This window comes from Aplidium turbinatum, chromosome 4 (assembly GCF_918807975.1).
Source record: "Aplidium turbinatum chromosome 4, kaAplTurb1.1, whole genome shotgun sequence".
NCBI classification, from domain to species: domain Eukaryota; kingdom Metazoa; phylum Chordata; class Ascidiacea; order Aplousobranchia; family Polyclinidae; genus Aplidium; species Aplidium turbinatum.
In genome coordinates this window covers 35,706,560-35,778,648 of record NC_137475.1, presented here as the reverse complement: position 1 = coordinate 35,778,648, position 72,089 = coordinate 35,706,560, and the positions used below count along the sequence as shown (strand labels likewise).

Here is a 72,089-nt window from a genome sequence, read left to right as displayed (position 1 = left end):
AGGAATACCCTACAATTGCTCAGAAAGCGCTGCGACTTCTTATGCTGTTTTCAACCTCCTATACTTGTGTGAGTTTGGATTTTCAGCTCTGACAACCATCAAGCACAAGAGACGAGCACAATTGCTGTCTGTGAAAAATGAACTTTGTGTGTGTCAAACACACGACCCAATATTAAAGACGTGTGCAACCAGGCTTAACAGAAACACCAGGCTCAAGTTTCTCATTGAATGTTTTATGAGAATAAAAGTAATTTTTTACAGTTTCTATTTTTATTGTAAATAAATAAATCTGAACATGAGTATTTTAATTTTATTGTTTTAATTAAACAATGTTTTTTGCATAAGGCAATTAAATTATGAAACAGGGGTTCCTCGAGCTTGTGGAATGTTTCAATGGGTTCCGTTCCACCAAAAAGGTTGAAAACCACTGGTGTAGACGAAGTTTTAGATAATATCGTGGTGACGTAGGCTACTTTTAAAACGCTACGTCTGACACTACGAAAACAGTCCTAAACATATTTCACTGCATAATCTCATAAATGAAAGAAATGATTACAGTAGGCTACCAGTGGGCTAAGGAGATGTTAAGTTATTAACGCATATTTGTGGAACTAAATAGGGTTTACGCTAACAAAAAGTAACAAAAGCAGTGTCTCTCACTGACGAAGGGCAAGGTATTAATAGCCTACAAAGATAAGCAGTAGTGGATCTAGAAAAAAATCATTGGGGAGCCACAAGAAGCTTCATTCATAGGCTTCATATGAAGCAGAGGAAGCAAAATTTATAAGATAAACTAAACAATGGAAAAGTCAAGATCCGAAAAGGGAAACAGTTTAATAGGAGGGGTTGAGGGCTTGCCCCCAAAAAATTTTAAAAAAATCTTGTTTTTATACATTTACAGGCCAAACAATAGTGTTTATTTGATCAAGGCGCACACCTTGTATTGTAACTAATTTGATCAAGTTCACAGATTCATCAAATTAGAACTGGATTCCTTAAAAGCTTGAGTGACATGTTTAGTTGAAAATTAAAGTTAATTTTTAATATTTTTTCTTTCACAACCACAAAAGGATTTCAAAAGCTTATTTGGTGCTAGTTTTCCAGTACTGAAACCATGTTCTTCCAATGCCACTCGTTAGTTTGGCAAAATAGGATTAAACAAGCGAAGCAATCGGGAAATTTACTTGGAGTACCTAACTTCTTGCTTTAATGAGGCACGAGACTAATAGTGCTCCCTTGGACCCACTACTGATGATAAGCTATTAGATTTACTTAGGATTTTTTTTTGTTGAACAATCAAAGAGCATATTGGTTGAGCCTACTATTATTAGTTACGGCCAAAACAATAAAAAAAAATTTGCATTCGATTCTATCTACTTTTATGATTCAACAGCTTTAGCTGACGACAACATGTCTCGTATAGATTTTAGAAAATAGAAACATATTACGGTAATCAATATGTTACAGGTTTTGTCTGAGATGTACAGCAACAATTTTTTGTATTGATAGCCTATTATGTTTTGGCTATTTCTTCTGACAAAACCGGCTTTCTTGTCCTTATTTTTTTATTGGCACATTGCTGACATGTTTAGTAGGCTACTATTTTGTAATACTGTAGGCTAATGTATTTTGTAGGCTAAACAAACGGTAAGCTATCAACACACCTGGATTAGCTGCTGATGTAATTACAATAAACGTAGTTTGCACTAATGTAGTTTCAACTGATGTTTGAAGAGAAAAATCTAATAACAACATAAATAATTTCAATTCAGCACTGTCTGTCAAGCTTTGTATTATAGGATGAATTTAGACGCTACAGACGATTTACAAGATGACGTATTGCATATTGTAGGATCGCATCCAGTCTAACTTTTTAGAAGAACAGTGCAGATTATTTGATGATTTTTCTGTAAAAATTTTAGCTTTTAAAAAACTGTTTTGTGTTTTTTCAAGCAAAAAACCCCAATAGATTCTATTAGCCTAAAGTTGCCGATTTTACAACATTGAAAGAATGTCGTTGAAATGATGTAGAAGCTGTAACTTTTTGCTACTTTTGCCATCTCTACTTTTGATGTCTGGATAATCGACACAAAATTGATGATTAAAAATGAGAAAAGAGTTTGTGATAATATTGATTATAGTTATCAATCACCACTGATCAGTATCCTAATAGGATAGCTTTCAAAGTGATTTTTGCCAATCATATACTCAAATAAATGAAATCTTATGGTCGACTTTTAAAAATTAAGTTGCGTTTGTCCTAGACCTGAAATCTGGAACGGTCAACACGCAAAAGAAAACGCAAATTTGAATCCATTTTTTTATGATGAAATTCTATATTTTGTCTTTTTTCTTTCAATGAGAGTTGCATTTTTAATAAAACCAACCATAGCCTACATTTTAACATACTTTATACGATCATATGGTTTGAGTCATAGACACTTGTTCATACTTTCCTGAATTAACAGTTATTATAAGCATGCCAGGGAACATGCAAACAGTAGCCTACTTGCTCCGTTAATTGATTCTAGAAGCAAGGTCATATATGGTGCGATAATGTTATGCATGTAAGCAAACAATCGATTAAATCCACTTCAGTATTATCATGCTCACGCTCTACAAATAAGGTTTTTTAAGTTTAAATTTATATCAGAATAGCAACTATGATTGTTTTGCACTGCTTTCTTCAATTTCTAAACAGTTCCCACGGACCGCTTCTTCAAAAGGTCGTTTCAAATTATTGCTTGGATAACGTTGCAAGACTATCTCTATTTTTATGCATTGCATACGCATAACTAGCTCATTATTTTTCTAATCTTTATTAGCTTAGTCTACGTAACTGCTAAAAATATACAAGCAAGCAACCACATTTAATATTGATTCACTAATTAAACCACTTAATTTTTTTACTTGTCATTTGTCTGCAAGCAAAAGTGACATCAAGGTTATCAAAAAATAAATTTCCGATGCTTTAGTTTATAAAATCAAAGTAAGCAATAAGTTATCAAACTCCTATTTACCACGTGAAAAAAAGGATGTGATATAGGCCTACATGCCGACAGTCATCGAATGGGGAATCAGCCAATTAAACTAATATTATACAGCACCGGTAAGCTACGGATTTTCTTAAAATGTATTATCATACTCGCGAGAAGAATGATTGATGACTGATGATCAAAATTAGAAAGCTTGATCCGTTGATCTATCTTTCGCGACATTCAAAAACTACTTATTTTGGCTTTTTTACATCAGTTAAATTTCATGTTAATTCATTCTGTCCATAGATGTTAGCTGATCCCATTTGTCTCATAGGTATGTGCTGACGTCCATTGAGATATTACTATAGAGCAGGGGTCACCAAACTGCGGCCCGCGGGCCAGAACCGGCCCGCGAACTGATTTCATCAGGCCCACCACGTGCTGCGGAAATTACAGCTGCACTACAATTCTGTGCATGTGCTTCCCTTGGCATTAGCAACCGTCTTTGGCTTTGTCTTTTTGTGTAATAGACACTTCTTTGTTAAAATTGTTCGTTCTTATAGAGTCTTTGTTGTATGTTGCATTTGTACATTTTCCCACCAGGCAGCCTACATGTTGGTGCTCTGTTTTTATCATTAGGCCACCACAAATGGGGACAGCCTAGACCAAATTTGGAAGATATAATGCTTTTTCAAGAGCACGATGCCCTGTAGTGTATCACAGCAAGGGATAACTTTACCAGCAACCTTTCGATTTTCATCACAACTTTGCTATTCCACAGCTGACTTTGTTATTTATTGTGCTCAATTCAAGTCAATGGAGATTCTAAATAGTTGTATACCTTTTCGCAATTTGCATCCGGTCCGCAGCTTTTAATCTCGCAACAATCCGGTCCTCAGAGAAAAAAGTTTGGTGACCCCTGCTATAGAGGCTTGACGGACATTTTTATGTACAGTATAGCCTAGTCATCGATTTTTGTTTTTGTTTAAATACAAGCTACATGCATTTGCAATCGCTTCTGATTGATTTGTTTATTCATGCAAAGACTGCCATGAAAAAGGTGAATTGGAATGAGGTTATTTGTTTTGCAATTGAAGTTGACAACATTTGCACGACCTTGAAAAGAAAACGATATCTCATATCCTTGAACTCTCTAGATCAGGCTCCAGCCTGATCATGGCTACCAATATAGGTCACTGTGGCTGTACGCGCTCCAATGTGTTCATTTGAACATCTGGCTACTTTATTTTTTTACTCATTTTAGTTAAGTGACGTAAACTTTATCAAAATATTGAAAAATAAGATTTTCTACAATTTCTAAAGTAAACACATTTTTGATGTGTAGACTAAATGGTGAACTGGTGACGTGTGTTTTTTTCAATTGGATTATCAAAAGTTAAATAAATGAGTAGCAAAGCTATAGGTTTCATCACGGCATTATCCAATAACTTTTTAATCTTGGTATCATTAAAGCAATGCTGCATAGAGCTACCTAGCATTTTCCAAAAAAGTGCAAAACTGCAAACATACTGCTATAATACCTCCACTTTCTTGATCTATCATTTGTTGAATGGGAAACACTGTAGCTTGCTTTGATTTTCTTGTTAAGTCTGCAGCAGGGTTTGATATCGGAATTATCTTTCTGTATATTGGACCCAAAGATGAAATGTATCTTCCGAAACTTAGAGAGCAACCTACAAAATAGCTTGCAAGTAGCATTTCAGCTAAGTAATTGGCCAATATTTGATCACAAAGGAAATAAATAATCCGATATAGTTTATTTAGTTAGTTGCATCAGATTCAAGATGGTCCATATTAGGCTACAATCAAACATAAAAGTAGAAACATAGCAAATACTCAACTCCGAAGAGCTGAGTCGTAATGTATTAAAATAAAAGAGATCTAATTAGTTCGAATAATTACCTAATTGTAGCATGAACAGAAGAGTAATCCAAACTCTTATTTCATTCATGTTCAAGCCCACCAAAAATTCTTTACAATTTATAGCTTATACAATACCGATAGTTTTTAAACCATCAGCCTATTAGGCCTACGTGTTTGCTTCAAGTTCTGAAATTCAATTAAGTTAACATTGTCATCATTGTCATTCTCCTCCAGGAGTTAATGTTGTTATACCGCATATCGACTGACTAAACAAACTGCTCAAAATGCCAATGTATTACATTTTGCTGCTCTATATTTACAGAATCAGATAATCTCAAGAATTTGTTCAAGCACTCTCCATAGCTACTGAACATCTGCTTTAACTGATCGTCTGCATTTTAAGTAGCTTGGACAAACGTGCACTTTAACCTTCTTCATCAATTCAAAAAAATTTGGGCTCTTTGAGCACTGTCCAAGTTTAGTTCAATTTTCGTTAGCTTTTCTTAAGCATAAAAGAAGCACTAAAATGAATAAACAGAAGATTTTATGATTAAATAGTACAACCCAATTTTAAAATAGGCAACAATATAGTAGTAACCTTTCTTAATATGGATATTCAATTGTGACAATTTTTTCATGAAATAGCAACTGACTCAGCAACTTTTGTTGAGTGTCTTCTAAAGCGACATCACTGCAACTGTATCTGTTTGTTGTAATTTAATGCCTGAACAGCACCAAATCCTCTTATCTAGCAATTTAGACGTTTTTCAAACGTTAATTTATGGCGAAAAAGTACTTGGCCACTCGTCTTGCGCAAAAGACGCTTATTTTATTGCACACTCTGAAATTAAACTTGTGTAATACGAAAGCTAATCTTTCAGCTTAGCCTCGTTTCCTTGGTGACCATATATCAATAGAACATTGAAATTGGAGGCCTAGCGGCTTTTAGGCGAAATGAATATCTTAAACAGTAGATTTCTTGATTGTTGCATGCATTAGTTTCCACATCTTTATCTCCACATCGCGATGCGTATTTGATGGGATCGGAACTAATATTGTATATCAACCGGCTCTGCGTCAAAAGCCTCTACACAGGGGCGGGCAACTTCTATAGTCGGCGGGCCTGATATGGGAAAATGAAGTACTTGACGGGCCGGATTCATGAATCGCTACATTAATCGCGTATTTATCTACCTAGACTAGGAATACATCGTATTTAATGTATTGTAAACTTTAAGTTTAAAGTATAGAGATTAAAAACAGTATTTAATGAATTTATTACCGTAATGTACTTCAATAGCTGCTGAAGTCAATGAGACATCTGTGGTCGATCAAAGTTGTCAAGTTGTTTGAACTCTGGCTGCATGTCGGACGTAGAAACCCTCAGTAAAGACTGCACGTGAACATCAGTGAGATTGGATCGCAGCTTTGTCTTGTTAAGGTTCATGGTCGAAAATGTTTGCTCGCAAATGTATATACGGTAGACCCGAACAGAACAAATAGTTTCATGGCCATCTTTCTCAGGTTGGCAAACTTGGACTCATTCAGTGACGCATAAAATTTGTCACTGCTTTTAGATTGGAATATCTCTTTCAGGGTAGTCACACTGCAAATCAATCAATTCCAGCTGTAGAGCATCCAGCACCTTTTTAAAGTCAGTTGTAAAGGGTGATGACAAGATATCAAACTCAGCAGAAAGTTTCTGGAAGTCCGCAAAACGACGATCAAATTCATTGTCAAGTGCAGATATCATATTGGTGTACTTCTCAATTGTCATCATCCGTGACGCGACAATTCATCGAAACGACAGTTAATCGAACCGACTGTTTATCGAAACGACAGTTTATCGACCGACTGTTTATCGAAACGACAGTTTATCGGACGACGAATCTTCCGAAACAAATTTTATCTAGGGTTAGGGTTAGTCGTTCGATTAATTTTCGTTCGATAAACAGACGTTTCGATTAACCGTCGTTCGATTAATAGTCGTTCGATCAATAGTCGTTTGATCTATACTACTGTCGTAGTACCGTCATCATCTGGAGTGCCATAGTTTCGAGTGTTGGAAAGTGTGTTGTGATATTCTGATTGAGCAGACAAGAAAATAGTTTTAGCTTCACCCTGAATGCCTTCACTGTTGAGTACATTTCGTGAGCAAAAGTGCCCTTCCCTTGAAGTCTGGTGTTCAATTCTTACAAGAGACAAAGAAAAGGGATGGAAGGGCCCGGTTATGACAAAACATAACATGCTTGTCACTTGACTAAAAACCGAAAACAAAGAACTAAAGAATAACTAACAATCACTGTTATTTGACGTAGTAAGCAAGTAGTGGGGGGTTGCGGCAGAGTGTGGCCGTGGGCCATTATCATGTAAAGACCGGAAACTGTCTCCGGGCCGCTCGAAATCCCGTCGCGGGCCGGGTCCGGCCCGCGGGCCGTATGTTGCCCGCCCCTGTCTACAAGTATGAAACCTACCAGGAATAACCTATCAGAGGTTTTGTCAGACCGAGGATAAAGATCAAAAACCATCAGTAGGTTACAATGGAAAGACATTTTAAAATACCTTAAAACAAGTCATTTGCTTTATCTAGCCTACCTACATCCTCTAATAACTTTTTTAAAAAGTTTTCTATTAAATTGTCAGCCCTGATAGCTCTGTTTGTTAAATTCCTGACTTTATGAACGAAGAAGCTGCAAGATCAGGCTGCGCTGGTTGGACTTTTCGGGTGTGCGCTTGAGCAACGCATTTCACGGACACTTCTCCATTCAGCGGCACCCAGCGGATGAAATAATTCACAAACAAAACATTGCAACAAGCAAAATTTCACTTTGTCGATCTCGATAACCTGGCCTGCGTCAGGATAAGGGTTCCCACAATCAAATCAGCCAAGCAAAATATTTTTAACTCAATTTGATAAAAATTTCCTTTGTTTGAACCATGGCGACTTTTATACATAGGTCATGACAACGTGCAGCTTAAAATGTGACTAAATGCCGACTTGTTAGTAGCCTAAATCGCTATCACAAGTTGATAGTTTGAGTATTAATTCATAAATATAGTCTTTGTGTATATTTTGTGTGATTTTGAGTTACTTCTGTGCTATTGTTAGCCTACCATTCAAATAACCGACTAGATTTTGGCACTTGTGCTGGAAATCTAAAACGTGTCTGGCAACACTGGTAATTGTGAAAAATTTGTGTTTTTTAAGGTAAAATGAGGAGTTTTGCTGTGATTTGAGATTCAGTGGATCGGAATGGAAATTCAACGTGGCAATTCAAATTCTCAAAATTATCATTTTAACGCAGTGGTTCCTAACCTTTTTTCAGTCACGGACCCCTTTTGATAAATTTTCAAGCCTGCGGAGTGCGGACTCCTACTTAAAATTTTAAAAGAATTTGATCAGATGTTTAATGCATAACCTAATACTGAGGGATATTTGTTGTGATATCAAAAAGGCTGCCGCTATACACACAGGTAGCGGGTCTAAAAAAAACATTGTGCACATTGTCAACTAGGTAAAAATTCTAATTTGTTGAAATATAGGCTGCTGCTGGAAAAAGAAATTCCCACGGTGCTGTTGATAGATCAATGAAATATGTTTGAGCAAGCGAGATTTTTTTTTGCAAAAACAAAAAAAAATTAAATGTTTTTCTCCGTTTTGGGGGGAGCAAGTGACAAAGTGCCCCAGCTCATCATCATCTGCCATGCCTGAATAAGGCGTCGGCTACCGTGAGTCTCTACAGCGATCTATTGTCCAATGTCCATAGTTCTTGTAAGTTTACAAAATATTAGTTTGTCCATGCTGAAAGATTTTTGAAGGTTTCCAAACGTGGACGCTCCCGGTGCCTCTGACCAGGAAGTCGCCCCATCATTGCCGAATGTTCAATTTCGCGTTTGCGGCAGACATGCCCGATAAATGTCGTTTTCCTTTTTTTGATAGCCTAGTTGTGATGAAGACGCCAGGAGTACACCCAGGACGTATCCACACTTCGTTGAATAATTTAACTATTTCAATCTTAAAAGTTGTTTACTCATAGATAAAATTATGAATGTAAATTTTTCTCCACATTTAAAGAGTTTGCCGCCCTAAACCCTTTCTGGTCCTACGTTTAAGAGCAATTACTAAACATAAAGGCCCACAAGTTGATTTTGGGGAGAGGGGCAAGATGGTGCTCACACGGCTATGTGTAGATGAATATCATTTTGATCATGCTACAAAATTCAGCTGTAGCAGATTAAAAGTGGTCTAATGGTGGTCCAACGTACCCCACACTGAAACCGCATCTTATAAGTTTAAAATTGTTGCGAGCCGCAACACTGACAAATCTAATCGATAGATGACTTTTGAACACATCGACGTTCCCTGGATGTTGTCGTGGACGAAAAGGCAAAGAACCAAATCTTTGTGACCACTTTCAAAAATTGATTGATTGAATCTAAATATCCATAAATAAAAAGCCATTGCAGTGCTCAGTACATATCATGACCGTTCAAATAGAAACCATTTCTCATAAAAAGAGAACTAATCATATACGTAAAAGTACCATACTTTAATAAGAATGATATTTACTGATGAAGCTACACTTGTGAAGTTGTGAGGATGAAGCCCTGCAAGTGCAATACGCTTGAATCTACTAATTTAGTATCGTAGCCTACTCTCTGTTTTTTTTTTGTCGCACTACCTATTCTTTCGGATTATTTGTAAATTTAAAAGAAGATTTTAAATGAAAAGTGTAGTGACGAGGTTTTATTTTGAAACTTTAATAACATCTCACTGATATACTTTGATTGACATTTCTGAACTTCTCAATATATCCTACTCACCATGACCAGCAGTGCATAAGAATGCTATATTATCATTACAATTTTATTACAGGCAAAATTTTCAAAAGTAACCTAAACCCTCAAAACGACTAAGCAAGCAAACCAGGCAGTGCAATCAATTAGAGATCAACACAGAGAGCCTGTTGATAATGTTTAAAATAGCCTACGGTAGCTAGATCTGTAAAAATAGTCAGAAGTCATCATAGACATTATCAGACTGTTGTTGAAGTTAAAACAGCGCTGTAGCCTATATAAGAAAAACATCGTCTTTGTCAACAGGGCGTCAAAAGTGATGATATTAAAATTAATTGTGCTCACGTAGGCCTACTTACATACAACGTGGTAGAGTATATGCTATAGAATTACTATTGACATAATTTGTTAAAGTTTACACAGGAGCGGTGATACTTGCTATGAACCACTTGACAGGATCAAATGTAAAATAAGAGCGGGTGTTTTAATTGAAAAAGGTTTACGCTCATAAAACAGTTTGAAGCTGTTCAGGAAAGCTTTTCTACTGTAGGCTATGTGGTGGCTACATCTCCAGACAAGTAAGATTTGTAGACTACCTGAAAACGCGTAGCTAGGTATTTAATGTTTGATAAGATTGAAGAACCGTGCAAAAACAATAGCCTATAGAATTTTCATTATGAAACACAAAAGTAAGCTACAGTGTCTACACAAACGAGTTGTAGGTTAGTTGAGACTTGAGAGGCGTTGCTGACAGATAATAGAAAGGACCATATCTACACCATGAGATGAAGGACACATCAACTCCTGGTAAGCAGAATGTAGAATCAAACTAAGCTTCAGTTTTGCTCATATCGCTTACCAACTTACGGTACAATTATTATAAAAAGACATTTTCCCTATCAAGTTCAGTTGTCGTCTTGCAGAAATCTCGCTGCACTAATGCGTTTGTATTCTCTGTCTCAGCATTGACAGTGGGAAACAATAGATACCATATCTTCAAACAATAATGAAAAGGGCTTATAAGTGTTAAAAAGGACAAAACCTTTTGTGTGTTGTTGGACAAAATCGTTTGAATAGTAAAAATCATCAGCTTAGTACAATTTTTAAAAAGTAGGCTATATACAAAACACTCTTTTCCTTCACTGTAATTCGTCCTACAAGGGCATCGTGTTAGTATTTCCATCCCATTTGATGATAATGCTTTTTTGTTTGATGATGATAAGGCTTTTTTGTTTGAAGCAAACAAAAAATAAGAACTTGTAGGTTAAAAGAAACAAACGTTTTAAAAACTGGAGGTATGGTTTTTCGTGCTTGAACGTTTGTAAACGTCATATAAGAATTGTTTTAATCTTTTGAATTTTGTGAGCTGTCTAACCTTGCCAATAAGGTAGAGACACGCATTAGCAAAGTTACTTTCAGGCAAACCGGTTAACACATAGATTATATTCGTATATCAAATCACAAAAAATACTTCGGCTGATAGGTAATCGGTTAACCGATATCCAGACAGTCCAGACATTTTGAAATGTAAAAGTGATACAAATATTCAGAAAGGTGAATATTTCATAAAGAAAAACGTAAATCTTTTGTTTGGTTGGAAAATATAGTAAAACTTAGCTTGTAGTGTTGTACTTCAAGCCTTGATCTTCCATTATAATGAACCCTTGAGAACAAGAAATTGGTTTTGAAGCTCAGTGAGATACGTATGCCATTCCTTTGAAATTAACCAGTCACAGCATAATAGGCTATAGCCTACAGTAGTATGTTGCAATTCAAAACGCTCCGTTTAGTCCTGGAAAGGAGCTCAAATTCCGCAACAAACATGCACACAGCAACATCTAGTGGCATGCGGTCTGATATTACATTGTTGCGCTCTTGGCCGAGTTCAACAATATCTTGCGTAATGCTTTGGACTACGACAGTGTGACATATGATGCAAAGGAAAAGGCGACACTTTTTGTGCAAATCCCTTATTTTAATGGACAACAGATGAGCAATCTATAGCCAATCTTCGACATTTAGTTTGCTGGGAAGGCCTTAAACCTTGTGTTAGCTACGACGCAGCCATCTTAACATTACCACAGTTGCATAAGATTAGATGACAGAAGAAAGATGTCAAACATGCTTCAAATCAAATTAATATTTTTTTCTGAAGTTATGAATTCTTTCAAAGCTCATATGTTCTATCAGGACCGTGTGAGCACCATTCTGTCCTTCTCGCGAAACCCACTAGTGCAGTGGTTTCCAACCTTTTTGTTGTCACGGACCTCTTTAGACAAATTATTCATTCTGCGGACCCTTCCCTAAATTTTGCCTGAAACTCAATTAACATACTATTGACTATTGCAAAGAAATTTATTTTCACACGAGTCAGTTTAATCACAGTAGGCCTACTATAATAGTAGTCAATACTACAATAGTCAATAATTGACTATTGTAATAATTATGCTACTCAACTACTGTACCATGGACTTCTAAATAGTAGCACCTGGACTGGACACGCAGTGGCCAACATGAGGCCAAACAGTTGGTACAACAGTTGGCCAACAGTGGGCCAACAGGGTTAGTTACTTGGCTGTTGGCCCACTGTTGGCCAACTGTTGTACCAACTGTTTGGCCACATGTTGGTCACTGCGTGTCCAGTCCAGGTGCTACTATTTAGATGTCCATGACTGTACGGTGTCATATTGCATTGCCGCTGTGACTCCTGCGGCAAATATCAGGTTAAACAGTTGCTCAAATAGGAAAATGAATGAATTGTTCAAGAAATGTCAACAGCATTTGAATATTAAGGTGACCCAAAGTGCCATGCCGAAACTTTTTCAACGTAAGCAAATTTAATGAGATGGTTGTTGTTGCCTTTCCTGAACTAAACGACTGAACTGCGGTTGAGTTTTTGACAATGCAACACGCATGTCATCTTCATCGTCCAGTGTCCAGGCGATTTCGATGTTGTTTTTATTGTAACAAGAGCTGAGAATCCTGCCTCGCAAAGGTTAAGTGGTTATGAATGGTAACAAAACAATAATCGCATGCTTTGCCAAGAATGTATAGGTTTGCAGTTGTGAGCACCAAAATTCTTCCACAGTTTTTGAATGAAACTCAATGCGTAATAACTCTTTTGATCTCAAATCAATCAGGCCTTCTTTACTGAGATTGTCATCGCTAATGTTGTTCAAGGCAAAAAGAAAAGGATTTTGAATCCATGTTTCAGCTTCGTTCGGCAGGTGCTCTAAATTAAAATAACGTTGAAATGAGATTTGCAGGGTTTCAAATGTGCGCAAAAATTTTCTCTCATAGAGATCAACAGAGTACATTCTCTTTGAGTTTCATCCATCAAGATAAGATCTTCTAACATTGGAAAGTTAGCGTAATTACCTGCTTCCAAATCTGCGTTTCCAAACCGGCAACTTGGCTAAAAACGCTTTCAGTTTTTCAGCTGTATCAATTATTGTCACACCTGGTCCTTGAATGCCACGATTAACATTGTTAAAATGACCGAAAATATCGGCTAAGTAGGCCAATGCCGCATAGAAAACTTTTACTCTCGAACAATTTTGAGAGGGGACTTTCTTTTCCTTTCAAAAGATTTAATACCTCATTTTGAGCTGCTGCAGTCGTTTTAAAACTTTTCTAGATAACCAACGTACCTCAGAATGATACAAAAGTAGCCTACTCCGTAATCTGACCCTACTTCTTGACAGAGCGCTTTAAAAGTACGCTGGTTTACAGCTTCGCTTTTGATGAAATCAACGACTTTCACGCAATTCGTCAGAATTTCTTTGAGACTTGCTAGTAAAGTTTTTGCTGCTAAGGCGTACCTGTGCAAGAAGCAATGGGTAACAACCACGCGAGGAGCTTTGTTTTTTACTAAAGCAGAAAATCCGGATTTGTTCCTGAGCATAGCTGGTGCTCCATCCGTGCATATAGAACAAAGTTGTTTTTTTTCTCCAAAATTTATCAAGGTAATCACGGACCCCCAAATGCTTTCTCACGGACCCCCAAGGGGTCCGCGAACCCCAGGTTGGGAACCACTGCAGTGTGCCCCTGTGTTTAATGATGGCTCTTAAAAATAGGACAAGAAAGCGTTAGGTTAAGATCGCAAACTCTTTCAATGTAGGGGAAAAATTTACATTCATCATTTGCAAACATCTTTTAGCACAAAATGTGAATTTGTTAACTTGTCATGTAGTGAAATATTTTTTAATGAATTTTTAGAAGTAAAATTAATTTGAATTTTGTTTCGGATCTGGATCTGAGATATCTACAAATTAATAGATTCAGATCGTTTCCGGATCTCAAAAAACGCCGGATTAGATTAGGATCCTACAAATTTTGGATCCGTACACCTCTGACAGCTGCGTGTTTTCAATGAGCATCGAACTGATGTTCTTCTGATCACCTTGCAAGTGCTCTTACAATTCAGTCTCTCATTAACCAACACGTTGATACCGCATTATGGAAGAGAACTGCTGTAGTGTAGCTCTAGGCTTATTTGAAAAGTTGTCATGAGGAAACAAAAGTACAGTTACTTGGAATATCGCTTTTCATATTTTTCAGTGAATTATAGGCTAGAATTCTTTGTTATAATTCTTTGTAGTTAAAGCTACAGCCATGGGCTTGGAAGCCGACTATAGTGGTTCTCCAAATTTAGACGACCACAACAATTATGGAAACGTATTTACCAAAGAAAAACAAATTCCCGGTTCAGTTAGGAAGCGATCGTTTTCTTCCACCAGTTCTGATGACGATCTTGATGGCTTGGAAGAAATTTTAAAGGATCCTACAGCTATTCGGTATGTTGGCACTCAACAGAGTGATGCATGGACTTTAGTTTTTGTGCTTGTAACTTTATTTTTGGTTCATTTCTGAGCTTTATTATTAGTAGGCTACTAAACATTACTGTAACATTCCATATTTTTACACGCCAATATAATTTAATTAAAAGCTGAATTAATAGGCTAGAGCAGGAAAACTAAATTTGCAAAGTGAATTGATGTGAATTGATTTACTCTCTTTTAAAAAGTTTACAGTGCATAAAAATAAATTTGAACAACTTATGTTGCAGAAAAGAAAAAATAAAGATTCTCAAGAACTTGCTTCTCATATGCTTTGCTTTTTTGTGCAACTTTACTGCATTCGGAGGCACCTCTAGTCTCCAGTCAAGCCTCAATTACGCGGATGGATTAGGAACAGCATCCCTTGCAATTATATATGGATCTCTCATTGTGTCGGCTATGTTCACCCCCACTATTGGTATGCTATGTGGTGATAATACATAAAAAATAATATCAAGGGTTGATTGGTGAAATAAACTTCGAAGTGGTGAGAACAAGGTTACTCATGGCTCAAAGTATTTTTGTGTCATTTTGACGGCAAGCTTTTGAAAAAAGTTAGACGAAAAGTACTTTGAACCAAGAACTATCTTTTCTCCGTCTAAAAAACAGCAATAATGACATTTCTACATTTGCAATAAAGTAGCTCTGGTTTGAAAAGTACAGTATAAGACAATAATTTAGCGAGGTAGTATTTTTAGCAGTGCAAAATTGTTTCTTGTGGGTTACATTTTGATCCAGAATTCTTTCTTATTTTGTTTTTCTTTAGTGCAACATTCCTTTGCCTTGGTTTTGTTTCGAATTCTGACTTTTCATTTTGCAAATAAAGTAGTTTACCATTGCATGAGTGAGACATGTTCCTGATGCTACCTGATATGTATGAACAAATTTAACAATTCGTAATGATTTATTTCATACGTGACACTTTTTTTTCCTCAAAATTTATTGCAATTTAAGATTTATAGCCAGTTGTTTTTATGATCTTGAGGGTTGTATGATTTATTATTGAAATTATTAACATTGTAGATTGCTTAATGGACATCAAACTTGTATTTTTTAATTGTTCCTGAGTATTTAATGAATGACGAGATGTTTGGACAACCATTTAAATTTCATGTTTTCCACGAACAACTGGCTAGCAACAAGCCTAGACCAGTTTGTCAACAAATTGTTGCAAGATTTGTTTGCCAAACAAATGAACTGCAGCTTATTAAAATGTAAACCGGAATCCACCATATCACGAAAAAAATAAGAATATTTTATTTTGCAGCCCTCGTTGTTTATAGGCAACAACAAATCACTAATTTTTTTTTGAATACGGTGATTTCAATTAAGATTTATCAGTTTTTTGAAGTGGTGTTAGTGTTACTCTGCTCACAAATAGGCCTATTTCAACGGGTCTCTCTCGTTTTTTGCTTCCCATAGATTAACGTTTGAGCTATTTTCAATGAGCGCAAAGTTTTATAATAATAGCATTCATATTGTTCACATTCATAACCATGCGCAAGATCAAGCAGATCTTTGTACAAAGACAGCTGCATTTACTGTAGGCGAGATACAAATACACTGTGCAACGTACGCGATATTAGCCTTTATTAGAAAACAAATGTATAGTAAAACATTTTGCAACTGGATGAACTAACACATCTGTAAATAATAGAAATAAGTCTTATTACAACATCCAAGAAATCATTTCTTTGATTTATATTGTATCATTTGACAAATACAAACAAATCTCTAAGTCAATAAAAGTTCCTAAATTGGAACAGGAATTTGCTTCAATATTTTTATATTGATTGTACGTTTAAAGAATTCAATTAAATGCATTTCAGTCCTCTGTGGCAGTGCTAACAAGAATCTATAGGTTTATAAAATTTTAAACGAAGATAAAATTTGTGTATTCTACACAGTGGCGTGGACAAGAGGCGTATAGTAGGCCACACACCTTCAAGAGATTGTCTAAGTTCTAATAGATTAAACTTTGACAAAAACTTTATTTTTTAAATATGAAAACAGTTGTCGAAAAACAATCAGCATTGTTAGTAGGACCTGATCAACATTGTTACCAGAGTGTTAATTACTACAATTGTTACGTTTGTTGTTACAATATTGTCAACATTGTTACTTGGACCTGGTAGACTAAACTAAAGTGATACAGCTACGCCAGAGTGTTGACTTGCAATACCAAAGAAACTGATGCGCAGATCCTAGTCTCGATACAACGAACTAGTCAGCAAGGTACTTCAACACTCCATCGAACAACAATTTATTGGAACAACAAAGACATTAATTGGTATTTTGTGTAAATTCTACAAAAAAAATACATAAAATTATTACTTTTCCCTATAAGTGAGCAACTTAATTTGGGGACTACTCGTTTCTTGTGCATCGACCGCTTTGGCTGATTATTTCCAATTACTGATCCATGGATGAACATCGGGTGAACTGAATGTCGATTATGTAATTTGACAGCTTGCTAAATTGGCGTTTGAAATGTCCTTCGTTGGTTTATCCAACCCTAACGCCTAAACCAACTTTATCGTGCTTCATTCCGCAGGCAAGTACTTTGCATTAAGATCATGCCACAATGTACACACCACTCATAAACTAATTCTTTGCAAGCATCCAACTTGTTGAGTTTCACTAAGAGCTGTGTTGCAATAGACCTTTTGCATAACGAACCAACAGAGCGTGACGTTGGAGTCGTGAACGACTAGCCGCTGTTTACAATACTGTGCGCTGGGGTTAGTGGCGTAGTTTGTAGGCGAATAAATTGTTTAAAGTTTGCTTGAGCTGTTGTTTTGTGGTCTTTACAGGCGTGTATAAGTGTTTTAATATAATTTGCCAGAAAATGAAATTCTTTGTAGGCTACAGAAGTGTTATTAAAGATGGTTGGCACCGGCATCGACTGCACTGAAGTGTGAAATACGTCTCGAAACACTATCCTTACTTCAACGTCAGTCGCAAACGTACTCGAACTATAAATGTACTAACACTGCAAAGGCATTAGTGGTAGTTAATCCAAATGGGGGTATTATCTTTGTACCGTACCTTAGTTGTACAGGTACACTGGTAATGTGAGTGACACATAAATGTCAGAGGAGTGGATTTTTTCACCTTTTAAAGTAGAAAATAGTTGCTAATGAACTACCTATTTTGTTTGAACAAACTGAAAAAAACATGCCTCAGTCTTATTTGCTTATGGAAACTTTCAACACCATGAATTTTAAGACCATGAATTTTAATTTGTTGATAGAGAAAAGGCGATGCAGAAATAACAGAATCAAAATAAAATGTTGCAATACAAGGTACCATTGATGTGGTCAATAGGCCTAATACCCGGTTAAAATGCCCACGCTCCACAAACATCGACTTGGAAGTTAGCACAACGAAGTCACACCAATGTAGTCCACTTAAACCTAGTTTTTCTTGGATCTGAAAATAGGATTCGCGTGTTGTTTTAAGCTATATATGTCGCCATCCAAGCCATGAAGGTTGGAGTCCTTGTTTGTAGCCATCTCTTCTGTAGTGCAATTCCTCCACTTAAATGGATATTATATTTCTAACAAACCAAAGTTACTTCCAGCTTCATACTTTGATAAAGAGCCTACAAGCTACAATCCACTTAGATATATCACTTTTGTCAAATGACGGCAGCTTTTCTAATGATTGCATCCAGTCAAACGTTGTAGCTTAACAAACTCTACAAAATAGCATTTGTTAATATGCCTATGGGCTACTTGGAACACTCAGGAACCCATAAAATGAGCGTTTGGCTTAAAAAGAGTGGATATGGTAGGCCTAGTTAGTGACTGGATCTGTGTGGACCAGACCTACTTAATCTACCTGGTGGGTATTGAAACATTACCATTTGCAATAATAGGCTAGTTTCTAGTTTTAGTCTGTCTAGTTAATAATTAAACAATAATGAGGACTAAGTCTTAACATCAATTGAGCCAGCTAGACTAGGCTGAGAATGCACGGAAGGCATGCACACACACAGCAACTCAACTGGTCCGGTGACCTAAGCTACCTTGTGGCCGTGTTACGCTGCCTTACCTAGTCTGTTATCCAGCACTTTTTTTTTTTTTTTTTTTTTTTTTTTTTTCTTTCGCGCAACGCTCAGAGTTCAAGATGGATACCACTACATCTTGCAGGTTTACAAATTGTCCATATGGAATGGATTTGTTTCCTGTCTCATCATTAGTGCGTCCGCTCCGGGAGCCGTCCACACACCCAAACACTCAGCAGGCACACCATACTTACATGGAAGATACTTACCAGGGAGGCGAGGGACTCACTACGACCGAAGGGACCCACCGCGGTAGATGGTAATCTGTGGATGTAAATGTTTGGTTAGTGGCTGCCTCAAGCTGATCTGCCTGTCTCAACTTTCCTCTTGCTGATCTTGGAGCAGTCTAGGAGATGGCGGGTCAAGCTCAAGAACTAGCGCATTTTGGTAGAGAGTTAATTTTAATTTTATTTGAATTTGTTTGTGTGTGTGTATCTTCTTGTTGCCCGCTTCAAGAAGGGCACCTGTTTGGAGAAAACGGGCCACCGCAGTCTGACACCTCATTTGGCGGAGATGCCAGAGAGGAGCGGCCAGAGGGAGGGTAGCTTTCGCTGACCCCAGAGTCGTCTTGGAATGGGCCGCTGCAATCCTGTCATCCCAGAGCGAGTGGGACAACGGAGAGGGACGGTTAAAGATCTCCCGCTGCAATCACTCTTCCGGCATCAGGCCGTTGCAGATGAGTGAGAGGGACGGGTTAAAGGTGGGTTGTTACGCCCTTGGCTGTCTAAACTTCTTCAAAGATGATCTACGACCGTACTGTGCTAGTGAGACCCACCGCTGCAATCAGTCATCCCTACCACCGAGGACGACTGAGAGGGCGGTTGAAGAGTGGATCTCGACTGTTTCTTCTTTCTTCTGACCGTAGGAGGAGGTTTGGAAGGAGTAGAAATGTCAGATGACAAAGGAATGTTATGCTTTTGTGTTATGTCTTTCGTTTTTGTCATGATCACCCACAGGGCTTGAGTGGTGGACCGTTTTGTGTCCTGTATATATGTGTCGCCTATGTCCAGAGATTTCTTCTTTTGGATGATGGTGTGCTTGGCGACATTCATCATGGTAAGAAGGATCAGGTTGTTCTTTTGTCCTCCAGGGAGTTGGTTGTAAAGGATCATATCCTTTGTTATTTCTATGTCTTCCTTGGTTAGGTCAAGATATTGTTGTTTCAGGCGCTCCCATATTCCTTGTGCAAAGGAGCACTTGGTGAGGACGTGGGCCACATTGTCTTCTGGTTTTCTGCAGAATTTGCAGTTTGTTTTTCTGTCGGAATGTATTGATCTATTAAAATCTCCCCATTTGTATCCTCCATGTGCAATCCGAAAGGACATGGAGGATAGGTGAGGTGGAAGGAAGAGTTTGATTCCCTTGTTTTTCAGGAGGATCTCATTCCAAGGAATCTTCTTTCCGTTTTCATCAATCTTGTCAATTTTCTTTTCATTTTGCGTTTTCAGATTGATGTAGATATTTTTGTAGGAAGTATTTTCCCAGTCGTGTTTCAAGCCTTTGAGTTTGCAAAAGGACTTGAAGATGTCCGCATACATTTCGTTTGGAATTGGGGCATGCGGAATGCTGTTGGAGAACAGATGAGGATTAATGTGTCTCATTCTGTAGCTCAAATTGAACATGGCCCATTCGTGCCAGATTTCGGTGGCGTCTTCTAGAGGGAAGAGATGGCGAATTCTGTCGATGCGGCTTGTTTGAAATTTTGATTGGATGTCCACCATGTTGATGCCTCCATCTTTGACAGGAGGAAACGTCTTGCTTCTCTGGAGCTGTTCGAATGGTGAAGGATACCAGAGGAAGTCGAAGAGGATTTTGTTTAGTTCTTTGATGTGTTGTTTCGTTGGCATCAGCACTCTACTCAGATGCAAAGTGACGGGTACCAAGAGAGTGTTGATGATCGAGATCTTTCCATAGAGGGAGAGTCTTCGTGGTTTGTGGATGTTGGCGATCGTTTGAGTTTTCTTGATGGCGGTCTGCCAGTTCATCTTGTCAAGTTGTGTTTTGTTTGTGCCTAGCCAGATGCCCAGGATCTTGACGTTGTTCAAGATCGCAGCTTCTGGAAAGAGTTGCTGAGCTCTTTGGGCCAGGTCAGGTTTGGACGCCAGGATCTGGGTCTTTCCCTGGTTCACTTTCTGGCCGGACATCGTCTGATAGATGGCTAGTTCTTTGTTGATTTCCTTGAGAGATGGAATGTCTCTTGTGATGAAAGTGGTGTCGTCCGCATATTGCTGGATTTTGATTGTCAGCTTGGAAAAGCGAAAACCGTTGATCAGATGATTTTTCTCTATGCGTCGGGTGAGAACGTCAGCACAGATTATGAAATAGAGCATGCTGAGGGGACAACCCTGTCGTATGCCCCTTTTAACGTTTATTCGTTTTGTTAAAGCTCCATTGATTTCTATTTTGCTTTTTGTTTTGTGGTAAACTAATGACAGGTAATTCATCATTATTGGTTTTACTCCGAGTTTCTTCAAGATTCCATAGAGGAAGGAGTGACTAACTCTATCGAAAGCTTTTTCAAAGTCAGTTATCATGACGTACAAGTCCCTGTGTTGAGTTTGAGAAGCTTCCAGGGCAGCTTGTATATTCATTGTAACATGCTCTATTCTGCGGTTTGGCAGTCCACATTTCTGATTCGGACAAATCAGGTTTGTGATCATGGGTGTGAGTCTGTTGGAGAGGATTTTGCTCAAGATCTTGTAGTCTGTGTTGAGCAGAGAGATCGGTCTCCAATTTTTGAGCTTTTCTTTTTCACCTTTTTTAAAGATTAACTTCACTTTTGCTTCTCTCATTGAGGGAGTCATTGTTTTTCTCAAGTAGCAATTTGTAAGCATCTCTAGAATGTCGTGTTTCAGGAAATGCCAGCATTTTTGGTAGAATAATGAGCCGAGACCATCTGATCCAGGTGCAGAATCCTTATTAAGAGAATCGATGGCGGTTTTTACTTCTTTGAGACTGATCAGCTGTTCCGCTTGTTCAGCTGCGTCTTCCTCAATTTTGGCCTCTCCAAGAATGTTTAAGTAGTTGTTTTGTTCTTGAGAGTTTATGTTGTCTTTTACACCCCATAGGGAGTGGTAGAAGCTGTGTACTTCTTTGAGAATGTCTTCTTTCTTGGTGAGTGTTGTGTTGTTTGCGTCGTGTATCTCAGTGATAGAGGTACTTTTACAATTTTGTTCCTCTGCTTTGAAGAAGCTTTTAGATGGTTCTTCATCGCTAGTTGGGATAGTTCTGGATCTGATTTGCGATCCGACTGCTTTATAATCGTAGAAGTTGTTGATTTTCTCCAAGAATTCCGGGCGACGATCTTCCAGGACGTGGTCTGGATGAGCGTCCAGAGTGTGGAGCATATTTTTCGCTTGATTGTAATCTTCTCTACGCTTGAGTGCGACATCTTGCGAGAGTTCAATCAGTCGATTTTTCAACATTTTCTTGCCATGATCCCACCTTATAAGCATGTCTGGTGGTTCTATTTGTGGTACGTTTATGGTCCAGTTTTCCCAAGCCGTTTCGAGCTCTGTTATGACGTGAGCATATTGTAATATGCTGTTATTGATTTTGTATGAATATTCACCCCATTTGGTGTGTTGTTGATATTGGAGATGAATTATTGGTAATGTGCAGTGGTCTGATGATGTGAAGTATTCATGTTTGATGTTATGATAATTTTCAAGTGCATGTTCATTTATGTATATTCTATCTATCCTGGTCTTACTGTTGTGGTTTTGGCTCGTGAACAGTCTTTTGTAAGGATATTCTTGTCTGAATATGTCTGTCAATTGGTTATGATGTATTAATGTTCTAAGTGCTGTTTTATCCGGTGTAGTGAAGAAAAATTGCGGCTTAGCAGTGTCCAACGGATCAAGGATCACGTTAAAATCACCAAGTAAGACCACATGTTGATGTTCATATTCCAGCATAGCCTCGGAGAGCAGTTCAAAGCATGACTTTCTCTCTCCGTTGCTCTGCGGAAGGTATGCATTGAATATGTTTATGTTATTTTTACCACATTTGATGTTGAGGTGATGTATTCGATTTTGTACTATTGTGTGATGTGTGATTTCGGACCTATCGTGTATGTCCTTCTTTACGATGAACATTGTCCCTGCATAGAAGGGGGTTCTATCAGGTTCTATGTTTGTATATGTTATGTAATTGTTATGTTGAGCACACGTCTCGAGTTGATCGGTGGGGATTCTGTGTGTTTCCTGAATTGCCAGTACAGAGAGTCTGTGAGATGTAAAGAACTATGATTATAACGAACAATAATTGAAGTGTACCGATAACCTACAACAATTCATAAACACAAAAAATTTACTTTCACTTGCCAGCGACCTCACGGTTGCTTGCAATAACAAGAAACTCCTTCATAAACCGTAGTGAACAAGCGATTCTTAACCCATCAGACCACAGTCTCTATATTAGTAATATAGTAATATAATTAGTAATATATTAGTAATATAGAGACTGTGATCAGACATCACATAACTCCAACGTCACGCTCTGGTGATTTTAAATGTGCAAAAGGTCTATTGGCTCGACTGACTGAAGAGCTCAACCACCTTCCTAATATGAAATCCTTGTCAGTGCAGAGCGGAAAACTAAATTAAATTTTTGATTTTTCTCTTAATTGCTCTACCTACAAAACACCAAAGATACATATTCAAACCGTAACCTGGCTCGCCACCGCAGTTGTTAGTGTGTGTTACGGCCAATCTCTGTACAAATCAAACGTCATATAAAACCGTTCAAGTCTACTGAATATTACGTCATGGAAATTCCTAAAGCATGTGCCAAAATTGCACCATCGTTCATAAGACCTGTTTGGGCCTGTTTAAACAGGAAATATTACATCAGCTTAAACACCTGTTGGAATGACTTCATAATTGTCTTTCATTTATTGCGTCACAGTTACTTTCTACGTGAATTTGAGATATTGATATCTATTCTGGTCATTCGTAAAATGATTGTTTGAAAGTTGGCCGCACATTTAACTGTTGGCTTAGTGCTTGCTAGCTGGACAAAAGTTCCGTCTTTTATCCAAGTAATCTGTTGTGTAGTGACAGTTTAAGTGGTGTAGGCGTTGCACCCCCTCGTTTTCGGTAGCCTCGGGCTAATTTTACAGAAATACACTGTTTGAAAAGAAGTTCAAGTGTGTGTTTCTTCGGTCATTATATACAGACGAACGGATTAGGGAACTTTATGTTAAAATTTTCCCAAGAAGAGATTATGGTTTACCGCTGTGACCATAAAAAATAAAAGACGATTCTCTGTCTAGTGTTTGGCACAGAAGCACTTAGAAGCAAAAAAAATAAAAGACGAAGTTGGTTTCTCGGTAGGCAACTGAAGAACTTTAAGCTAAAAAGTAAAGACATTTCTTCTCAGTTTGGTACAGAAGAAAAAATAACTTTGACATTCATTGGCAAGAAAGAAGATTAAAGGCAATCCATCTGTGCTTGAAGATTCAAGTGGAAGAATCCAAGCAAGTTTTGTGGACGTTTGGACTTCACATACTCGTACAGCTACGGTATCGTGCATTTAAATTCTTTTTTGTATTTTTTACGGTCTTTGCAGTTAAGTTTTTTATAACTACTGTAATTTGTGTGTTTGTGTAACTTAATTTTTTAATTGTTAAATTTAGCCCTAACATTTAATATGTCTACACTCGGTGGCGACAGGGACTCGACCGCCGTCGACTCGACTGAGTTTAAGCCTGATGATGTTCTTTGCGGTCGGGCAGGCCATTCTGGGGAGGGACCCATTAACGATGAGGCTAAGTCAGTTCGAGAGGCCCGGCATCTTAGACGGGATATTTTGACTCAAATTGGGAAACTTTCTGTAGCCCTAGGCTCTTTGAGTGATAAGCAGGAACTGTTAATTTTTAGATCTAAGTTATCTACTTTAGAAGAGGAATTACGGCATTTCCATGCTCTTTTGAGTAAAATTGTTAACTCTGCAATCTTGGCAGAACTTCGTGATAGGGTAGATCCCGAATTTAACTCGTTAAAAAATAACTTCGAACAAAAAGAAAGTGAGTTGTCAGATAGGTTGGATGCTGACATACATCCTGAGGATAGCGCCTCAAATGTAAGCACTAGGATGTCTGAGAGCTCGTCACGGATAGTTGCACAAATTAACCTACAGTTAAGACGAGAGGAGCTCCAGATCCAAGCTGAGGCCGAAGCAAGAGCTGCTGAGGCCATCGCAAGAGCTGAAGCCATACGAGCTGAGGCTGCCGCACGAGCAGAGGCTGCCGCAAGAGCTGAGGCCATACGAGCTGAGGCCATACGAGCTGAGGCCATACGAGCTGAGGCTGCCGCGAGAGCTGAGGCCGACGCGAGAGCTGCTGAGGCCGAAGCGAGAGCTGCTGAGGCCGCCGCGAGAGCCGAAGCTAGAGCTGCTGAGTTCGCACTCAAAGACGCTCAGTTGAGGGCCGAACAACGTAAAGAGGTAGTTTTAGCTGAATATCGTTCTGAGTTGGGCTCCCGGCGTAGCTCTAGGAAGGGCTCTTCTAGGCATTCCAGAAGTGAACATCAATCACAGTTTAATTTACCTAACCTTTTCCACACGCCTGTTCAATCCGTAAGTGGACCTGTACAATCCACATGTTTTCCAGCTGTTTCAGGAGGTCTCGGGGCCGCGGCTAAGGATCTTCCGAAGGCTGTAGAGCCAAGGTCTGCAAATTACAACCGAACTCCTCCCCCAGAGCGTACAGGTCACGGGGCCGCCATTAGCAGTAATGCTTTGCCCCCTTCACAGTTTTCAGCGCCGCTAGTTTTTGATCGCCCAGCTACACGTAATTTAGGTGGTTGTGAGAGGCGTATCGTGTCTCCTGATTTTAACGTGTGTGAGGATCGTGATCGGGCTGTGCATGTGACTGAGCCCACTCAGCCCATTAAGGGATATAGCTTGTCTTCTCCCGCTAAATCGAGTTCTCAACAGCAGGATTGCTTTTTTGAATACCAAAATAGTAGGACGTTCTTCGATAAGGCGGCCTTGATTGGTTACGATGGTAATAATATGCCATTTGTCTTCTTTAAAAATCGTGTTATGGCCTTGATGGCAGCTTCGCCCTTTAAGGGAACTCGTTTGACTTTGTTGCAAGCAGCTTGTGTTAGAACAGCTGCACAAACGATTGCTAATTTGGTTTCTGACACTCCTGGCTTGTCAGAGGAAGACAGGATAGAAATGTCGTTAGCTCGCTTGTCCCAGCGTTTTGGGGTTCGTGGAGGTCTTTTCGCAGAACCAGAAATTAGAAAGTATCGCTATGGTAGCAAATTGACTTCTATCTCTTCCAGTGATTTGAAAGAGTTTAAAGATGAATTGTCGCAGTGTTTGCTTTACGCGAAAGCTTATGGTCAGCGTGATAAATTAGAAGGACGTTTTGTTTTGGATTTGGCTAAGCGACTCCCGTTTGACGCTAAGCAGCGTTATCTTGACTTTTTAGGTGATCAGTATGGTAGCACTGAGGAACCTACCTTTCAGAGTTTGTTTGATTTTGTAGTACGGGAGGAAACGCGCAAGTCGACTGATTTTAGCATTATGCTAATGGGCGATTCTGGTGAGTCGCAGCATTTTAAAAAGTTTGGCAAAGGAAAATTGCCTTCATGTCCGGTTAGGCAGACGTCGGTAAAACCCCATGATAATGTGATTTCAGGGAGTTCGCAGTACTCGACTGCTGTTGGCGCACCGCGCGGCGGTGTGGCCAGACGTAGTGACATACCGGCATGTTTTTGTTGTTCGTCACGTGGTCAAGTTGAATATCATTTTTTGTCTAATTGTAAAGAATTTTTGCGCTTGACACCTAAAGATCGGAGAAATGTCAAGGGATTTGAATGGTATTTACCATACTTTGTGACGTCACAATTAAAAAAGCGCATTGTTTACGATGGAAAGTCTGAATTTCGAGGAACTTGTGTTAATGATGTAATGTCTTCGTGTCCTGATTTGTCTGACTTGTTAAACCCTTTGGCAGATGTCTTGGCTAGATTTCGGCTTGAAAGATTTGGTTTCATGGCTGATGTGACCAAATACTTTTTTCACATTTTGGACTCTTCAATACGTAAGCCCAGTTTTATTGAACTGCTTACGTACACAGGTAGTGCCGTTCGGATCGTGAACGAACGCCCTTTGGTACCTTTGAGTGACGACCCTAGGGATTTTACTGTCATCACCCCTGCCTCACTTTTGACCCCATACTTAGACCCATACTGTGCTGTTGGGCAACCACATGATCGTGACCAATTAAGAAGGGATTATCGGTTCAATTTGTCACTTTCTCAGCAGTTTTGGAGTAAATGGATCGATTTTTACTTGCCAGGTCTTCAGGGCCGGAAAAAATGGCTAAAAATGGCCGAGAACTTGGAGCCTGGTCAACTTGTAGTGGTAGGTTCTCTCCAAGACATTGGTAAACGTGGGAAGTATCAACTTGGGAGGGTGCATGAGGTAGTTCCACAAATTAGGAAAGGGAAGCCTGTGGTTCGTAGAGCCAAAGTTGCCGTCTGCAACTATGATGAGAGTACGGGGAAAGTGAAAGTAGACTACGTGTTGAGGGATATTTCGTGCCTCGCCCCCGTAAAGAACACCTAAGTGTTAGGGTTTGAGCCTGGTTTTGTCTGCGGTGGCCGATACTTGTCTGAGCCCGGAACAGTCGGTTATTATCGCAACTATTGTATATAGCGTCATTTAGCGTGTACCTATGGTACTAATTTCATGTATCGTCGTGTTTATTCTTATTGCTGTTCATTCTTTGCATGCCCTTTGTATTTGCGTATTAACTTAAACGTGAGTGATTCAAACAATTTGTGTATCGTGTGTTTTATTCATTGGCTCACGATTGTCCTTCAATTCTTTTTTAGTTATGCCATGTTAGACTGTCATAACTAGGGGCCGCTATGTTACGGCCAATCTCTGTACAAATCAAACGTCATATAAAACCGTTCAAGTCTACTGAATATTACGTCATGGAAATTCCTAAAGCATGTGCCAAAATTGCACCATCGTTCATAAGACCTGTTTGGGCCTGTTTAAACAGGAAATATTACATCAGCTTAAACACCTGTTGGAATGACTTCATAATTGTCTTTCATTTATTGCGTCACAGTTACTTTCTACGTGAATTTGAGATATTGATATCTATTCTGGTCATTCGTAAAATGATTGTTTGAAAGTTGGCCGCACATTTAACTGTTGGCTTAGTGCTTGCTAGCTGGACAAAAGTTCCGTCTTTTATCCAAGTAATCTGTTGTGTAGTGACAGTTTAAGTGGTGTAGGCGTTGCACCCCCTCGTTTTCGGTAGCCTCGGGCTAATTTTACAGAAATACACTGTTTGAAAAGAAGTTCAAGTGTGTGTTTCTTCGGTCATTATATACAGACGAACGGATTAGGGAACTTTATGTTAAAATTTTCCCAAGAAGAGATTATGGTTTACCGCTGTGACCAGTGTAAGAGAATTTACTGCAGTCAAAGGAATTTCGCTGATGGGCTACGAATCATAGCCTACTTTTCTGGCTTTTTCAATAATACAAAGTTACCAACTTTAACAACTTTATTCTAATTTATGTTTTTAGATGCATGCTACATTGTGACAGGGTGACTCCAAAGAATGTAGGCTATGCTAGTATTTACGCAATTCTTCCACGTTGATTTGAACATGAAGTCAAAGTGTATTTAGTTCAGATTAGGTCACTGTGTGACAACAACAAAAGGTAGTCGTCGTCGTCGTGCTAAGGAACAGACCGCAGACCACATCATCAACGATTGCATCATCTTCAAGCCTCCCAATGGAGTGGAAGGTCTGCGTGTCTTGGATGATGAAACAAAAGACTGGCTGCTCTCTAGTAGCCTTCCAACTTAGTCTAGGAACGTCGTGAATCTTGGTGGTAAAAGGATAGACCCTCAACCCCGGAGGCTCACACGACGACGACAAAAAGGTTATATATGGGATGTACTGACATTTTGAGCCCAATGAACTTCTTGACAAAATTCTTTGCTTATGGATGGAGCACTGCAGGCTATTATTAGCTTATTAATTACATCATGCATTTAGATCTTATTACACATCGGCTAAACGTTCTTTTTTTCTTTAATGTAGCAAATTTACGATTTACAATATATAGTCTTGAGTTTTGACAATTGATTAACGAGAGTAGATACAGACATATTAATTAAAAGGATGCCCGTACATTGAATAGATTACCGTAGATTATCCTACAAACGAGAAGTCTTAAACCAATATTTGCACTTTCATTTTCATCGTAGGCTTAGATAGCCACAAAATTTCATCCAAATCGTATTTCTATTATTGAAAGGCCGTAAATTACATGACTCATTGTGCTAACAAAATACTTTCAAACAGTCCGTTACGTAGACTGCGGCGTCGTATTCATGGAGTTATTTCGTGGAAGAGCGTCAGGTGTTCCGCAAATATTCTTGACTCTTAATCGTCGTTGTGGCCTATTGTATGTGCTGTTGCTGTTACATGATACGCCATTCCCATCATGGTGCAGCTATAAATATAAATCTTCTCTGTATCATTTCGTTTTTGAGCAATGTACAGTAAATCAGAAAGCTTGGCAAGGGCTAAATATATTGGTGAAAGCGATTTGTGTTTCTTTTGTCGTTTTAAATGTTGTGTTGTTGCTTGGTTTCGTTTTCTCATATTTCAAATACTTGGAATATCTAAATGCAAACATCTTGAAGTGAATCACAATAATGCTGTGTGAAAACACTTCTTATTTTTACCATTGAAAAAAATCATACTCTGCTGTGTTTGCCGTCGTTGAACTTTAACGGTTTCGAAAGAAAGGTTTAAAATCTCTCACACAACGTTCATATACTTGGACATGATCCATTGAACGTTGGTGTCAAGTTATAGTGTATATTGGTAGGAAATGTTTTACTACTTAAATATCATAGGCTTACCATAAAAATCAAGACGTAGGCTATATGAGTGTTTACGCAGGTTCTTAATACTTTTTATGTGTTCCGAAGAGACTTCTTCTTTGGAAAACAAATTTTAAAGACCTTGGCTACTTATTAAAAATAAAGCAAATATGGAAGTTCCTAGCATTGGCCTATTCCCTGACGTACAATTTGCAAAAGTTACTTCCGAGCTTCTTACTTTTGTTGCAGCAAAGCTTTTACGAAGCAAAAATCAAACATACTTTTTCTGATTTTTATTACTTTTAAGCTTCCTATGTACATATTCTGTTAGCAAGGTTCATCCAGAAACCTTAACATTGCTTTTAGTGATAAAATGGATTGGATGCAAATGGACAATGTGCATCGCAATTGTGGGATACGTAACGTATTCACTCGCAAACTTTTATCCCCATTGGGGAACGCTGGTGCCCAGTTCTATCATTGTTGGTTTCTCTGGGGCGCCTTTGTGGTCAGCTAAATGTACGTATTTGACTACAATAGCAAAAAGGTAAGATGTTAATGATTTACATGTTTCACTGATGGCGCTTTATTGCCTCCAACCCTTGACGAGAGGAAGGAACTTAATGATGATGGTTACAAATTTCATTAAAACCAAAAATTATTTTATGATTAGAATACGTTGAGCAATGTTGCCGTAAGGCGTATGGTAAACTTTGTGTTCGTCTTGTTCATTATTATGTTGATATAAAAGCATGACGTAGTTAAAATGTTTTATTAGTTTGTAAACAAGCCGTAGCGTTGTAAATTTTCATTCCTGATGTTAAACCACGTCAAAGCTGTTTATGAATTCCGCTTCATTTGTGAAATGTACAAACTAACTACAGTGTTTCAAAGTCCAAATTTTAACATAAACTTTATTTTTGCAATACATTTTTGTTTACATTTAGCTTATATTGCGGCAAAGTAACTTTGTAACTATTATTCAAGTGTCTTTTTAACATATTATATGTTTTCGATGTCTCTAAACCAAACCAGCCTTCATCATTTTAACCCTGGAATCAGAATTTTTAGTCAGCATCAATTTTGAAAAAAATACTGTTTGATTTTATTATAGCCTACGTGTAGGCCTGAGATATCATACATTAGCCACTACGATTTGTTAGTTGATCATATCATACCAACTTCTCTCAAAGCTTTAGCTGGCCAACATTAGAGAAATTTTGCAATCTTTTTTCAATTCGCTGAACAAAAGATAGTTACCAAAACTTCTTTATTAGCTATCTCTCAAAAGATAACAATAAGAGCAAATACAATGACTTTATTACATTGAATGCAAACGTTGTAGCCTATGTATTAACTTATTCACACTAAGAAATGGTTATTGCACCTAATTAGTCCAATCACATTGATCACAAGGCTCGTAGCTAGAGATGACCCGGCTGTCGAATAGTTCCCGCTTTGATTTAATATTTCAGAGAAAATGTCTTTTTTCTTTGAGCCGTTTAAACTTAATTGTGACTTAGTACGATAATTTTTATTGGTCCGATGAACAGTTGGCAATTTGGAAGTTTGTTTTGTAAAAAAAAGAAAAAAAAAGTGAAAACATATTAAGCCATTTCAGATTCTATTCATAGGCTTTCAACGAAAACAAATAGAAATTTGGTCTCATTTATTTGTAAACATGAGTCATTAACATTTTTCCGAAAACGTTTTGAAAAGAAATAGAAATTCGACTAATTAGAAAAACAAAACAGGATTTCGATTGTTTGAGTTAGGAAGAGAAAACGTTCTTTACAACCATTTCCTTAGGCTGACATACGCAGAAAGCAGGTACCAGTATAAAGAAGGATTGAAAGCAATTTTTAGGTTGTCTGAAGATTGGGGTATCTCCATGTTTTCCACTCTTGAATTGTTTTTGTAATGTTGACATCAAGCGTTTTTTGACTTTACATTTTTTCTTTACAGGTACGCTCGGTTGACAAATGAATCCACTGACACTGTTGTCAATCGATTCTTCGGAATTTTTTTCTTGTTTTTTCAATTCAATAACATCATCGGTCAACTGATTTCCTCGTTTGTGCTTTCAAGTGGAGATGCAGCCAATCTGGGTTTGTGTTTTGTCAAACAGAGTTTGTTTGCATTGGATGTTTGTTTGCTGACTTTGTGTTGTTGATCAGAAAATTAGCCATAGAATCATGAAAAGTAGTTTCTAAAAGCAGCAATGCTGTCATGCTCACGTAACAGAAAAGCCTTTCTCATCTTTGAATTAAAAGATAAACAATTTCCGTATGTCTATTCACAGTTTCACCAACTCAATATTTTTTTCCTTTTACGTATGGCTGGTAAATTAATCAGGCCACATAAGTTTTCCATTAAACTAACTTATTTCATAATAAAGCAAATCAAACCACGTAGCTGAACATTAACACTTTGGGACAATGCATGACATAGAAAACGCTGAAAAAATTTACAAACTGAGCATCAATATCATCAAAAGTCGCATTGACTATGATACAAAGATGCATAGGTTACATACCTTCCAGTGTTAACAGAGATACGAGGTAAAATGTCTCTTGTATAGCTTATACTCTACTTAAAAATGCGGGGACACTTCAAACGAATTCTTGAGATTTTACTGAAAAACTATATAACACCATACAAGACTATACAAACTTTAATCAAGAAAACACTAAAATCCTTCTGTGGTCGTGAAAAAGATTGTTTGAAACGCAACTTCTGTTTTAAACCAATCCTGGTCACTCTAACTTTTACATAAATCTAGTGTTAATTTTATCAAGTTACCTATAAGTATGCGTCAAACAACAAAACTATTTCTGGGCCTCAAAATACACAAAAAATTATCAAAAAGCGTAAAGTTTGTGAACAATTTTGGCATGTAAGTCTCCTAGACTCTGCCCCCTGTATAAAACTGTATGCTTTGTCGGGCCACAACTTTTACATGGATCGCATTTTTTTAATTTTGCTTTGTTGAAATTTAGTTGAAATTCTCCCCTTAACGTTTTGTTTATAAATCCGCTACTGGCCTTGGGCAGTGATCTTATTTAGGCTTAACATTTTGTCATCACCAGACGCATAATAATCCATTGTGTCGTAGGCTGCGTTTGTTTGACACTAATGACTTCAATTGAAGGGAACATAGGGAATAGGGATCATTGATTGGCTACTTAATACTTATGCCAAAGAACCTGAAAATCAATCACGTTGGCCCTAGATTATTCAAATATTAGACAGGCTTGTTTAAACTAATTTGTCTAGTTATTGCTGTATTTGTCTAGCTTTAACCTCAAAAGCTTATTTGTGCCATGGTTTCAAGTAGACAAATGAATAATTATGCAATCAATATATGCTTGTGATTGTCAAACATAATTTATTTGCAATACATTGAGTTTCGCTTTTAGCTCAAATTTATTTGCATTGGATGCTTTTTGATAACTTTAAGCTGTCCAATAAAAACAAATAATACAATCACTAAAAGTACTTTCGAAAATCAGCCTGAAAATAACCTATCAAGGCTTTGCCAGTCCGAGGATAAAGATTCAAAACCAACCAACCAACCATGAGAGCTAAAATGCCGAAATCCTTAGTCTTTTTGGTCAAACACTTTTTGTATCTAAGCACAATTTCACAAAACAAAAGTAATTTAAGCAAATTAATTATTAAACAGCAAGCATGGGCAGCGGAAATGTGAATTTCTATCATGAAAAATCAACTCAAACTCGCTCGAAGGTCATACTTATCAAAGCTTAAATCTCTTTGTGAAAAAAATTTTGCAACACCACCACTTATCGGCCAATCATATTTTTCCACCGAAAACGCCATGGATTCCAAGACAGGTCTAATCAATTTTTAATTTACTCGAGCAATGAGTGAACAGAAAAATTGATGAAGATATTTTAAGTGACCCAAATGAAGCGTTTACTCATTGCTTTCATACAGCTCGCGTTTCAACAGCTTTTGACGTTCAAACAATGTAAAAACGCAACTTTTGCTTCTGCGAACATACGGTATTACTTTTTATGATCATATTTCAAATTTTAAGCGAATTTATTGCAGTGATAAAAAGGTCTCGGTCACTATTGCGAGATAATAATTGGGTTATTGCCATGTTTAATAGTTTTGTTGAAAAAACATAGACTGTGGGAAAGTGCATATTTGCTTGGATAGTTACGCTGGCTAATCGCAGCAGGATCGTGAGAGTCGTCTTCGATTCGATTACTCTTATTCATCAAAGTGTTTTAAACCCTCAAGTCCGAATTTGGGAGACAATTCAAAAGCGTTGCCATTTTTAAACAACACGTTTTACAGTATTTATTTACTGTATTTATATATAAACACTTTGAAAGAAAGCAACAAAGCAGAAGTTTTCATACATTTGACAACGCCCTTTTTAAAGTCTGTATAGAAAATACAAATTTAGCGTTAAGCTATTTATTTAGCGTAATAACCTTGTGAAATAAACTTTTTATGAGCGAAAATCTTAAACAAAACTTTTCAATAAGTTTCGGAAGAAGCAAATATCCCACAGTAGTTTTATTATGCTGACACCAAACAAGTGATTTGTTTGAAATTTAAAGTTGTCTAAAAACCTTCAACCGCTTTTTAATCACTTCATTTTACAGTTTTTCCAAGTTGCTACAACGCTTCCTTCATCGAAAACTATTGTGGACCGAATGACTGCCAAGAGGACTTTGCTAACGCCAGTGCAAATTATAACACTTCAGAGTGTCCTGTCTCTGACTTACAAGGCGGGAAGGTGTCCAATGATTTACTTTATACCTTAATGGGAATATATTCAGCAGTGGCTTTATTTGGGGCTTTTGTTGTAGGAGCCTTTGTTGACCCCGTTACAGTTCGGTAAGAAAAAATAATAAATAAACTGAGTTTTTGTGCACTAGGTCATTTTTTATATTTTACTCCAGTTTTGAATAAAAGCATGATTATCATTATTATTGTTGATATTTAGCAAGCACCGTGGTTTCCAGCATCTTTGTAGTCAAGGACCCTTCTAAAACATTAAAAAATCTGTGGAACGCTGAAACTTCCAACAGCGACTAAAATTAAACAAAACTGTTCATAAAATACAGTACAGTATATTAATTTTACTGCGTAGACTACTCAAAAACGTTTCATTATTGTTCATTTCAAGGGAATAGCTTACTTCGCGAGTTAAACGGTTTCTGCATTATCTTGCCACCAATTAGATTATCATTTCGACCAAAGTATATTTCACCTTTTTGTTATTTATTTCACGTTGTTGAAGCATCCATTTTTAACAGCACAAAAGAAACACGAGGTCCGTTTGATTTGCTTATTGCCACGTTCCAGCACATGAGGGATTATCGACAGATTCTTCTCATCGCGATAACAATGTACAGTGGATTTGAACAAGCTTTTTTGACAGGAGATTTCACGAGGGTAAAGCAATCTGATGATAATTTAGGCCAATTTCAAATAAAAAGAGTTTTAACGAAAGTAAAACTGTAAACCTGTTTTTATTGGTTCGAGCATTCCTGTATTTAGTGATTTATACAAACAAAAAAGCATAATTACTGGGCCTTTTTCGACTAGTTTTTTTCCTCCTTTCTAGCGGTTAGGCAAAAAACAGATAACTCATTGCCAGTCGTCTGCCTGAAAATGCAAAGCCAGATAGCTTCCATTTGAGAGCCTGCGTGTGTTTGACGCAGTAAAATCTTAGATGATAATACAGATTGTGTTTGAAATGTAGGCTATAGGCTACATATAAATGGAGATTTGTTTGCCTTTCTTCCTACTTTGTTCAGGTCTTCAGTCACCAATATAGATGCGACAAAAATTTAAAAAAAATACTTACTTTCTGTCTTCTTGTCGTTAATTTATTGTAGCCTGTATTTTGCAGTCGTACGTCTCGTGTCCTCTAGCAGTAAACTGGGTTGGATTTGTGCTGATTTGTTACGGAGCTTGTGATTCCTTGTGCTCTTTTCTATTTGGAAGAGTGGAAAAATACACAGGAAGAATGCCGTTATTCACTATGGCGTTTTTAATTAACCTTGCTTTGATCATTGTGTTTGTGGTAAGCTTGAAGCCTAAAAAATACCTTTTATTTTTTCTTGGTGATTAGACATTAAAATCACCAAGACATTGATATCTTGTCAGAAGTGAACAACTAGGCTATAGCTTGAACTATAGCCTAGCCTATACTATCCAAGCATAAGGTCCAATTTATCACATTTCCACGCTGTTGCTCACAAGCTGGCTCAGAATGTCTAAAAATAACACTTTCTTACCTTTTAGTTTCTCTCCCATACAGGCAACAACATTGTCAGGCAATGAAAAAAAAGTGATATTTTAGATAGACTATAGCTCTCAACAACATTCTTCAAAATGTGACCAATTCAGCCACATCTCAGTCTGCAATTGAATCATACAATAAACAAGTACGGTAGGCTATAATCATAAGTGGGCAAAGTTACTTTCAAAAGTAACTGAGTTACAGTTACAGTTACTTGGCCAAAATAATAACTGAGTTACCGTTACAGTTACCGATTTTAAAAAGTAACTAGTTACCGTTACTAGTTACAGTTACTAGTTACTTTCAGTTACTCACAAATCTGAACATAAAATTCTGCACCTGGCCAGCTCTGCATGCACGTCCAGTTTAACCCCAATGTTTGATATATAGTGTTAGAGCCATCCATGCTAACATAACGGCACAAGTACAAAACCAACAAGGTTTTATTTCAAAAAAATACTCAGTGGCTTATATGTTTATTTCCTTTGAGAAATACGAGCATTTCAAAGTGCTTGTCACTCAGACCTGCCCTTTTGGGCTTTAAAATGTCCTTGTAACTAGTTACTTTTGTAACTAGTTACTGCCCACCTCTGGCTATAATAAGCCTAGATTCCGATAGCACAGTTGAAAAGGCGACCGACTTCGCAAACAAAGAGGCAATTCCGGGGGTTTGCGCTTGATTAAATTATGATCTCAAGGGCAGTTTTTTGTATAGCGCCATCTAGTGGATAAAATAATTTGCACAGCACACGCGGAAACTTCACTCTGTCAATCTAGGTGGCTGGGCCTTCGTCAGTAGTTCAAAGCCTCCACAAGTCTGCAAAACTACCAAAAATAACCTTTTAAAAAAGCTTTTTCAGTCCGAGGATAAAAATTTAATCAATCAACCAGTCCATGCCTAGGCTTAGAGTAGCCTAGCTACTGTGCTGACCAAGGGCTACCTTTTAAACATTTTTTAAAAACTGATTTTGGTCTATTACAAGTTAGCTTAAAAGTAAAAACTAAATGCACATGATGATCTGATTTTGGTCGTGTAATTAAAATAATTAATGAGTGTTTCGTTACAATGATGAAGCAATATTTTGATATTGGATACGACGCCACGTGACATTCTGTCCTTTTTCAACAAAACGTAACGTATGTTGACCTAATGATAGCCAACCTATAACAGATTTAGCTTATTTGAGTCTACTGACATTTTTATGACTAGGTGTGGACACCGTACCCATCAGATCAAACGTTATTTTTCTTGCTTCCTGCATTTTGGGGAATCGCTGATGCGGTGTGGCAGACACAGCTGAATGGTAAGAAGCCAATAGAGATTACAGTAGGTCAACTGAAACCTAGCAAATGAGACTTAAATGTTAGGCATTGTTGAAAGAACACCGTTTTTGTATCTGTGACACAGAGTAGCCTAAAGGACGCAGGCAAAACTGACAACTGCGTCTGTCATAAGCGAAAGTTTGACGACGCGTCTTATGAGCAACAAATGCGTACGGTAGTCTTCATGACTGCTAATTAACCTAATCTCTATCGCTCTTCGAACAATGACATGCTGTAACCTACTGTCCGTAAATACTGCACAAAACCTGAAGAAAACAATCGTTGCCCTACACGAAAATTGAAGAAGTTCTCAATTGCGATATTTATTGAATCAATCCAATAAGTTCTCAAATACCGTACCGGTAGCCTATGTAATTTCACAAACTTTGTTTCAAGACTATCTATAGCCTATGTACAGAAGGTCTAAACTCTAATTGTTGCAATTCAGTAGACCTGCATTATGCAGGCGTACAGATTTGGATGTAAGAGAAATATTTTAGTGCATGAAGTTGAAGTGAGATTCAGGCCTACTCCAATTAAGAAAACCATTCGTTCAAATATTAAAATAACAACAAACTTGCAACAGAAAATAATAATTAATATATTGGCTTGTCGGGTAGCTACGTTGCGTGCTTTCGAGTTGAGAGATTACTGCATTTCGGAATTCAAACTAACTCTAGAACAACATTCTCTTATGTGATGTGTCAAGATAGCAAAAAGTGCGCAAATTACTCTTTCTTGCTCAAATTCTCATCTTGTTTCATTTTTTTAGCACTGTATGGTGTGTTGTTTGTGGGCAATCAAGAAGCTTGTTTCGCAAACTACAGATTGTGGGAATCCCTAGGCTTCGTGATAGCTTTTGCCTACCAAAGCTTCATTTGTGTCAGTACGAAGCTGTGGGTGCTACTTGGAGTTCTTTTGGTTGGAATGTCACTTTACTACTACGTTGAGGTGAGAACAAAATACCGCTAGTATTTCTCAATCACTCGTAATCTTTTTAATAAGTTCGAAATGTTTAAATTTTGCCCCAAAGGATTTTGGTTATTTGCAACCCAAAAAAATAGGAGCACCTTAAAAATGGACATTTTAAAATTTGGCGAATGAAGTCATTCTTGCTTTCTTGTCGTTGATCGTTTAGATTTGGTGCACACTTCGCCACGCTTTTTTCCTGTAATAAACTTAATTTCCTTTACCGGTAATCTTTTTTGATAACAAAACTCGCTAGTGTAATGCAAACTTGCGTACAACGATTAAATATTAAGGACCACTGACCTAGATATTCACGATTAACAGTGGCCCAGGTAGTAAAAATTGCGATGTTTACATCTTTTCAACGTCAACACATGTGTCACTTGCATAGCCGAGAGTCCCAGTACGACTCTCGAAAGAACGCAGGTTTTACGCTGCTAATAAGCAAGCTAAGACACTTAATGGCATGCCTGAAGGTGGACACCAACATTATTTTTTGTCCTGGTCCACTTAATCAATCTTCCATCACCAGGCGTCAGCTGACACAACAAAAAAATCAACCATTGCTAGGTGGCAGAGTTGTCAGGTCCTCCTAAAAGATTTCGGACAGTATTAGTCTAAAATTTGGACATTTTAGGACAGTTAATAAACAACTATTTTATTTGTGGTCCAGCACTTCATTAATGTCACATGCGTCTACATGTCGGCTGCATTGCCGAGTGGTGAGAGCCCTGGAACGACACTCGAAAGGGCGCCGGTTCGACACCGCTCAAGAGCATGCGGCTGTGTCTTTGGTAAGACACTTAAAGGCAAACCTGAAGGTGGACACGAAAATTGGCTTCCTTGCCTTTCCGTCCACTTAATCTAAATCTTCAATCACCAGGCTTAAGCCTGGATACGACAAACAATGTCACATGATCACAAAACATTAGCACAAATGAATGTCCGAATAATTAGCTAGCCGTCGGACACAGCGTGTGAAATTACGTCAATTTATTGTTTTTTGTCCGAATTTTATATCACCTGGCAGCCCTTCTAGCAGGAATTTTTTAAATTAGTCATAATTATGACATCAACTTCATGTATTCAATTGTTATTGATTTTTAGTACGACGAGAGAAAGAAAAATGGAAAGGTTAGCACAGAAAAGGTTGCTGAAGACAATAAAGGATATCTTGAATCTGAAAAGGACTTGAAAGATCTGACGATCACAAAAATGTAATCCGATCCTAATATGAGAACATCACATGCTGCATATGATTCCAGAATCAATCTCCTCATGAACTGTGATGCATGCATTTTATTTGTATTTTTCAGCGCTCTAATTGAACTTTGTTCAGTTTTGCCAAGCTTTAATTTTGTATCTAGAAATGTCATTTTGATTTCAATAACTTTGCTTCACCATAAATTGTAACCAGGGTTGCATCCAGTGGCGTAACTACCCATTGGATCTTGTGGATAAATCCAGGGGCGGCACGTTGCTAAAGGGCGGCAAAATGTGATAACGTTTAAAAGTTTAAAGAAAACGAACAAAGACAGTCACGTTAATTTATTCTCGGAGAGACTCAGACTTAAACGACCTAAGTTAACACTGATCTAAGTGAAGCCAAAAAATTAAACAAGTTAGGCTATGCCTATAAACTAATTTGCAACTTTTTTAGATTGTGCCTCACCATGTGGTATTTGTGACGGTTTAATGATATTCATGTTGCTGAAGTAATGATAGAATATCGGTTGTAACTTGTAAGCTATAGCATTACTCAGTCAATTTAGCTTTGGTACGATAGTTAAGTTCAGATTAGTTTCAAGTTTATTTCACTTGATTGATTGATTGAATCTTTATCCTCGGACTGGAAAAGCTTCTTGCAAAACTTAATCCTGGCAGTTTCACATACTTGTAGAGGCTTTAAATCACTGACGCAGGCCCGGTCACCGAGATTGACAGAGTGAAGTTTCCGATTGTTGAAGTCATGTTGCCGGGGAACTATTCCATCCATTAGATGCCGCTGAATGGAGAGCAGTCCTTAATGTGCGTTGCTCAAGCGCACACCCCGAGAGTCGAACCAGCGCCGCTTGATCTTGAAGCTTCTTTGTTCCAGAAGTGACGCGCTAACCAATTGAGCTTTCTTTTTTCGTATGAGAGGTTGTTTTTTTGGACTACATTTCATTGGGGTCAAATGAAATGTTTATTTCACTTTCGGGAGGAGACAAGAATAGACCGTGAGATCATCGAGTCAACTGTCATCTTTACTATCTGTCTGTGGTAGATAGAGGGGATTCCTCCATCTTCATCTGTGAAGATGGGTTAGGTTAGTAAAAGGTTTAAAGTTTCAGGTCTGAAATAGATCACTTAGCTTAACTCAGCAAATTTGCAATGATGGTTATTGTTTTTAACTAATGTGCTGCAGATTCCAGAACAAGATTTAAGTTGCAATTTTTTTAAGTTAATTTTTGCCTATGACGAGAGTAAAAGAAAGTGAAGATTTTTTTAGAAAGAAAAAGAAAGCTGGAGAAGGGGAACTAAAAAGAATGAAGGAGTCATTTTGAAGTTCGTAAAAATTGCCTCTGCTAAAAAAACAGAAGAGATTAGCACAGTAAATCTCTACGGTACCTCAAATTGAGACGGAAGAAGAAGTGTAGGCTACCTCGAGAAAAACAATAACAAAGTGGTCATTGAAAGCCTGTGAATGAAACACTGTCAGATAAAGATAAAACAGATGCTATCTATTATTCTCATAACGATGTGACTACTTGGCCAGAAACATTAACCCATAACATGAGAGTTGAGATAATCAAACTAGGGCCAGAAAGGTTTCAGAATAAAAAAGGGCCATTCAAGCCAGCGATTAGAGTAATTAAAGGAGACAAAAAATCCTTCAGCTGTCTGAGTAAGAAGTGGTTTTATTTTAAACTTTCAATAAAATTAAACAAAACTACTTTAATTCTTCTGTTGTGTGGAATTTTAATTAGCTTTTACGACGGTGTCGGGGGGGGGGGGGTAGGGGCGGCGTTTCGCGCAAAAATCCAAGGGCGGCATACTGCGTTGCTACGCCACTGGTTGCATCACTTAGTTCTTAGCATACAACGCCCAGCCTACATGCGCCAGCAACTAAAATTATGCTGAAAATTGTAGTTCTTTACCAATTTTTCTGATGTGCACGCACTTGCGCTTGCAATTCTGCATTGAATATATAGCTACCATTTACTCGCTTTCACAAAATACATACCTTCGCTTCAAAATTACTGTTGTGTATTTTTGCAGACAATTAAAAAGGTGAAAATTGAAAAGGGATAATTGCACCTAATAATAAGTTCTCTACAATGCGAACAAACCTTTGACATAACCTAAAAAGTCTTAACACTTCAAAAACAGTGAGACTAAAACATACAACGGCTTCTCTCTTTTCGTTTGATGGTGACTTTTGCCATGTTTCGGCTTTAAGTGTGGGTAAAATTCAATGCATGACATTAGACGTTTAACGATAAGGATAGTTTGACATGCACACAACTACATCCCACTCTATAGTATGTTACGGATTTGTCGTAAAAGCTGTTCGGCAAATCACAGCGTCTTTGGTAAATCAGGAAATTAAATGAAATAGGCGACAAACGAAAGAAAATTCAAAAAATGTCAGCAGAGCAGCAACAAAATTGTTAAACCGTTCATCAAGATTGCTTCTATAAAGCTATTAAAAAAGTTTAATAAATCGCGTTTTCAGTTATTTGTCAGGTTTTCCGAGGTTGTTTACATTCTTTTTTTACCCTAGCACTGGGACTAATAAATCTGAGGCAGTCAGAAAGTAGGCTACTATCTCTTGATAGTCCTTCCTTCAGCAACTACGTTAAGTCAATAAAATACAGCCTGAATAATCACATTAAAAGCAAAGAGTGGTTACCATTCTCGAACAAATTCCAATGAAACAAGTGCAGACAGGATATGTGGGGACTACGAAAGGTAGTTGCAATTATAAAAGTAGTAAGAAAACACGACTCTATGGCTCCCAAGCAGCAAAATGTACACCTTTGCAGTTGTATCGGATGTTGAATGAACGTAGTACTTCAAAACCGTCGAGATAAGTAGCTCCATAAGTCACAACAATACGAAAGTGAAAAGTTCAATTTTAAAATTATCACAAGTAAAATAAACAAAGGAAACAGCCCGTAGATGAATTTCACAACTGTAAGCTTAATTTAAAGTCAATGTATTTAATTCTCAATACCATTTTTGGAGCTTAGGTTCCACAAATGGGAAAACGTCACATGGAGGTGGATATCTCCATAGCCATTCCAGTGTACCTACTGCACTGAGGAGGCAGGAACGGTATGCACTGTCTGCAGTTAATTCTCAAAACATATATTTTCAAATCGAGTCAACAGCTATTCATAACATGTTGTGCTCGTTTTTACTCCGATACATATCTGGTAGCCTATGCAATTATTATAAACTCAAATTCGAGTCTTCTTGCCGGAGCAACACTGCAAGCTAAAGACACAGTGCAACAGTATTTCTTGAAATCATCACTTTCTACACCAGTGGTTCTCAACCTTTTTGTTTTGGCGAACCCCTGTTGGTACCTTCGAAGCGGTCGCGGACCCTTAAAAAATTGTATCTGAAATTTTGGTATATCGCTTCTCCTATAATGGAATCAAATGTTTCATAAGTTTCGAAACGACACACTATGAAGAATTTGATGAACTCGCGACGCACTTATGACGATTGATGACATTGACGAAATTATGTTATGAGCTTTATGTTGGCAGACAGCATCAAAAATCAGTAATCTATATGTTGATTTTATGTTTTTCTATAAATTTTATCAAAAATCAATAGAATTTTGCGACCGTAACAAAGAATTTCTCCTTTTTTTATTATTTTTAATCAATATTAATTCGTTATAATCTTTGCAAAACTGTGAGTGGTGATAGAAATGCAAACGTTAGTCAGCAGTCTAAGTTAAGCATTGATTAATAGACTGCTGTCTCAACAGAATTAAGTTGAACATAGCCTTATTAAAAAACTAATTCATTTATATGATATTTTTTTAGTTAGGAAACCAAACCATTGTGCAATGTACTTCAAAAGTTCAAAGGACATCGCACCAGTTCGTTGGGAAGTACAGTTTGAAAATCACGGTATCACACAAATAAAGCACAACCAACCAATTTTAAATTTCGTAATTTATCAATCACTCTGCAAACTCGGACACTTTCACGGACCCCTGAAATCGCTTTGCGGACCCCTGGTTGAGAACCACTGTTCTACACGAACTAACTGGGCCCAAAACAAACAGACGCGGCCACAGTTCGAAAATGCTCTGAGGTTTTAATTATACCAAAAGATTTTTATTTTTGACACTAAAGTCTGCTAAATACACAATAGAATGTACCGTTGCTCAATTTGGTAATTACGTTATTGAAAGGTTCTTCACCGCAATTAGGCATCTGTGTGGTCGGTGCCTAAATGCCGCGTACTGAACTGAACAGCAAAGAGAGCTGCTACTACTTATCCGCTTAGCAGTTTGCGGAACGGCAGTGGCAACCCCAATAATTGCACACAAAAATGAAAATAAGTCGGAGACAACTTCTAATAACATTTTGATATCGAATCTCAAAATTATGTAAAACTACGTTGAATTCAGCAGGCAAAGCAATATCAAAATAAAATAATAAAGTAGATCCTTGAAGAGAATTTGAAAGGACAAAAATTCACAGCTGATTATTATTTAAAACTTGAACTGAATTAGGTTTGAACAGTTTTATGTGCTGATCCCACGAGCAATCGGCCATAAGCCCAGGAACAAGTGTACTGAAGTCAAGTCCGTACACGAATTCTGTGTGGTGTTGTATCACGTCCATTAAAGGCGTAAAACCTTGCGGTTTCATGAAATCCCAAGTCCTATAAAAAATAAAATAAAAAAAACTTGAATTCAATCGAAATTTGTAAAGGCTTTTATCGAAAAAGTTCTTAAAAGTTGTTAAAATATCAAACGGCTGCACTTTTTTGCTTTTCTCCAACTTTCACGAAATATGAGCTTTTTTTAACTGAAACAATACAATTCTAATTAAATAGAATGTTGTCAAATAGTGAACAGTAGTTCACCTCTAAACTGTATTCAAATAATGTTGAAGTTTGTCACAATCAAGGTGCAAATGCCTCGCGATGGCTTGCTTTGTATCTTCAACGAATGTGCTATTTTCATTATGGAATTCTGGTGCGTTGTGTTATTATCGGTTATGACCTGAAGTAACCTCTGATTGAGAAATTTGTATTATGTAACGTATTTCTAGAATCATCTGTAAGCATGCAAATCTAGAAGGTTCTGTTGTTTTTCATGATTTCTGAGCGTCGTTTGTCATGACGTCATAAGGTTGTTTATCAGTAAATGTCCGATTGCGAAATCGTTATTATGTAAGAATCTTCTTGCGAACGTGACCTTCTAGAGACTTCTGTTGTTTACCTTTTAAATGCTACGTGACCGAACGATGGTTCTTTTTATGATGTAACCTTCTCGAAGTTACTGGACTGAACAGCCAACTATAAATAGTGGTGTAGTTTGTGTAATGTTTATTCTGAGATTCTGAGATTATTATTATGGTGATTATTATGATGATTATTATTGAGTTGGTTATGAGAGTTGTGCTATGAGTTGTAGATTGGTAGTTGATGCAGAAATTAGAGTTATTTGAAAAGCCGTTCGTTAAAGTTCTTCAAGAAGTCAGATTATCATTTCGCTAAGTAGAATTATTCGACATTTAATTGACTGCTTTTCGGTTGACCCATTAAACTACGTCATTGAACCTTTCCAAGTCTTTTTCCTGGTAAGAGATAGAAAGAAAGCGTGACATTCTGGGGGCTCGTCCGGGAATATACCGAAAAAGGAATTTAACCGAAGAATACCGAAGATTTATTGAAAGAATAATAAATTAATGTCAAGATGGCGGATACTGTCAAACATGAGATGATTGAAGACTTAGGGAGCATGGCTGAACGAATGGGGCTGACTGGTAATGAGAAGTCTCAGTTTGTGATGGAAGAGTATCACAAGATAATGGACCAAAAAGCTCAGCGAGAAGCTGACGAAAGAGAAGATAGAAGAGCTGCTCGTGAAATAAGGAAAGCAGAACTTGAAGCTGAGGAAAAGCGAGCACAACTTGAAGCTGAAGCAGAGGAGAAGCGGGCGCAGCGCGAAGCTGAAGAAAAACAAGCTCAACGAGAAGCTGAAGAGAAACAAGCGCAGCGCGAAGCTGAAGCTGAAGAAAAACAAGCTCAACGAGAAGCTGAAGAGAAACAAGCACAACGCGAAGCAGAAGCTGAAGAAAGAAGAGCGCAATATGAATTGGAAAAGTTAAAGCTTGAATTAGAAAGACAAAAGCTGGACATTGGTGAGCGATCTAATTCTACTAATGATAATGCTCGAGATGTTATTGTGGCGCAAGTTAGACGTCCAGATTTGCCATCGTTTGTTGAAGAAAAAGATGAGTTGGATAGTTATTTGTTAAGATTTGAAAGATATGCTACAATAGCCAAATTGGAGAAGTCGACGTGGGCTACCCAGCTAAGCATGTTATTATCGGGACAAGCTCTTGATGTATATTCAAGACTTTCGCAAGAAGAGGCCATGAACTACGACAGATTGAAGTTAGCTCTGTTAAAGCGATACAATTTTACCGAGCATGGATACCGTCAAAGATTCCGTGAGGCAAAGCCTGAAAAACACGAAAGTCCAGGTCAATTTATTGAACGTTTAAGAAACCTTTTGTTAAAATGGTTTGAACTTTCGGGGGCCGACCAATCATTGGACGGATTGGCAAACCTTATAGTTAAGGAACAATTTACAGATTCATGTTCAAAAGACCTGTCTGTTTATTTAATGGAGAGAAGTCCGAAGACTCTAGAAGAAATAGCCAGTGTGGCGGAACAGTATTTAGTTGCTCATGATGAGAAGTTGTCGACTGAAGAAACGTTGTCATGCGATAATGACGAAGAGCAAACAAATAATTTTAAAGGAGGTGCGGTTCCAAGAGAAGTACGTTGTTTTAATTGTAATGCCTTAGGTCATAAATCTGTTAACTGCCGGAAGAAGACTAACAGAAATCATCAGGAATCGAGGAAGTGGTGCAATCGTTGCAATAGGCAAGGACACGAAGCGAAGGAATGCAAGGACAAGTCGCTGTCCCGATCCAATCAGTCTGGAAAAGATGAAGACACGGACGTTTATCGATGCGGTTGTGCGTTAATGATTCCTGAACCCACGCTTGGGGAGTATAAACCGGATGAAGATGTTTGCGGAAAAATAATACCTGAAGATTACCTGCCAGTAGTGGATGGAAAAGTTGGAGACAAAAAGGTAAAAGTTTTACGTGATTCTGGTTCTACTGGTATAATAGTGAGGAGAGATTTGGTTAAAGACAGTCAGTTAACGGGAAAAACTGGAATTGTGATGTCGATAAATAACACTTCAATCCAAGGACCGTTAGCAAAGATATATATCGAAACCCCGTATTGTAGTGGGACTGTGAAAGCGTTATGTTTACAAAACTCTTTAGTTGATCTGATAATCGGAAATGTTTTTGAGAGAGATTCTGAAGTTACTTGTTATTCTTGTGGCAAGAATGGTCACTTTGCTCAAGATTGTTCTGCAGATAATCAGCAACGATCTCACGATGACGGATATTACGAGCGCGAAGAACCGAGGAGAAGAGGCAGGCGACGACCATTTGGAGTTTGCTATAGATGCGGTAGACGCGGACATTTCGCCAGGAAGTGCGTTGCTGACGGCGGACATTCGGAAAACAGACGTTGCCGTGACAACCACTGCTACCGATGTGGGGAGAGTGGACACATAGCCAGAAGCTGCTCTTTTGATGAAAAGGCTTGCTACAACTGTCACAGAGAGGGTCATCTCGCCAAGGACTGTCCGGAGAGGAGGTGTTTCCGATGTAGGAAGATGGGTCATTTCGCTCGCCGATGCACTGAAGATATTGAGGACGTTGGAAACTTTCGCAGAAAACGTGACTATTGTTTTGAGAAAAGCTATCGTTGGTAGATCATGCAACGATAGACTTATGAGAATTGATTATTGAGTAATTAATTGTTTTGTGGTGTGTTTTGTATTGATTGTGTTGTTATATTGTTTGCAACAATATTCTAAGGGGGGGCGTATGTCACAATCAAGGTGCAAATGCCTCGCGATGGCTTGCTTTGTATCTTCAACGAATGTGCTATTTTCATTATGGAATTCTGGTGCGTTGTGTTATTATCGGTTATGACCTGAAGTAACCTCTGATTGAGAAATTTGTATTATGTAACGTATTTCTAGAATCATCTGTAAGCATGCAAATCTAGAAGGTTCTGTTGTTTTTCATGATTTCTGAGCGTCGTTTGTCATGACGTCATAAGGTTGTTTATCAGTAAATGTCCGATTGCGAAATCGTTATTATGTAAGAATCTTCTTGCGAACGTGACCTTCTAGAGACTTCTGTTGTTTACCTTTTAAATGCTACGTGACCGAACGATGGTTCTTTTTATGATGTAACCTTCTCGAAGTTACTGGACTGAACAGCCAACTATAAATAGTGGTGTAGTTTGTGTAATGTTTATTCTGAGATTCTGAGATTATTATTATGGTGATTATTATGATGATTATTATTGAGTTGGTTATGAGAGTTGTGCTATGAGTTGTAGATTGGTAGTTGATGCAGAAATTAGAGTTATTTGAGAAGCCGTTCGTTAAAGTTCTTCAAGAAGTCAGATTATCATTTCGCTAAGTAGAATTATTCGACATTTAATTGACTGCTTTTCGGTTGACCCATTAAACTACGTCATTGAACCTTTCCAAGTCTTTTTCCTGGTAAGAGATAGAAAGAAAGCGTGACAAAGTTATTCATCTGAACAAATTCGTTTTTAAAGTGCTGACAATCCTTCTTTACCATAGACAATGCATTCTTTTTTATGTTCCCTGGATGTTCAAGGACCAGGACTTCGCATACTTGTTTATATATATTAATTAAACAATTAGACTACTATGGCTTTACGATTAAAAGATAAGCATCAAGCTGCGCTCGTTCGAGTCTTGGCCCTTGGATGTACGCTTGAGCTTAGGCAACACATTTCAAGGATAGTATAGTGGATGAAATAATTCACAAACAAACACTTCAAGAACAAGCAGAAACTTTACTTGTGCCAATCTCAATGACTGGCCCTGCGTCGGTGAGTCAAAGTCTTTACAAACGAAAACTGTCAAGATTAGATATGCGAAGAATCTTTTCAGGATGAGGATAAAGATTCCCACAACCAATCAACACGATTGTCCAAAAAACTCACACATTATACAGTACACAATACAACTTTTCAAATCACTGTTCTTTGACATTAGAGGTGTACTACTTGTAGCCTACAACGTACTCTACACTTTTAGCTTTTTTTAGGGCCGCCAGGTTTTGTAGCGACAGTGGGATCACTGCTACATTTTGAATGGTAACAGTTGCGTATCGGGCGCTCCGTTATACCAATTTAGCGGTAGCGGGATAGGCGGTACATTTGCATTGATCGTAATTTCGTAACCGCTATTTTTCCGTTCAAAATGAAGAAAAAATCTTTTTCGGCACTTTTTGTGTAATACACTGGCGCGATTATAGTTTACTGGTACCAACCTCGTTATTTGCAAACGACTTTGGAAACTTTATTTCAATTTCAACTAAATTTGTTTTCATCGTCATTTCCACCTTAGAAGGCAGTAGGCACTTGAGCACAGCCTCCAGTGACAGCTCAAGACAAAAAATATCGCGTAAAGGGAGCGAAGAAGCAGTAGCGGAAGCGCGTTACTTTTCATCGATTGGTAAGTAGCTACTACAGCCTACAGGGAGAGTCACTCTTTTGGCATTTTTTAATAGTAGCGCCCTACTTTCATAGTAGCAGATACCGGCCTCTGCTTAAAATATTACTTGAACTAATGGCACAAAGCTCAATCTAAAATGCAAATCTCACATGTGTGTGTCTTTTGCAAAATTACGAGCTCCATTTCAATGCTTTTACGATATGAAAACTGCAATACTGTATAGAAATGAGAAAACATCCATTTATGAGTCGTAATGTTTTTCGTTTTAACTTACCTCACTGTGAAGTCATATGAACATGTTGCGATATGTTTTCCACTAAAAGGAGAGCATCGCACCCTTCTTACTGCATATCCATGACCAACCATTTGACAAACAAATGCCTTTGGGTTTCGTAGATCCCAAACCCTAAAAATACGAGGTTTAAAACCCAAATTTGTATAAACACTCTGCACAAAACAGATAAACACGCGAGAAAAAAAACTTTTTCCAAGACGGCAACTATATCTTTTAATTGCATAGTTAATACAGCAAACTTGCAATAAAATGTTTTAATTAAGTACCTCACAGAACAATCAACAGATCCAGTCACAAGGATGTTTTCATCGTATTTGGACCAATCACAAGAAAGGACTTCAGTGTCATGCGCACCCACAACGCACTGCGGCATGTATGCTTTCCGCAAGTCCCATATTCGTGCAGTTCCGTCCCCTGTAGATTCGACATATACAACATCACATATCATTCAGCTCCCCAGACAAATGCTACAAAGAATTGGATTAGATTCGCCGAAACGGGCCACCCCGCTTTCTTTGTCAGTCTATTTTTTATCATACTTAAAGTTTTGCGGACAGCTTCTTACAAAATGAAAAAATCTTAGGTGCAATAAAAAATACTGAATAGAATAAATTAAGCTTGTTTGTTTCACAACAACCAAAATTATAAGCTTAAAAACCTGACGCAGTGGCAAAACATCCTTGATTACGGGGTGACCACACGGTGCTGTATACCACTCCATAATGGCCTTTGAATGTGCCACTGCATTTTCCAACATGTGCATCCCATACTTTTGCTGTGCGATCCCAGGAGCCAGATAAAATTAGGTTTTTATTGCCGAGATGACTCCAATCTACGGAATAAACTTCTTTTTCATGTTCTCGCAAAATTAACATTGGTTCCTGCAAAAATACACAGCATAACTGTTGAGTGCAAGCATTGCAAAAAAAAGTTTTTTTTTTTTTAATATCGACCAAATGACGCTATATGATCAATTCAGCATTGGGTATGCTTTTAAATAAAGTATATTTCAAAAAAATCCCAAAAGTAAAAATGCAGTCAATCAAAAAATTGTCTTGGTTCAATTTAAATATTGTTAAATATTACTTGTTAGTTCAATTTGACCATGAACCCAATACAAACGGTTGAATATAAAGAGGGTCAATGTTACCGTTTTCTCTTGCTCGAACACATAATGACTAATGAGACTTAGGAAAGATATATGACGATGACGTAGTTAATGGAATATCATATGCAAAGCAGTCAAATAAATAATCGAATACTTCAACTCTTCAGACTGTTGACCAAAATCTTTGAAGGACGGACGAATGGTTTAGCACAGTGGTCTCCAACCTTTCCTTTTCTTCACAAAAGGAGTTTAAATTGAAAATAACCTCGCGGGCCGGCGAAATAAAAAACGAAGTTTGACATTTAGGCTATTTTTCGGTCTATTTTTTTATAGCAATGTAAACACACTTTAAGCAAGATTGGTACAACGAAATAGACAATGTAAAAGTTCAGGTCAGCAAAGGAAACCAGTTTAGCTTTTGACTTTTTTTTGACTAAAATTTTGACAAATAAACGTTGTTTTGATCGCTTTCCCTGCACTTTAAAGCCCGAAAATGAATTTTAAAAACATAGAAAATTGGTTGTTGGTTTTTTGTATTCTTTTACAAGTACGTATTTAGTGCATGGCTCCAGTTTTTTTTCACTATAATCAATTTATTCTATGGCGAAGGTCATACTTTCAAACACATTGCATTCTTGACGGACATTTTGGAAGTATGTTTCCGCGACCTGGTAGCAATCTTTTCGCGACCCAGTGGTTGGGTACTTCTAGTTTAGCACTTCCAACAGGTAAACAAATCACCACATCAAACTCCAAACAACAGCTAACGTTTTCAGTGACTTCACAACAAATACACTTTCTACGACTCTACTAGTGACATAAACAGAAAATGTATATATGCTGAAAATTATTAATGCTAAGAGATCTGCCAAGAAGATTCTTTTATGTCACTGAGACCTATTCTGCTGGAACAGTGGAACACCTTCCTCTTCATTTGGAAAGATAAGCTACTTTGTCAATGTCATCATCTAAGAGGAAGTGTTCCATCAGTTGTTGTGTTATATATCAAAAATGATAAACTAATTTCTCAGACACCACAGAAGAGATACATAAATCGCTTTTCAAAGTTTCAAGGTTGCTTTTTTGTAGCCAGAGCACTCTACCACCATATCCAATCAAGTCTTTTGTTAAAATTTATATGAAAATGCTATTTTTATCAATAATTGACCATACCGATTTAGCACTACTCCATAGTAATACTGCTCCATCACCGCTTGCCGTGCAACACGTTTCAGGATTTTCTTCACTCCAACAAACATCAAATAAACCATCAGGCCAATCACAAGAATGTACAATGTTCATTGGCAACTGTAGATCAGGGTCGAAGTCAATAATCAATAAAACCCCATTTCCTGAAACAAACAATCTTTAGCTGTTAATGACATGCTCTGGGAGATAATTTACCAAAGAAATGGTTTGGCTAAATGCTTAAAGTGCAACTGCACGATAACTTTGACCGCACTTTATCTGAAAGAGCATGTGTCAATCTATAAATACCAACCTCGCCCTTACATTTTAAGGCTATATTTATTTCAATAAAAATTATTATCAAAACTATGATTTTCCACGCGCTTGTATTTTTGGCCACGTTTCTACAATGGCGGATTGCATTGCGCAACACGCGGATTATGACGTCACTTGTAGTCAGACCTCGCAGCGACTATCGGTTTTGCAAATTCTTTCCTTGTATTCGCCCTGTAGACCAGGAGCCAGGTCGATTTATTTGATTGTCTGAGTCAGTAAGGTTTAACAAGTGTTTCTAGACTGAAGTTTTACGTAGATTTCAATAATAAACTTCTTACTTGCACTGGTCTAACCGTTTTTGTTATATTAAGCATTTTCTGAGATGATGCCTGGCAATATCGCTATATCCGTCTGTTATGTGTCTGAATGCTTATCAAGATGGTACAGGCCTCCATCAGAGGTGTGCGGCCCGCAAGGATGTGCCAATTTTAAATTGTGTGCGCCCGCGAAACGTGTTTATAATTTAGTTTAGTCTGGTACGTGTGAACAATTCATTGTGGAGTGGATTATTATAGATTTCGCACCTTCTCTTAACCATTTTAGAAATCTCTCACCGGCCACCGCTAATCCATTGTGTTTAATTATTTGGAACGTAAAAATGTATAGTCACATAAAAGGCTTTATGAACAAAGTACGACTTTGGAAAGCTCACATGCAGATAGGAAATCTTTTTCATTTTCTAACTTTGAGAGACTATGGAATGCATCCTGAGAAGAAAACTAAATTTGAAAAATTGTTGTATGAATTTTTGGCTCGTTTCAAGGACTTCAAATCTCATGAATATTTGTTTGGTATAGTCTCTTCGCCATTCGACACAAACATTGACAACGCACCAGTTGATATCCAACTTGAACTGATTGATCTTCAAGAGAAAACGGATTTGAAAGCAAAGTATTTAGAAATGAATCTTGGCGATTTTACCGAAAACATCTCAGCCAAGATGACTTTCCACATTTGAAAAAATCCATTGCTTCAAAAATGGCTCTTTTTGGCTCAACGTATTTGAGCGAACAATTTTTTTTTCTAAAATGGGCATCGTGAAATCTCCTAATCGATCGGTTCTGACAAACAAATAGCGGAATGGCCCGTTTCGGTGAGTTTCCTATTCAGTGAGAGCCTTTCTCGGTAAAAGCCCTATTTGGTGATTTTTTTTTTAATTATTGGGTACCTTAGCCTAATTATCATTGCCGTTATAGGGTTAGGGGTTGGGGTTAGGGTGTAAAGTTAGGGTAAAGGGTTACAGGTTAGGGTCTTATTTCAACGTTTAGCGACGTTAAAACGATGTAAAAGTGGCAATGATAATTGATAAATAGGCTGCGGTACCTGATAATTTTCAAAAAAAAATTCAAAAAAATTACCGAATAGGGCTCTCACCGAAAAAGGCTCTCACCGAAAAGGCTCTCACCGAATAGTAGCAGACCCAACAAATAGCCTACCTGGAAAATAGACTTCGAATTGCGAGCACTTCCATTGGAAAAGGCTATCAGGAAAAGAAGCCAGCTGCAAACTTCTCACTGCACTCGTTTAAAAACGGTGTGAGTGTGACAATAAATTTGAATAGCAGTTTTCTTCAGAAATTTATGCGTCTTAAGTCTTAACTTATTATTTCTGCAAAGAGATAAGTCCTCTAATAATGCCATAAGAATAACATGAATAACAAAAAAACTACATTTTTGTGCCTGCAACTACTAGAAATCATATGTTAAATAAACGTGCGACCGCGGTTTCACCCAGTTATTTATATCTGGCCCTCCTGTAATAAAGGTTGCACACCCCTGGTGTAAGGTTGCATTACCTCACAGGAAACAGTAAGAGGCAATAAAAGGTGATTTTAATGAAAGGTAAATTATAAACTAAAGATATAGGAACAACATGACTTGATATTATGATCAAAACGAACGCTTTTTCTTTGATTATACGGAACATGGTAACATGCAAAAAGTTTCAATCACCAGACAAAATCATTTTTACATAGGCTACCGGATAGCCTATCTAGTACATTCAGTAACTACGAAATGTAAATATAAAGTTTATATTGTACATCTTAGATAGAACATACGAACATGTTAATGTTAGCAAAGTTCCAAGAGCTGAAGCAAAACAACCCCATCTGCCCCAATGAATGTTGAAGCGTTATCAGCTCATTATTGTATCATACAATACAAAATCTTTTCGATATAACCAAATTTGCCTGTTCCAATCTAAGAAACTAGCCCTTGGCGATGGGCATCGTAGACCACCCCTGGCACACAGGCATCAACAACTAAATTTGTATAATATGCTGGCTGAAAGATGCGTTTTCATTATAGATGCCTTATACATTTGCGCATTCACCAGCAACCAAGCCTATCTCGTCTAGTTTAGTCTCCACTAAGTTCGACTACAAGTGACGTCATATCACTAGGTGGCGTAGACGAGTTTACCACTTCCAGGTAGCGTGAAAAAAAAGCGCTAGAGAGCGTGAGAAAAAGGTCGGTTTCTTGGCTGTGGGCCTCAATTGTGAGGAAGTGAGTTTTTCAACCCGTATCGGATGTCTTGGCAATGGATTCTAGCCAATGTTAATTCAATCGTGCAGTTGCACTTTAACAACAATTATTTAAACAAACATTATAAACAAGGTTAATAATCATTCGCTATCTCCAGTATCTCCGCTTGCAGCAGATTGCTCATCAACATGGGTTACTATACAGGGTTCCATGTGATTTTATGAGCTGTAGGCTACTGCTTCCATGCTGGCTCAAGGCAGATTGGAAGAGGGTGATATGTCACCAGATTATTACCCGATTTATCCTCACTGCGTTATGCAAAAAAGAACACAATCGGTACCCTTTTTAAAGTCTTTGGTATGACCCGACCTGGAATCGAACCCAGGGCTACCAGCACCAGAGCCGAAGGCGATTGCCACGGGTGCTGGTTACAATGATTTATATCATCAACCAAAACATTACTGGTTAGGTTTGTATGATACTTTGGTAAACTACTTCATATTCAAATCTGATTTCAATACATTTAGGATATGATTATTGATTAACTTTCCTAATAAGGATTTGTATCACAGATAGGTCCTGTAGTGTCCAAAAACAGTAGAGTCTATGTTGTATAATTAGGAATACCATTTAGATGTCTTATGTCCTGCCAAATGCTAATTCCGTTACAATGACGACTTATTGTTGTCTCGATATCTGCCCCGATGATTCGGTTGGTTAATTAGTGCCCGACTTTACCAACAAAGAATCTGCGAGATTAAACAGCACTGGTTCTACTTTCAAGGTGTGCGCTTGAGCAACGCAATTTCAAGACTGCTCTCCATTCAGCAGCACCTATTGAATGGAATAATTCAGCCAACCACACTTTAATAGCAAACAGAAACTTCACTCTGTCAATCTCGGTGACCGGGCCTGCGTCGCTGGTTTGCAGCTCCTTTATGACAGATTATTAAGAATTCAGCCAATAGCATCTCATGAAATTTGTTGGAGCTGGAGCTGTCTATCAAACAACTGGCTCCAGCTCCTTATGAAAATGCAAAGCTCCAACAAATGGCTCTGGCTTCAAGCCACAAAGTGTGTACAATCCCATGGGTTGCTAAGAATTGATTTAGGTGATTAATAATAACTATATTTGACATAATTCGCTTCACTTTAAGTATTTTTTTATAAATAGATCCAGTATTCTTACCTTGTATTCCATACTCTTGACACATGACACAAGCCAGTTTGTTTGGTATAAAAGGTGAGAACTTAACTGAATAACCATGAAGTCCTGGTGCTTGCAAAGCAGCCATTGCAACAAAAGGTGGAAAGTTTCACGCTAGGCTATATTTCAAAACAAGTATTTTTGAATGAATTGTAAGATAGGTACAGCAAGATCAAGGCAAATATTCAAATTAATTTAAGCACTCGATACATTAGCCTATATGGTCAGGGCCGGATTTAGCCTAAGTGCTGCCCTAGGCAGATAAGAAAAGTGCTGCCCCCAAAAAAAATTTTTCGATAGTGCGCTACGATTTATATTTTCAATTCTTTACAAAAAAGTTATTTGCACTGTTTATTTGAATACATCAATGAATGTCATTGTATAATGAACTCATTGCTTAAAATCACTTCCGGCGGGCTATTTCTCTTGCAAACAAATCAATAATTTCTTCAAAGTCTGTAGAAATAAGTAAAGATGAGTTAATGCTCAAAAATGTGATAGATAGATGGATGTTTATTGGCTGCTGCGAAAAAGATGTACGGTACAATAAATCAAAACACAATGTACATAGTAAAACTGTTGAAATGATTACAATTAAAAAAAAATTTGATGAAAGCATCACAACAGCGGGAGGCTGCAAAGTGACCATACAAGGTCTTCAAGTCATTCAAGCAGCCATCCCTTAACTCATCAATGATAATTATAATTAGCTAGTTGAGAAAAATAAATAATAATAAAAAAAAATATCAGTGAAGCTGTCCAAGATGATAAGAAATTTAAAAAAAGTCAGGTAGGCCAACGTAGCCTGTGTTACAATTGCAAGTCTGATTAGTAATTTAGCATTTGCCTAATATGTGTCAATAATTTTCTTTTTGTACATTCTTTTAAAAGTTGTGAAGGAGGATTTGCGAATTTCAACTGGTATATTATTCACATGAATGTGAGATCATTCATGTGATCATGCTTCAACGTAGACCGCCGTACATTTTTGATCAGCTTCACAATAGAGAATGATCGCTCTGCACTGCAATTGGTTTACATACGGTACTTTATCATACATACTGCATCAAGGCAAGTACACAAAATAGCCTGCAACTTTTCCATCAACCAAACATTGACTAAAAACATTTTTTCCAGGCTCCTTCAAATTTACTAACAGTGAAACAAACCGAACAAAGATTAATAAAAATTGCTCAGACAAAGCCTAGTCCTCCATACTAAGCGAGACAGATAACTAACAGAAGCGCTAAGCAGCACATATTGTTGAAAACTAATCAAGCGTGAAGTACTCTAGGGGCGATGACTTGCCATACATGACTTGCCGCACTGTTCATAAATGTGTGTGATGTGATAACATATTTATTAATTGCTATATACGGTATCTGTTGTGAATTATTATATTCACGTACAGTATTATCAATGTAATATACTCATATATTTTGCCGCCCCCAATAATTTGCCGCCCTAGGCAACTGCCTACTGGTAAATCCGGCCCTGTATATGGTACGGTGCCAAACCAAAAAAATTAGGTTATAGTGACACATGTTGCAAAATCCAATTTTTCAACCAGTCAATAGGCTACAATATGCTTACATATAAATGCCTTGATTTTGTGATAACAACACTTTTACTAAAGTGGCAACAACAAATTTCTTTCTTAAGAAAGTGATTTTATATTCTAAAATCCGCAAGCCTACTGATTGATTGATTGATTGAATCTTTATCCTCGGACTGAGAAAGCTTCTTGCAGAGCTTAATCCTGGCAGTTTCGCATACTTGTAGAGGCTTTGAATCACTGACGCAGGCCCGGTCACCGAGATTGACAGAGTGAAGTTTCCGATTGTTGAAGTCTTGTTGCCGGGGAACTATTCCATCCATTAGATGCCACTGAATGGAGAGCAGTCCTTAACGTGCGTTGCTCAAGCGCACACCCCGAGAGTCGAACCAGCGCCGCATGATCTTGAAGCTTCTTCGTTCCAGAAGTGACGCGCTAACCAATTGAGCTATCGGGGCTGATGCCAGATCCAATCCGTAAATGCTAGAACCTGACTATACAATCACCAAAAAAGAAATTTTAATTTCTACTTTTCAAAATGCACACTTTTTTTAAAGCTTAATGATGCTCTTTTTTCTTCCTTGTCGATCATATGGTATGATCAGGTTGTAAGGGTTGTATTGACTGTTTACCAACGCATCATTGCCATGGAACGCAGAACAGTGTTGCCAGAAGCTGCAAGATGATTTTCCAATGGCTGAAGCGCAACTTACTGAAGTGACATTTTTAATCTAATTCCAAGTTCAAAACTACTGTTAAGTTAAGCTGAACGTTATCTCTACAAACCGAACTCTATTTCTACAAATGAAACAAAGCTTCAGTCCCCCCTTGTTTTTTTGGAGGGAGGAGCATTTTTTTCCACCTATTTTATCAAGATCTTTGAATAAAAAAATAAACAGGTTTTCACCTGTCAATGAGCAGATCTCCTTGCCCAATTTTAGATTTCCAACGTGGGAAAATAACCACAATATTTGTCCGGAATTACCTTAAAATTTAGGACAAATTTTCCATTTGGCAACAATCTAAGGATCTCAATTCAACACAACTCGAACGTGCTTTTTTGGCAAACTTAATTGAAATTTAGTAGCTGCTTATTTGCTGATGGAGCTTACAAAAACTTGCATTGCTCACTTTTCCAACAATTTACAGCTATTTGAACGAAAAACCTGGTGTTAGTGAAGCTTGCTCGACCATCTTGTAGTTCCTCATCATTTACACATTTACAGCTTACAGGCCTACGTTTTGTGACCGGTGTTTGTTTATCTTTATCCTGCATTGCGGGAAAGCGGACTTGAGCGCTATGCATCGGTGTACGCCTTCCGACATACACCTGACCCACGCTGCAGCCGACGGCAATGTCTGTTTCCGGTTGTCTACTTTACTTATGACTTAAATTTGGTACTACCCATTACTCGAAATTCATAATTCCGCTTCTGTCGTGAGATAAATGTGGGCTAGGTTATCACAGATCAACATGACCTCATAAAACTTTTTTCGCTGCTTATTGTATACCGAATCTGATTGGCAAATAAAGTTTTTTTTTCCCTCTCTCTCTCCCCCATGAAAATGTTCTTCGTACGCCACTGAACTGCAGCAACATTTCAATGTCGACACATTTTGTCAGATGTGGATCGCTCCACCAATGCGTAATATCATAATAAAAAAAACATGTTAAATGGGATAAACTGTCACAGCATTTTCCGACAAAATTAAAAATAGTTTTTGGAAACTCCGATAAGCAACTTCTTGGATTCCGCTTTCCGACTTCGGAGTAGTGGTTGGCTTATTCGGAGTAGGGCCCCCGAGCCCGTAGCCGAATTTTTGGAATGAATTACGTAGTTGTCATGTCACTACATTTTCTTAATGTTACTTTCATTTTCCGTATAGTTTATGGTAAGCTATCCACATCTGTTTGCCTTTTCCGGTCTTACTTTAGCTGAAAATCATTGTAATGTAGTACGGTAACCTACCGTACATTCTTTCCAAAGTCTAAATTTTATCAACTATTTAATTTTAAATTCATTTTTTTAAATGGAGGGTCTTATTCTTACTATTTATCTTTTTCAGCTGTGGTTTTCTGAAAAAAGGTTTGCTTGTGACTTCTGTAGGCTATTGTCTTATCCAATGATGAAAATGAATTACAACCCTTTTTATATATCATAATTATTGTCTATCTAATCCTCAGCTAAAAAATACCAACATATGTCATGCCAAATCACTTTACAACCTCACAATTTTTTCTTGTAAATTTAAAAAATACTGGTACAGTATGTTATTAATGCCATTGACAATTATAGTAGGTACGGTACAACAGAATAGATCGAGCTATCTGTCCATAAAAATTGTATTTATATAAATCAAAAGTATGGTTTTGGCAGGTCATCCAATTTTTGTTGCGATAACTTTTACAGTTGCGAAATACCGTAATATAGCATAGTGTCGCACTGAACTGATTGATTCAGCCTTATAACTAATTTTACATTTAATAAATGGCGAAAAGGAAAGGAAAACAAAGAAAAGGTCCTAATAGAAGAAAGCAATTAAATTCAGTTGAAACAGAACAGTCTCATGGTCAGAATGAATCCATTTCTGAGGAATTAAATGTCACATCTTCAGGTATGTATGTTCACTTTTTCAACAGCTTACTTTGGGTCATCATCATCCATCGTCGGTTTGTTCCCCACTAGTGGGGGTGGCCGATTGTTTCCGCGCAGCAATTGTCTTAATCCCTTTTCTCCATTTCACCCTGTCCCTTGCATCTTCCTCCTTCAGTCCGACTTTTTTAAACTCATCCTTCACTTGTTGTTTCCACGTTCTTCTTGGACGACCGCGTTTCCTCTTCCCATCCACCTTTAGATCTAGTGCCTTTCTAAGAAAACTTCCTTCCTCCCTCCTTATCACATGTCCATACCATCTTACTCCATTTGCCCTTGCCAGTTGGTCTATGGTCTCTCTCATCTCTAGCATATCCAACAATTCTTCAGTCCTTTTTTCCCTTCTCGTTTTCACCCCACACATTGCTCTCACCATTGACCTTTCCGTTCTTCTCAGGATTGCCAGTTCACTCTCTCTCAATACCCATGTCTCGCTACCATATAGCATTGCAGGCCGCACACAGCTCCGATATACTTTTCCTTTCATCCTTAGTGAAAATTTTCTGCCATACAACATTTCCCCACATTCCCTGAACTTTGCCCAGCCCAATCTTGCCCTTGTTGTCACCGCTGCTTCACATCCACCACTTCCATTTATCCGATCACCCAGATAACAGAAGTCTGTCACTGTTTCGATGCCATGGCAGAACTCATCATCATGGCCTTCCCCTTCATTCCTTCCTTTACTGCATTTCCCACAAACAAAACACTTCGCCAATCTTGTTGCGGCTCTCTTGACATTAGCACATCTTGCATGTACCCACTTTCCACATTCCTTGCATTGCATTGAATTTCTCATCACCCTCTTGCCACATATTCCACAGGGATCTACTTTGCTCTCAACAACTGTTCCTTCTGCTCCACTCACCATCACTTTTGTTTTTTCAAGATTCACCTTCATACCCTTGGTTTCAAATGCTTCTTTCCATTTCTCAAACTTTCTCTCCATTGAGAAATGGAAAGAAGTTTTGTTAAAATACAAAACATGTAACCCCCCAATACGTCAATGGATGGACACCATTTTTGAAGATTTGAAGGAGGTTTGCATTATTGGAAAGCCAGTGCCTTTTTTGCTGTACCACTACCACCCACCATAGTTGGCATGCAGAGATGGGCAAGATCACCAGTATTGGTGATCTTGAAGATCAAGATCAAGATCACCAAGAATAGGTGATCTTGAAGATCAAGATCACCAAACTATGTGATCTTGAAGATCAAGATCAAGATCGTGATCTTGAAGATCAAGATCACTTTCAAGATCACTTTTTGTGTGCTTGAAAAATAATGAAGTTTTTGATCAATGATGTTGCAAAAAATAATTACTATAAGCAACCTGGGTAAAGGTATATAGTTGGTATTGCTAACTTTTACTTTTAACTACTCGATCGCTGGCCAAAAAATTGTAATAAGTTAGTGACTGTTGCTATTAGACCTATCAATTGTTGACGTAGTTTGCCTAGAATCGCAATTTCACACCTAAGGCCGAGGTTAATTATAGCAGTTCTGAAAAAGTCGCAAAATTTGCAATTAGTTTTATACTTTTTATTTATAATAAATAAATAAAAATAAACTTTGAACTGCATCATTTTTTACCAAATTTTAGTTTGGTTCATGTGGGAGTTTTTATTCGTGTTACTAAGTAGTTTTAACTTTCACTGTATTATGTCAATGTTTATTGCACCATTTACCCATCTGGCAACCTTGATACTGTTGTCTGCTATCAAAAAAGTTCAGAGGTTTGCGGTCAGACAAACCGCTCCATACTCAGACCGTAAACAAGTCTTGGTCTGGTTGATTTGCTGCAATAAACCACTTTACATGACCAAAGTCGGCTAGAGTCCAGATTTTTTAACACCGCCATTCTAGACTTTTGAAATATCTAAAATTGGGTCAAAGAAAGAAAACATTTCTTTAAAATTCACACATGGAAATTGTGAACAAAGTTAAATCATTTTTTATTATACGTCAACATAAAGTACACGGAAGTTGACTTCTTTATTATGACCAACACAGAAAACTTTTTCAATTTTGAAATGGCAACACTGACCAGATTAGATGGAGACTTTAAATCGTCTTTTGTTGGACACATATCATATTAACAGTGACTTAATGTTAGTAGTTGCCACTAACTACTTTGTACAGTACGAGTTCTAAAAAAATGACTCTATCTAGTAAGTAAACTTCAATTTTAAGTGATCTTGATCTTATTGTTCTTCAAGATCAAGATCACTCAAAAAAAAGTGATCTTAGATCAAGATCAAGATCACCAAAAAAAAAGTGATCTTCAAGATCAAGATCACGCCCATCTCTGTTGGCATGGTAGCCTAATGCTATTTAATGACACTTACCGGTAGGTTGTTTGTCAGAAGATAAAAAAAGGAACAAAGACAGAATGCTTTTAGTATCTCTCTGCAGTCTTGATAAAGTTTGTCTAAACTGTTGCACAATAAGATTTTTTACACTACAAAGGTGTATCTATGAATTGGTCAAGAATGCTGCTCAGAGGTCATGTTTGTTGCTGTTACCTTATAAAAAATTGCATGGTTGAGTGCATATGCAACAAACTATATCATAACCTACAAATCAGACTTGCATTCTGTATAGTTTATAAGCAATAAGCATATCCACAATCTAGATTAAAACTAGCCATTAGCTATACCTCTTGATTATATAACTTCGTTAATTTTAGAAACGACCATTGATGAAATACAGAATAAAAAACATGCTGCAGTGACGTCTTTTAATTGCTCTCCTATTGGACTGGCAAATCTTGGCAACACTTGCTTTTTTAACAGTATCATGCAGGTATGTATTTCTTTGTGTTGTACTGTAGTTAAACAATATATTTTTATTGACCTTTCATTGCGGTTACATATGTAATGTATTTTATTTTCAGAACCTTATACAAACACCTTCACTGCACACTGCATTGAAACGTGAGATTAAATTAGCTGAAAATAATCACAGTGTTGTTGTGACTCCTGAAAATGTGGATGATGATGATATTCTACCATTGAGATATTCCCCTGCTGGTCTTGGTCAAGTTTCCAGAGCTTTGTCAGAGTTTTTTGATTCTGTAGCATCCTTGAAGAATCCAGCACCTTTGCTAAATGGGACAAACGGTCAAAAGGTTCGAAATCAAAGGAGCAAGACACTTTCACCTAGACATCTTTTCAATCAAATTTGCCTTAAGTAAGTTACGTTTTTTGTCATCAAATGCTGTATTTATAGAGTCTCTTACAAGCCAGCAGTTGCAAACTGAGCATATGGCAGTTTAGCAAGTAACAACTGAGTTATCAACATTTCAGCAAGTGGTTGAACTTGGCAAATGATGAAACTGAGCAAGCAGAAACTTGGCATGTCACAAGTCAGCAAATTCAGTTTAGCAAGCGATGACCAAGCAAGTCCCAACTGAGCAAGTAAATTTCATTTGCTGACTAGGGAAGTAGCTGAAATATACTTGCCGAGTGGTCTCATTGGCGTATTTGTAGTATTAAGATTATAACTGATCATAAAGGGCCCATCATTTCATTATTATATGATCATTGTTTATGTTGTTTTTTTTCAGAAATGCAGTGTTTCGTGGCTATCGTCAGCAGGACAGCCAAGAACTTTATCAATGCCTTATAAATTCCATCAAAGAGGAAGAAATCAGAGTAACTTGTTTTTGTAATTTTTACGTTTTGTAGTACAAGTTCAATCTTTATTGATAAACATGTGCTTTGTATGAACTATGGGTTTTAGTTCTTTGTTAATGTGCATTATTATAGTTCAGCACTTAATTGTTTTTTTTTTACTTTTTCGAAATTGTGCAATTCTATTAAACTGTGTAGTTAGTGTGACTGTATTATATACAATCATGTATACAATACATTATTTCTCTAAACGTTAATATAATTAATATAACAATCATGTTTATGTATAATATCAAATAGCGATTTTATTGATTTGGCTGACAATGCAGACTGATAACAATGTAATTTAATTATGTTTTAGAGAAAAAAAGAAGGTATCTTGAAAGCTCTGAACCTAAAACATGCAAAAGCCAAAGACGTTTCGGAAGACCTTCGAAAGCGAGTGAAAATGTACGGACGGCATGTCACGGAAAAGGAAGATACAATCATTGAGGATGTTTTTGGCGGAAAACTTATCAGTTCCGTTCTTTGTGATGGCTGTGGAAACGTAAGCTAAATTTCCAATGTACTGTAATTGGAAAAGTTGGCGATGTAGCATTACCGGCTGCAGACGTTAATGCCAAAATGTAAAACAAATAAATGTAAAACAAATAGTTTGAACAGTCTGTTCAAAATACTAACTTACAGGCTGAAGGCACTCAAAAGTAAACACTGAATGAGATACATTTGAAATATCATATAAAATCAACAAATAGCTTATTTAAAAAATGAATGACTTGACGAATGACATAAACATGACGCAAAGAAGGTGGATGAAACAATATCGATTCTATAGCCCAGAATGTGTATGCTGTGAAACGGCTGCACGGCTAAAAATGTTTGGAAACTACTGCCATAGCTTATGCATACAGATGGTCTTTAACAATTCAATCATTCATTTCATCATTCATTTCTCTATTGTAAGCTAATTCCTTTCAATATACATATGCCGCTGTGATTTAACAATTCACCAAAAAAGGCTGTCTCCGAATAGGGAATTCTGCGAATAGTAGCAGACCCAAAAAAAACACCCTCAGTCCCTCAGTCATGCGCATTCGTATTTCCCTTCGTTTTCCTTTAATGACCTGAAAGCGTATTTTGTTCTTTGCAGGTGACAGGAGTTACCGAGCCGTTTCACGATATTTCTCTTCCCATTGTTGAAGAGAAACATGCTAGCAATTTGCGAAAGAAATCTTCTGCAGTGGCTTCCGAGGAAAGCGAAGATGAACTACAAGACGAAACGAATCTCAGAAAGTAACTGGCTTTTCAGGATTTGATTTATTTCCGCATTTTGTAAACTTTTATGTCTATTTTGTTTTGACGCCATTGTCATCTGTCATCGAGACCTACCTACATGCTTTGTCCACGACATTTCGGCGTGCCCATTGTGATGTCGGGCGATTTAACCTCAATGTCGAGTAAAATGTATTTTATTGCATTCTTGGTGGTTGCAAATACTAGATAATCTATTAATTCATTATTGAACCTTACATTATGGTACTTTGTAATTTAAGCAATTTTTGTCATAATTTTTTCAGGCTGATAAACTAAAGGAATGCCTTGTAGATAAAAGAGACATGCCAGAGCCTGACTATTCAAATAGTCATACATATAAAAGAATGAAAGTTTTGTATTAAACGATACATAATACAGTAGACCCCGCTTATTAAGTCCACACGTCCACAGAAACTACACGTCCATAAGTCCACACAGTTAATAAACCCACCCGCTTATTAAGCCCATTATGACCCGATCCGGAATTAAGCTACTGAATATATAAGTGTGTCAGAGAATCGTCCCCCGCTTAATAAGCCCAACATCGTTCGGTCCCGAGGTGGGCTTAATGAACGGGAACTACTGTTATACTGAAATTCTTCGTAGAAAAGACACAATTATAAAAGTTGAAGATGATAAGCTAAGGTGGAACTGGTTGCCAACTCCTTAAATAAAACCTCACCTTCATTGTCTGGCTGGAACAGCCACTTCGCCCAATGTAGCGAGTGAAGAAACTCTGCATATCTGCACTTCATACACGCTTTGCTGGCTGCACCTATTCAGCGTTCATTAATAGAAACTTTCCTCTGAAAAGAATTGTTCAATTTATCAAGCTGGAAAACGGAAAATCCATGTTTTTGATGTAGGCGTCGACATTACACCTACAATGCTGTCGCATGCAATAAAGTACTTTTTACTCGAAATAGTTCCTAAATTTCTGGACATCATAAGGACGCCCACCTAGCTATTTTTGCACATCTGTGCACAAATGTGCTTGTAATGAAATAATTCACATAATTGTTTAGTCGAAAAAAGAATATGCTCATTTAAACAAAATAGTAGTAATTTTTCAGCTTATTTATTTTTTTGTGTTCAAGCATGTTTTCAGTTTTGATCTAAATGTTATTTTTGATTTTAGAACCCCTCTCAGCAAACACGCTTTAAAAAAAGCTCGTAAGCAGGCAAAGCGACAAAACAGACAGCACTTTCATAAGAATGGGCGCAAAAGTAAGCACATTATCAACGTTGATTTATTGTTAAAGATATTTGTAGATGATTGTTTTTCGGACCTTTTCATCATCCATGATTTCAATTTTTAGTATCATTCTCAAATGCAGAAAGTTGACAACATAAAATATTTGTTTTTTCTTGTCAGAATGCCATCAATATAATTTTCTTACACAAAGCTCAGTGTAAATGACTTTTGTGAACTACTAAGTCTAGTTTCAATTTCTTGACAATTACACTCCACATGTTTTTTGTGTAGTAGTTGGTAACAACACACTTTTACATAGTCTTTTTTGATGATCACTTCTTGGTTCTATCATTTCTATGTCGTATGTGTGTGAAGATTATATTGCTACTGCAGCCTAAACATTTTTGAATGTTATTTATTTTTTATATATTCTTGAAGGGGAGCTTTCCGACGAAGAAAATGAAGAGACGACGTCGGAATCATTTCAAAGTTACGCTTCTTCCGTGGCTGAGAGCGTGTTATGCAGTGCCTTGGAGTCTCTGTCTTTGAATAATGACACGGTTGCTGAAGGCAAAGTTTCCTCTCAATCTGAAATCACTGCAAAGGTACCGGTTGTTTTAATATCATTGCACTGTCAATCACATATTATTACTATATCACAAGATTTTTAATATATTACTCAGCGATAAAGGTTTTCATTTAGGTACAGTACTTAACTATCCTTGAAGGAAAAAATTAATTCTTATCTCTTTCTCTTATCTTATTAATTCTTAAGATGCAAGAAGATTGAAGAAGAAATGGTTGGTCCTGTTGAAAAGCTGAATGACGAAGTTGAATCTGTGAATGCCTTTTGCTATCTAGGAGGTAGATTGAATGCCAGTGGTGGTTGTGAAGCGGCAGTGACTGCAATAGTAAGGTTTGGTTGCGTGAAATTCAGAGAGTGTCGAGAGTTGTTCTGTGGTAGATTTCCGTTGAAAATGAGAGGAAGAATGTATACTAGTTGTGTGAGATCTGCAATGCTGTACGGAAGTGAGACATGGTGCTTACGGGAAAACGAATTGGCGATTTTAAGACGAACTGAGAGAGCTATGGTGAGAGCAATGTGTGGTGTGAAGCTGATGGACAAAAGAAACACTGAAGAACTTATGAACTTGCTTGGGTTGAATGAGAATGTTGAAAAGTTGGCGAAAGCGAATAGAGTAAGGTGGTATGGGCATGTTTTGAGAAGGGATGAAGATGATGTTTTGAGAAGAGCGCTAGAGTTGCAAGTGGAGGGAAAACAAGGAAGACCCAAGAAAACGTGGAAAAGGCAAGTTGAAGAGGAAAGCAGTAAGGTGGGCTTGACAAGAGAGTACGCGTTAGACAGATCGATGTGGTGGTAGGGTGTGAAGGCGATTGCGGCACTTGGAGGTGAATCTGGCCACCCTTTTGTAACGGGGACATCACCGGATTAAAACTGGACAACTACTACACTACTACTCTTTTCTATGATTTTTTTATAGGCTACAATTTCTTTTTTTTGTCTCTTGGCATGTGGTATACTTGGCGAGTATCTTACCAAGAGAGTTAATAACATTCTTAAAAATAAACAAAACAGTTGGCTTACTTGCGTTAGTGGATACAACAACATTTCAGATCAGACAGCCAGTCAGAATAACAATATTTTTACCCAACTATGTTGTTCTTTCAGTTGGTGTTTCCAGACCCCTTGCTGTTGGCAATTTGATCGAATATTGCAAATTTAATTGCTTGAACAATAATTCTTTTCCAGATGAAAGGCGGAGGTATATCCACAAATGACTTGAACTTACCCAAAGAAGAGGTGGTGGCTGTATCTTGCGATTTAGAGGGGAAGTTAAACAATGAACGCAATAGCTCCGAACTGAGCGCCTCGCCACAATCACAAGAGAGCCTGACTACAGAGCGTTGTGCCACAACTGACAAAGACAGCTCTGATGAGAAACGTTCACTTGAAGTAAGAAACTTCGATTCAAAATTTTTTTAGTCTTTCACGTCTGGAATTAATTTCTATCGACAGTTTGGTAATATTGATATTGGTGCTCAGTGGGAACTTCAATTGCATTTCATTATCTTTTTTTTGACGTGTCTCAAATTCTCCGCGTTTTGAAACATTTACTAATAAATGTCTACATCTATTGCCATTATCGTGAGAGCGCTTCCAATAGAACTTATGAATAGTCGAAGCATAGCACAATTGATTTTTAAGGCCTTGAGTACTAACAAATTTACCCCATAACATTTTTTCAACCCGCAAACCAGTTTTTTTTAATTGGGTTAGGTGGAATAGCACGTCGCCGATTCATGAAATGACTTCTGTCTTTTTTTCACTCTCTTGAATTCCTTTTTTATATGTAGATACTTTTATTTTTCAGGAGGGAATATCGTTATTTGATACTCCCATGAGGAAAAAAACCTCCAGTACAGAATTCAGTCTCAATCTTCCTCAATCCCTTACGCCCAGGCACCATCCTGACCCGAAGGTACGAATCGGTCAACGTAGCTATGCCATGTTACAGTTAGAAGTTAACCATTTTTTAAGGGCAACGTTTTATTGAAATCAGTAGTAAGCTTTGAGTACAAACTCCACCTTTGAATGAGTATAACTTTAGCAAAAAAATATTTTGAAAATAAGACTGGTTTTTGAAATGCAATTTTAGTTTCATTCACAACCCACGGATTGGTCTATGACTTGAGTAAATTCTTTTTTCACTTTCCTTGAAGGAATGCTCCGTGATATCTTGTCTATATCAATTCACGATGCCTGAGATGCTGACGGGAACCAACAAATTTGGTTGCGAAACTTGCACAAAGCGATCAAAAGCCGATTCGAAAGGCATGGAATCTGTGTTTGTGAATATTTAAACTGACTGCTTCTATTTTTTCTGGAAACTAGAATGGTAAAGGACGTAAAGGTGGTTTCCACACTTGATTTAAGCATTTGAGGGAATGTGAGAAAATGTTTTTGTACTGAGCCTTCGGCACTAACGGGAGTAGGGTAGCTAGTTCCTTTCTCTCGGCCGCCTTACCTTCAGTTGTCAGCAGCTACGTCCACCCAATTTATTACGCTCTCGGTAGAGGTGAGCGGTGTTTTTTAACAACCTGCTTAAGCTTGGAGTTGAACCAGGATAGTATCATTAGACAGCGAGCGCATTATCCGCTGCGTCATTCCAAGCAAATAACCGAAGCCTAGTTATTACTTTTTTTCAGGTGAAAAGAAAACTGTTTATTGCACCGCCAGCAAGCAAATGCTAATAAAACAAACTCCAGCCGTTTTAATTATTCATCTTAAAAGATTTCAACAGGTAAATTGCTTTGCCAACATCTGCAGTATTTGGTGCTTTATGGCTTTACCTTACCTGGTGTAGTCCAGAGAAACAACCCCAGTCTGGGGTATTGGAAGGGATAGTTCTTTAGTCCCAAAGGCGACGACGACGACTTAAAAGCCATGGAGAACTTAGTTGTGTTGGAACGAGTATTAATATGTAGTGCTTTTTGTGTACGCTTCTTAGAATAAATGCATTCGCTTTCACAGGAAAATATACTGAAATCCGGTACAGTGGTTCGTTTATGTCGCACCAGCTTATGATTTATCATTAAACTTCTGCTCGAGTTAGATTTCTTGCACAAGTGTTTGAAATGTCTGGATACGATTGCCCGCATGGAGATGGTCCAGTCGAAAGACTGACAATATCATCTTTCTTGGAACCATTGTATCTTCACGAGAACGCTTTAATCTTGATCAACAATTATCCACTCTTTTTTCAGGCCGGATATAGCTTACGCAAAGTAAACAGACATGTCTCTGTACCGGTTCAATTGGATATATCTCCGTTTTGTTCCGTTTTATGCAAGGTCAGCTGAAATAGTTTTTCTTAACAATTTAGAGGTACAGTGCAAATAACAGACGCCACTTTACCATTTGCAGCCGTATTTTCCTATATTGGGATGCATATCGTGTGCCTTGTTATACCCACACGTACTACAAGTCCATATCCGCCATTATCATAACATTACCAGTAAACTAGGCTAGTAGTCTTAAGCTTGAAAGAAAATCACTAATATACCGAAAATATGAAACTGGTCATTAATCAAAACAACAACAAAAAATAGTTGAAGAAGATTGTTTAATGATTCCTACCTGCCTAGTTTTTGCTATTAATCAAAAACTCATTAACCAACCTGAACGTTTTGCAAGAATCAATCATTGTAGTCGAAGACACAAGTCCACTACCTTGTGATGCGTCAATGCTAAGAATACTTCGTAGTAAATGATCATTTTACTAAATATATTTCAACGTGGTTCCACAGGATGAAGCTGACGATAACAACAATATTCTTTATAATTTGTATGGAATCGTTGAACATTCTGGAAGCTTGTCACGAGGACATTATACTGCATTCGTTAAAGTTCGCCCCGATAAAGGTGAAAAACGATTTTGACTGAAGCGCAAGCGCTTATAAAGTGAAAGCTGTTTTTGTAAGCAACGAATGGCTTCTCTTTTTTAAGATTAGTTTCATGCGTCATATTACCTATGCGTATTTACAAATGATATAAAATGTGTGAATTAAACGTTTATATCATCATGATCAACCAATTTTGATGACACGGTCCACGAATTAATTCTCCTGTCGAAGGTGTGGCCTGTCAGTCTGTCGAGAACCAAGTCTTCCTCTCTACACCTTGCGATGTATTGGATTGGCAGAGTCCATGTCGAGGGCTACTTTACGAGTTCTACCCAAGAAAGTTTTATTCTACCTTGATCCCGCTGTGCTGCAATGTCGACGAATCTGACCTGTCAGATCCAGCTAGAGCTGCGCTCAACGTGTCCAAACCATCTCAGCCTGCCCAATTGGAGGACTTCACTAATGTAAGCTTAATATTCTTCAGTTTCAGATGACGACCCATCATCGTGCCAAGGTGTCTGGTTTCATATCAGTGACACCATGGTCGCAAAGACCACCGAATCGAAAGCGCTGAACTGCAACGCATATCTTTTATTTTATGAAAGAGTAAGATGAAACTTGGTTTCTGCTTCCGAGCAGACAGCTTTCATCTATTCACGTTCTTTTTTTATGGTGCCCTATTTTGCATTGTATGTCTTTGAACCCAGCGGGTAATGGGGGTAAAAGACAGCTTTTGTAAAAAATTCATATGTTTGCTAACGAATTCTTTCAAATGACGCTTCAAGATGACTCGTTTTAAAATTGACAGACTGTGCTTCAAGTAGGGTCTGCAAAAATTGTGTTGTTAAAAGTGAATCTGCCGTCGAATATTTTTGTGCATTTGAATGAAATAATTGCAACGACGAATGAATCAAGTTGCTCAGTCGCAAATAAAAGACGTACGGTATCAAACTTACCTGGAGAGTGCTGTCATCAAAAAGCTGTGAGAAATGCCGTTGCCCACGTAGTCGTTCATTAGTTATAAACGCTTTACGGTAACAGAACTGCTTACCATCAATGTTATATTCGAACTCTTACCGAGGGTATGAGAGCGATTGTTTCTTAGGCCAGTGGGATTTCTGGGTGAGGGACAGTTGGTGCAAATAAACGTCTTCGTTTTCAATTCAATTTTCTTTGTCGAAAGGCAACAGTAATGATGTGGACTCAAAGCTTGCGCATGTCGATATAGCTATATCCAGAGGTGACCATCCGTTGCTTTAAAAGTAGCGCGTTGCCGCTACTTCTCCCGCTAATTTTGCCTTATAAGCCTACTGGCACTGGAAACACTTTGTGAGGTCAAAATGACCTTGAAAACAAATGATGTCACTCATTTACACTGCCATTTCAAAGTCGTTATAGAAAATACGTTCAAGGTGAAACTTATTGTTACCCATTTTTCAAAAACTCAAGCATTTCAAAATGCGAGTCGCTAAGTCCTGCCCAATTTGGCTTCAGCATGTCTTTTTCGATGGAAAAAGGTCATTCTACCGCAGCACTGGAAGGAATAATGCTATAGGCTACTTAATAAACAGACGTTTTAAATGGGCACTGGAAAAGATCAAGGACTTGCTTCTGTCTGAATAAAAGGCCTCCACAGTCAACTTTTCTTTCCGTACCGACGTTTCATGCGATGGCACCAACACACCAAAACATTCATTCGCGTACTCATGACTGGTGTTGGTGTCACTCTTGTCGGTATCAACCTGGCTTGATGTTTCCGCAATAGTCGAATGAATTATTGTGCCTTGATTTTTTTCATACATTGTTTCATCAAAAAATTTCCAAAA

General features: G+C 37.7%; 3 protein-coding genes across 3 annotated transcripts; 2 read left to right on the top strand and 1 right to left on the bottom strand.

The window, feature by feature from the left end:
- Nucleotides 1-14,224: 14,224 nt before the first annotated feature.
- LOC145768240 (protein unc-93 homolog A-like) lies at nucleotides 14,225-41,261 on the top strand. The gene is made up of 10 exons (XM_082579727.1): nucleotides 14,225-14,455; nucleotides 14,728-14,915; nucleotides 29,814-29,994; nucleotides 31,413-31,555; nucleotides 34,088-34,322; nucleotides 34,745-34,883; nucleotides 35,344-35,517; nucleotides 36,947-37,040; nucleotides 37,832-38,010; nucleotides 39,136-41,261. The coding sequence occupies exons 1-10, from the start codon at nucleotides 14,274-14,276 to the stop codon at nucleotides 39,247-39,249; spliced, it is 1,629 nt and encodes a 542-aa protein (XP_082435853.1). The 5' UTR covers nucleotides 14,225-14,273; the 3' UTR covers nucleotides 39,250-41,261.
- Nucleotides 41,261-55,603, bottom strand: LOC145768241 (peroxisomal targeting signal 2 receptor-like). Its single transcript, XM_082579728.1, has 6 exons — nucleotides 55,468-55,603; nucleotides 51,442-51,620; nucleotides 49,819-50,041; nucleotides 49,427-49,574; nucleotides 49,140-49,271; nucleotides 41,261-43,923 (listed from the first exon to the last, which is right to left on the bottom strand). The coding sequence occupies exons 1-6, from the start codon at nucleotides 55,571-55,573 to the stop codon at nucleotides 43,734-43,736; spliced, it is 978 nt and encodes a 325-aa protein (XP_082435854.1). The 5' UTR covers nucleotides 55,574-55,603; the 3' UTR covers nucleotides 41,261-43,733.
- Nucleotides 55,604-59,427: 3,824 nt separating this feature from the next.
- Nucleotides 59,428-71,218, top strand: LOC145768670 (ubiquitin carboxyl-terminal hydrolase 16-like). The gene is made up of 15 exons (XM_082580229.1): nucleotides 59,428-59,656; nucleotides 62,384-62,499; nucleotides 62,591-62,886; nucleotides 63,263-63,350; nucleotides 63,691-63,876; nucleotides 64,480-64,622; nucleotides 65,782-65,870; nucleotides 66,277-66,443; nucleotides 67,610-67,813; nucleotides 68,232-68,339; nucleotides 68,581-68,692; nucleotides 69,067-69,161; nucleotides 69,625-69,711; nucleotides 70,168-70,282; nucleotides 70,748-71,218. Exons 1-15 carry the CDS (start codon nucleotides 59,530-59,532, stop codon nucleotides 70,876-70,878), a joined length of 2,064 nt encoding a protein of 687 aa, XP_082436355.1. The 5' UTR covers nucleotides 59,428-59,529; the 3' UTR covers nucleotides 70,879-71,218.
- Nucleotides 71,219-72,089: the final 871 nt, after the last annotated feature.

Coding starts and splice junctions, on each gene's coding strand:
- LOC145768240 (XM_082579727.1), top strand. CDS start 14,274: ATGGGCTTGGAAGCCGACTATAGTGGTTCTCCAAATTTAGACGACCAC. Junction 31,556..34,087: donor TGGAGATGCAGCCAATCTGG/GTTTGTGTTTTG, acceptor TTCATTTTACAG/TTTTTCCAAGTTGCTACAAC. Junction 37,041..37,831: donor GTGGCAGACACAGCTGAATG/GTAAGAAGCCAA, acceptor TCATTTTTTTAG/CACTGTATGGTGTGTTGTTT.
- LOC145768241 (XM_082579728.1), bottom strand. CDS start 55,573: ATGGCTGCTTTGCAAGCACCAGGACTTCATGGTTATTCAGTTAAGTTC. Junction 50,042..51,441: donor TATGGAGTAGTGCTAAATCG/GTATGGTCAATT, acceptor GTATTTTTGCAG/GAACCAATGTTAATTTTGCG. Junction 43,924..49,139: donor TCATATGACTTCACAGTGAG/GTAAGTTAAAAC, acceptor TATTTTTTATAG/GACTTGGGATTTCATGAAAC.
- LOC145768670 (XM_082580229.1), top strand. CDS start 59,530: ATGGCGAAAAGGAAAGGAAAACAAAGAAAAGGTCCTAATAGAAGAAAG. Junction 68,340..68,580: donor GGCACCATCCTGACCCGAAG/GTACGAATCGGT, acceptor CTTTCCTTGAAG/GAATGCTCCGTGATATCTTG. Junction 69,712..70,167: donor TTTGTTCCGTTTTATGCAAG/GTCAGCTGAAAT, acceptor GTGGTTCCACAG/GATGAAGCTGACGATAACAA.